General features: G+C 43.2%; 4 protein-coding genes, 1 long non-coding RNA gene and 1 pseudogene across 5 annotated transcripts in view; 5 read left to right on the top strand and 1 right to left on the bottom strand.

Moving 5' to 3' along the window:
- Nucleotides 1–1,752, top strand: part of LOC146656960 (uncharacterized) — a 7,146-nt gene extending 5,394 nt beyond the window's left edge. The window contains exon 2 of the long non-coding RNA XR_014913987.1: nucleotides 1,582–1,752. This is a non-coding gene — a long non-coding RNA (uncharacterized LOC146656960). The remainder of the gene's footprint in view (nucleotides 1–1,581) is intronic.
- Nucleotides 1–7,753, bottom strand: part of LOC146656959 (glutathione hydrolase 5 proenzyme-like) — a 14,681-nt gene extending 6,928 nt beyond the window's left edge. The window contains exons 1-3 of the mRNA XM_085424742.1: nucleotides 6,992–7,753; nucleotides 6,007–6,134; nucleotides 5,825–5,932 (exon numbers count right to left, since the gene is read on the bottom strand). Coding sequence (XP_085280868.1) covers nucleotides 5,825–5,932; nucleotides 6,007–6,134; nucleotides 6,992–7,320 — 565 coding nt within the window. The 5' untranslated portion in view covers nucleotides 7,321–7,753. The remainder of the gene's footprint in view (nucleotides 1–5,824; nucleotides 5,933–6,006; nucleotides 6,135–6,991) is intronic.
- Nucleotides 7,754–24,903: 17,150 nt separating this feature from the next.
- On the top strand, nucleotides 24,904–33,292 carry LOC146656958 (ribosomal biogenesis protein LAS1L-like; annotated as a pseudogene).
- Nucleotides 33,293–39,540: 6,248 nt separating this feature from the next.
- LOC146656957 (fatty acid synthase-like) lies at nucleotides 39,541–41,909 on the top strand. The gene is made up of 4 exons (XM_085424740.1): nucleotides 39,541–39,675; nucleotides 39,806–39,904; nucleotides 40,345–40,596; nucleotides 40,724–41,909. The coding sequence occupies exons 1-4, from the start codon at nucleotides 39,586–39,588 to the stop codon at nucleotides 40,859–40,861; spliced, it is 579 nt and encodes a 192-aa protein (XP_085280866.1). The 5' UTR covers nucleotides 39,541–39,585; the 3' UTR covers nucleotides 40,862–41,909.
- A 10,486-nt stretch (nucleotides 41,910–52,395) lies between these two features.
- On the top strand, nucleotides 52,396–58,859 carry LOC146656956 (ribosomal biogenesis protein LAS1L-like). The gene has a single exon (XM_085424739.1). It carries the CDS (start codon nucleotides 52,944–52,946, stop codon nucleotides 54,579–54,581), a length of 1,638 nt encoding a protein of 545 aa, XP_085280865.1. The 5' UTR covers nucleotides 52,396–52,943; the 3' UTR covers nucleotides 54,582–58,859.
- A 6,249-nt stretch (nucleotides 58,860–65,108) lies between these two features.
- Nucleotides 65,109–67,476, top strand: LOC146656955 (fatty acid synthase-like). The gene is made up of 4 exons (XM_085424738.1): nucleotides 65,109–65,242; nucleotides 65,373–65,471; nucleotides 65,912–66,163; nucleotides 66,291–67,476. The coding sequence occupies exons 1-4, from the start codon at nucleotides 65,153–65,155 to the stop codon at nucleotides 66,426–66,428; spliced, it is 579 nt and encodes a 192-aa protein (XP_085280864.1). The 5' UTR covers nucleotides 65,109–65,152; the 3' UTR covers nucleotides 66,429–67,476.
- Nucleotides 67,477–71,537: the final 4,061 nt, after the last annotated feature.

Genomic DNA, 71,537 nt, shown 5'->3' with positions numbered 1-71,537 from the left:
CAAAGTCAACACACTATAGACAATCAGGGAGTAATGCATGAAGGTCATTTGTACTCTGCTGACAGGAACATATGGGACAGGGACATGTGCATCCACAGCAGCCTGTGTCTCTGGCCCCACTTTAGCATCTCACAACATTTCCAGCTTCACCTCCACAGACAGATAATCTGCCAGGGAACGAGTGGAGATTAGCCAAATTAGAAACAATGACTGATAAAGATGGACTTGTGAGGAGAGTTAAGATTGGTCTTGGGGAGGAATTAACATTAATTGAAGACCAGAAAATGGGAAAGATGGGACAGCATTCTGGCAAGCTGTCTATTGTTGAACAGCCCATTCAGTAACTGATCTTGCTCTTAGAAGCTGTTTAATGCGACGATTATATCTATATCTGGCCACAACCAGGCTCTACCACAGGTCGACTGGGTCTACCTTTTTTTTCCCTGTTAGTCAGCATGTTATCCTCAGTAGCCTTTTTTCCTTTATTGATTTTATTGACAGCTTTTTGTCTACATGAGGTGCAGGAACAGTCTGCAGAACAAGGGAAATCATACTTCTTACTCCTCTCAAAGGGAACAAGGTGGGATTTTACATCTTTTAGAAGCTTCTCAAATGTGATCATCAGCAGAGATCTCATTCCATCTGATTTAACTGATTTATTTATTCCATATCACTGGTTTATTTCCCAATTCTCTCACCACCCAAAGAGATTGAGCTGTAAGAGAAATCAGTCTGTTAAACTACAAAAAAAATCTGTGAAAAGAAAATGTTTTTGTTCTTCTGCTTCTTTTATCTGGAAATACAACCTAATCCTGGTCCAGATTGCAAATGCTTGAGTACTCCTTGTGATTTTAAAGCTTGAACGGGTCTTGGTATCACTCATTTAAATGTCAGAAGTCTTCTTCCCAAACTTGATTTCATGAAAATTTGGATGAAAGAGTTATATACTGATATTCTTACATTATCAGCAAAGTGGCTTACAAAATCGGTTACTGACAAAGACATTGCAATAACGCGCTATAATCTTTTCCGTTGCGACCGCACCAGAAAGGGTGGCGGTGTTGCAATTTACGTAAAAAACAAATTCCATGTTACTGTCCAATCATCAGTATCTGTTTGTAAACAGTTTGAACTTCTTGCCCTCAAGCTCTAACTTTTGAAGGGCTATTTTATTACCATTGTGGGCTGTTATAGACCCCCCTCAGCTAGTAGTGAGGCTTTAGTTTCACTTAGTGAAAAACGATCTACTTTAGATTTTAATGAAATTGTGCTGGCTGGAGATTTCAACTGGGACTGGTTGTCTTAGGGTTAGGGTTAATTAATCTAAACTCGCTTTGTGAAACCGAAAACCCAGAGTTTTCGTTAACTCAGGGTATACTTACTCAGAGTTTGCACTAAACCGGCTTCCTGAAATAGGGCCCAGGGCTCGTCGGGGGAGCTACTTAGGAGAATGTTGGAGCTCCCACTGGCGTGGGATCATTGAGTTATCGTACCAAGTTAGTGTGTCAGTATATGTCAGTGCTGTTCGTATATACCTGCCGAGGGTTAGTGTTGACGGCTGCTTCTATGGTTTCCCTGCAGGAGGAAGAGTGGTCCAGAAAGGCAGCACGCACGGGGTGTGCGGAAACACAACAGCAGGGAGCACGAACACAGACGTCGGAGGGAAGCATGCACACGGGGTTCAAGGGAGCAACGGGGAGTTATTGTGTTTACAGCTTTTCACTGTAAATAAAGAGCACTGTTTGCATCGCAGAGTCTGCGTTTTGGGTCCTCCTTTCCCCACATCCCCACGGTCTGCCAGCCAGACCATGACATCAGCTCTCCAGTCTACTCAAAAAAAGGGATGCTGCCTGGGCTAAGGCCAGAAAAACCAAATCTGAAGCGGACTGGCTGATTTTTAGACAGCTCAGAAACCGTTCAACTTCCTTAATTTAAAAGGCCAAATCAGAATTCTATCTTTCAAAAACTACTAAACATCTGAACGATCCTAAGAAATTCTGGAAAATAATAAAATCTTCTTATGGAGACATAACTACAAATGAGATGCCAGCCTTTGTCGTAAAAGACTCCTGCACCTTAATGGAGAAATGTGATATTCTAAACTGCTTTAATGAGCTTTTTCATTCTTCAGGATCTCTATTTGAATCTTTATATCCAGATTTAAAACAGCTTAATCAACAGGAGGCTCTCTCTGCAACCACTCAAACTGAATCTTTGGTCCAACCCTTCAGTTTTTCTCCACTAAATGTTTTTGAGGTCCACAGGGCTTTAAATCTGTTGGATCTAAATAAATCTGCAGGACCAGATCAACTTGATCCTTATTTTCTTAAGTTGGCTGCAGATTTTATAGCAGAACCACTAACTTACATTTTTAATCTTAGCCTCTCGAAAGTGAGATCCCTGTAATACAGAAATCTGCCTGTGTTCTCCCTTTGCTGAAAAGAGGTGATCCTTCAGATGTTAATAACTACAGGCCCATATCGAAATTGTGTGTTCTAGCAAAAGTTCTAGATTCAGAGTTTAGCTGTTCATTAGTGAACAACTGAAAGACTTTTTTGACAAAAATTCAGTTCTTTCCAACATCAGTCAGGATTCAGAAAACAACACAGCACACTAACTGCTGCTATTTAAGTGGTTAATGACATCATTGATTCAATGGACTGCAAACTTCCTCTTTTCTCCCAGTATCCAAAGAAGTTCCACAGGGCTCCATATTAGAGCCATTGTTCTTTTCTCTTTACATAAACAACCTTTGTGATAATTTGTCAAATGCTGCATTTCATCTTTATGCAAATGATACAATTATCTATTGTTCATCTCCTTCACCAACCCTGCAATTTCTGCAGTCTGCCTTTGATGTTTTTCAGTCCCATTTAACCCAACTTAAGTTGGTGTTAAATCGATAGAAATACAAGTTCGTGTTATCCTCAAATGGCAAAGAGTTGTTAGCTACATCTCCTAAGATTACAACAATTCAAGGAACTGAAATGGTCACATCTTACAAGTATCTAGGGATCATTATAGATCAGAATTTGTCATTTAAAACTCAAATTCAAAGGCTTGTGTCGAAGTTAAAACTAAAACTAAGTTTCTTTTTTAGAAATCAATCCTGTTTCTCCCTCCAAATGAGAAAACACTTGATTCATGCAACTTCTTTACCTTTAATGGATTTTGGTGACCTGCTTTTTATTTTTTAATGCACCTGCTCACTACCTAAAGAGGTTGGATACTGTGTACCATTGTGCTTTACTTTTTATTACTGGTTATGGAAATTGTGTACATCATTGTTCTTTGTATGCTGCTGCTAAATGTCCATCTTTCCATATTTGTAGACTCTCCCATTGGTTGATCTTTATCTATAAACCTCTCCTTGTCATGGTCTCCGTGCCTGCCCGGTCGGCCCCACAAGGCTACAATTGCTGTTGCTGTTTTCTCCCTCTCTGCCTGGGCGGAGCTCACTGTGGGCTCCCGCCCTTGGCCCACACACACACCTGACAACACTCACCCATCATCACCGGGAGCACTATTTGAGGCTGGAACACAGATCCTCTCGTCGCTGGATGATTGTACCCCTAACGTTAGTGTTCTCACAGCTCTTGTGCTTCATATCCGTGACTTGTGATTTGTTGGTGACCTGCCTTCTCGTCTGCTTCAGATCTCCCCCCCCCCCCCGGACCTGCGACCTCCCTGCTACGGGAAAGTGTGTGAGTGTGAGCGGAGAAGACGTGAGCGAGTTACCCTGTGATTCCCCTCGGAGTTTTTGGATCCCTTCACTGTACATATATTGCACTGCACTGTAAATAAACCACACCTTGGAGATACCTTACCGCTCTGCGTTGAATCCCTGTACCAGATCGTGACACTCCTTGGGCTGGTTCCATCTTATTTATGTGTTTATATGTGTAAAAACCACAACCAATACAGCCTTCATTCGCACAATATCATACAATTGATTGGCCCAAAAATCAGAACAGAATTGGAGAAAAAGGCTTTTAATTACGCTGCCCCTGCTTCCTGGAATAATCTGCAGGAGGAACTGAAATGATCAGAATTGGTTACCTTGGGGGAGTTTAAGTCTGTCTTAAAGGAACGAGAGAATAACTCTTTTACTCAGTGTCATTGTATTTAATGTCGCTCTTAATTAGATCTGTTATTGTATATTTCTCACATGTTTGTACGGGATATTGTATTTTTTTAAATGTTATATACTTATGTGGTACGTCTATTTTGACTTTTGTTGCCATGATGCCATGGCTCTCTTGGAAATGAAATTTTTAATCTCAATGAGATTTTTTACCTGGATAAAATAAAGGACTAATACTGTATGAAGACCTTATGTGTGGACATTCTCTGCAGACTCGATTAGAGTCTATTAGAGTTGGCTGTACCACAGTCACCTTTCATTATTCTCTGGGCTGCAATTGCTTATTAATCCTTTTTTGTCTTTTAACAAATGCATTTAATAAAGGCATTTTAATATTGGAAATTCCCCTAGGTGGCGGTGTTGCATTTTAAACATAAACATGTTGAATGGGCCAAAGCTCATTCAACAAGGACTGAGGCAAAGTGGAAAACTGTTCTAATGTCAGACAAATCAAATTTTTTTTTAGAAAATGTGGATCCTGCATTCTGGGCTAAAGAGTAAAGGGCTTTAACGTTGTTAAGTGCTGCTGTTTTTGCAGCTTGTTATCAACACTCAATTCAAAACCTCTGAAGGTATGTAATTATTTTACTGCCTATAGAATTGGCTGCTTGCACATCTGGCAATGCACCAGTGCTGAAAGGTGTACACAGGCAACTTGTGCTCCCATCGAGTTGACATCTATTTCAGCAAGACCACGCTAAACCGCATGCTGCATCTATTACAATAGCATGGCTTCACAGAAGAAGTACCTGGGTGTTAAAATGGCCTGCCTGCAGTTCAAACCTTTGACCAAGAAAAAACACATCGAGTGCATCATGAAATGACATATATGACAAAAAGGACCCAGGACTGTGGAGCAGCTATCCTTTGGCAAACAAAAAATGTGGGTTTTTTGACCCAGTATTTGAATTTCTCTGGTCTTGTTATATATTTCTTTGAAGAGGTATAAGATCATTTAGGTTTTTGTTGCTGACTTTATTATTATTTTTTTTTTCCAATAATTATTATTTTCAATAATTAAATAAGAATAGTTGTGCACTCTTTAGTGTATTAGAGTCTTGACTTTAATTCAGTAGATGAGGTTAGAGGTGAGGAGGAGGATGACATTTTAATAAGACACCAATCATGCTGTCTCTTTCCTCCGCTTCTTTGATGACAAGAACCCTCTCAGGTGATAAAACAAAGGTATGATCCTTCATATCTTGAGTTTGACTTGCAGATTAAGGTGCAGAATTTAAAATATATCTCTACAGATAACTGACTACACCTTTAAAACCTTTGTGTTACATCTTGTGTATCATTTGGAGAAAGACCTGTTAAGACCAGTTTGGAGAAAAACCTGACTACTTCAATCTCTCTGGTTGTTTCTGAAACTAAGGAGCATGTATTTCATGGTGTTTATGCTAGATTATTCTGATAGTGTCATATACGACACCGACTCATTGTCTTTAATATCTGCTGACAGCCAAACCCTCTGTAGTGGTTTGCTTTATCTTTTTTCTTTTCTTTTTATATTATCCCAGTTTTGCTTTTTTGAGGAAAGCTGAATGAGGAATGACTCACAGTGTGCATTAGCAGTGACCTGTACAGAATAAATTAGCTGTGTCATAAAGGTGAGTCCAAGAGCAGATTAGACTAAAACCTTATAAATATTAGCATTATGCCAGATAAACAGCCCACCGTGCGGCCACTCCACGGTCCACTCTGTGGTGTTAGGACACGACTTAAGCAGGTCAGAGGTCACGTTGCTGGGGACAGTCTCTCTGGAGGTGATGATTTTCACTTTACCTTTGAAAAGATGACATATTACTACATTAATCCACAGCAGAGCTGAGCAAAGAGTAGCGAGGGTGTCTTGTTACCGGAGCTGTCCATCACAGTGAATATGACCCCGCCTCCAATCCCCATGCACTGTGGGTTCATGATGGAGGTGCACAGCAGCGCAGCAATGGCAGCATCTACTGCAGAGCCATTTTTCCGAAGAATGTCCCTGAAAGAGTTCATCGTTATCACTTTAGTGTTATTGTTATCATGTGTGCACAATTAATTTAATTTTAATCTTCATCAAAATTGTAATGTCCCACAATTAAATTGTCATGACAGAACAAAAAGAACATGCATACTCTCTGTCATATGGACCTGCATGAATAAACTTTCTGAATCCTTTATCATCCGCAACTGAAAATAGTTGTGGATGATTACTATACCTTTCTAATCTGACGTTGTTGTCCCTGGCTCTCTTTCTCTCTCTCTCCCTCCTGCTCTGTTCCTGTGCTACTGCCAGTGTAACTACCGCCCCTCCCCCCTCATCCCAGCGCAAAGCTCAAATGCGGAATGAAGCAAAAAAAAAGTGCAAGAGGGAGAGAGGGTGAGAGAAAGAAAAAGGTGGCCATGTCATTATGTCATTAGTTTTTCTTCTTTTATACCCTTTCTTGCCAGCCACGCTGTGGAGTACTTGGACTCGTGTGATGGAGCATTGTCCTGCATGAAAATCATGTTTTTCTTGAAGGATGCAGACTTCTTCCTGTACCACTGCTTGAAGAAGGTGTCTTCCAGAAACTGGCAGTAGGACTGGGAGGCTCGCGATAAGGAGCCGGCTTGCGTCGTTCACGTCAAAGACCCGGCTCTAAGAGCCATTTCGTTCACAACTGACACATCACTAAGGCACACACAAATTCTTTTTACACATACAAATCCTGATTTACAAGTACAAAATATTTATGACCACAATTTGAGCCCATATGTTCGCAGTTCTTGGAGATTTTTTAGCGTTTGCATTTGGATCAGTGCATAATCGTATGTGTAATGTGAAAAAAAAATGTATCAGAAGTTTCAAATGTTACTCACTTTCCAATCTCCGAACAATTCTCGGAGTCTGCGGCCACTGCAGCTTTTGAGAAACGGCAATTAGGGTCCTCGTCGTCCGACGGGGCAACCTGACCTTTACTTTTACATAACCATACCCCTAACCAAATACCACCAACTATTGCACAACCAAAAAAAAAACCAAAACAAATCCAGAAGATGGCGTGACCGTTTGGGCTGCATATTTTGGGACACCAAGAGAAGCAAGGTAGTGTCACCATAACCCCCTTGGGGCTATTAGGAGTCGTATTTGCCCCCTCAGTGTTCTTGCTGGTGCGGAAAGTACCACGCTCCTCGTCTGACTCAGACATCGCTGTTTTCTTCTCTGCGTAACCGTCAGTAGTTCACTTCCTCTGAAAGTTTACCGCTTGTTGATGATTCCCCAGACAGCACAGCTACGTGTTGCGCACATATTTCCGCTGTGTGGGCACTGATAGGCGCAGCGTGGCGCAGACGTGTTCATTGGTAAGCAGAGGTATCTGCTACGTCGTTTGACGCTGCTTCTCTCTCTCTGGCCACTCCACACAGAGAGGGGTCCGGTAGCCAGTAGCGGTTTTTGATACGGGCGACACGGGCGGTTGCCCGGGGCGGCATCACGGGCATCGGCAAAAAAAATAAAAAAAGAATGGTCGTACTCATGCTGCCCCGACATCAGCCAGCGCATATTGGGAATGGCACAGGCACCGATCGGTTTTCTATCGCCCATTTCCTGGGAATAAGGACGCCCTTCGTTTGCGAGGTGAGCCTGCTGCTTGCGGCGCAGAGAGGAGAGGGCGGGGCGGCGGGGAAGTGTCTGGCTGGCTGGAGCAGCATCTAATAACCAACCAAAATAAAACTAAATAAAAACAAACCAACAAACACGAAAACACCAAACATTATAATACAGATTTATAATTTGCATGTTTTTCCGAAATTCAGGCGCACCGAGTCAAAGTCAAAGTCAAAGCTGCTGAAGTCAAAGTAAACTTTATACCATACCAACTTTATTTCTAAAGCACTTTAACATAAAACCAGAGTTTCACAAAGTGCTGTACATGTTAATAGCATACGTAAAGAAAATTAAAATGAGATAAAATAGATACAATAAATTGAAACATGTTAAAACAAATTGAGTCAACCCCTCTAATCAATGCCAAAGGCTTCAGCGAATAAATATGTTTTAAGAAGACTTTTAAATTCAGAGAGAGAAGAGGCCTGCCTAACATGCAAGGGCAGATCATTCCACAACTTTGGAGCAGCTACAGCAAAAGCACGATCACCTTTAAATTTATACTTAGTTTTCGGTACCTTAAGGAGCTGCTGATTGGCGGACCTAAGGGAACGGGCAGGTGTATATGGTTGTAGTAGCTCCGAGAGGTAGGGGGGGGCCAGGCCATTAAGAGATTTAAAAGCAAATAAGAGAATTTTAAAAACAATCCTAAAATGTACAGGTAGCCAGTGGAGTGAAATTAAAATAGGGGTAATGTGCTCAAACTTTTTTGTTCCAGTTAAAAGACGTGCTGCAGCATTTTGCACAACCTGCAGGCGCCTAATGGTCGCATCACTAACCCCAAAATAAAGTGCGTTACAATAATCCAGCCTAGAAGTAACAAAGGCATGGATTACTGTCTGAAAATGCTGTTTCGATAAGATAGGCTTTATTTTGGCTAATTCCCTCAAATGAAAAAAGCTAGATCTTACAACAGCTCTGACCTGGCTTTCAAGTTTAAGATTTGCCTCTATTTTAACTCCCAGATTAGTGATGACTGGTTTAACATACTGTGCCAGTGAACCAAGATCTATAATAGTGGCCTCAGAAGCGCCACCAAAAACCATCACTTCTGTTTTCTGTTCATTAAAATGTAAAAAGTTCAAAGCCATCCAAGTCCTTATTTCATCAAGGCATCTGAGCAGCGGGTCTACTGAGAAGCCATTTATCTTTTTAAGTGGGAAATAAATCTGGGAGTCATCGGCGTAGCAGTGGAAAGAAATCCCATGTTTCCTGAAAATAGACCCAAGGGGTAGGAGACAGAGGCGGAGCCAGACATTTGAAACACCCGGGGCTTAGCCCAAAAGGATAGTATGCATGTGGGATTTTTTTTTCCCTTGGGGGGGGGGGGGGGGGGGGGGTAGAAATGACTGAAAGATTAATTGGCTCTGTTTTGAGTTTTGTTCAAAAAAGAATGACTTCATATAGGGAAAAATATATATCACATGTGCAGAACACCTTAAACTAGTTTTTTAATTAAGCAGCAAGGCATAACAAAATCAGGGCTGTATCAAGACACGAGGACTAAACCCCAATTCAACCAGACCAAGAACTGATCCAGAATTAAAACAGGACTACAACAGTTCAAAATCAGGACTACTTGGGACTTAACCAAGACAGAATCAGAATCAGAACTAGATGATAGTAGCACTAAAAATCATCATAGACCTGCACTACATTTATTTTTTAATTTTACCAAAGTACAATATTTAGATTGAGAAAGGTTTATATAATTATTTAGCCTTGTTGTGCAAACAAGCCTTCATAACTTAATAAATATAGAATTTGAAAAATAACAAACCTAAAAAGAAACACTAGGTATGAGATACATGAGTACCTATGATACGGTGATACTTTTGGTAAACAACCATTTGACTAACATGTGTGTCTCACCTGCTCTTGTTCATCTCTGTTCTGTCCTCATTCTCCATCTCCCTCTCTGTTCCTCTCTCCCTCTTTGTGCTGACAATCATCAAATATACAGATATTTACAAACTCTTCAGATCAAAACAAACACTTTTTTAATTGTAACATCAAATCAGACTAAATGTTTATTTTTTTAGATTGATAAATATAAAAAACATATTTGTTAACTTTAAGAGTAAAGAGAGAAATCGTCTGTATTTCTTAATTGCAAATGGCACCAAATTGTATTCAAAATTGAGCCACACTTATGGAGCTCCACAGTTCTTTTCCTGGTGTTTTGGTTGACATCTCTTGATTTTCCCATGTCACAGAAACAGGCTCTGTGTTTTGCCTTATATGCATCCACAGCTGTGCCACCTGTTTACTCACATGGACTCTACTAACCTATCAGAAGCTTCTTCAGCTCAGAATGGAATCGTCTGGAGTTTTCTTATTAATTAACAATAAACTTAGTGTACATGTACTCCTAAATTTGATGAAAGTGATAAAAAACAGAAAGCTCTGTCTCTCTTTATTGTGACATTTAACTAATTCAAAAGATATTTCAATATTTATCTAAAACAAAAGTTTACTCTAAATTGATGTTGTGCAGTAAAAATGTTTTATGTTTTCTCCCTAAAGTGTAAATATCTGGTTACAAATGTGAATATCCTGCTGTGTACTGAAATTCCTCTTGTTTTGCATACAAATATACTGAACAACATACAAAGCATAATATATAAAATAACATTTACCTGAGTTTTTTCTTTGAAAGAAGCCTCTAATGTCCATTCTTATATTTCAGTACATAACTGAAACCGATTTAGTCGGGGAGGGTAAGAACTGAAAATATGAAATAAACACACGTAAGCTAAGACTCTAAAAAATAGCATTTGTTCGGCTTTTCATTTCGCCATTTGTTGATTCACTTGAAGAGCAAGTAACGTAATATTGGTCAAGTGATCAGTTTGATATCAATCTTTCGTGATGCACCGTCATATTTACATTATTTGTACGGTACGAATGATTTGCTTTGGTACCTGGTCAAACTTAAGCTCTCCTTAGTATGGCTGGCTCCGTCTCTCCAACAGCGCACTCACGGGCAGCAGCTCCCCCCGCCCCCTCGCTCAGTCGCTTAGTGCCTGAGCTTGGATCATACCAATATCAGGGGGGGATTCACGCACAGTCGTAAATTCCCACAGTGTGCACTATGTGCTTCGAATATTGTGTGTACTTTTTGTTTTATACAGTTGTCAGCCAGGCATCTAACTATGAAAAAATTGCACTCCAAAATACCCCGGGCTTCTGACAAAACAACCCGGGCTTAAGCCCAGTAAGCCACCCCCACGCTCCGCCCCTGGTAGGAGATATAGAGAGAAAAGTCCAGTATATAGAGAGACGAGACAACGAGGCTCCTGTTACAGCAGTGCAAGTAAACAAACAATATATATAAGAAGAGTAAGAAAATAAATATACACTTTAGGACCAGGGGTAAAGGGATCAATAACAATTTAAAATTTACAGTTTGATGATTTAAAGTCTCACACACACCCATCGAAAGGGGAGGGGGCCGGCTGCTTCCAAATAGAGCACATTTCATTCATAATGTTGTAAATCCAAGCCCATTATGTGTTCATGATTTGAATCCTGGGTTGTGTGAAATCTCAGAAATGAACCCTAGACAAAGTGAATCTGTGAACTAAGGTGTAGGTCTGTTAGGTTATGTTGTGGTGATCCTTGGGTTGGGGGATTTGTGTTCATACTGGAGTGCAAAATTAAAACCAATGGAAGATGGACAAGAAAAGTTCGGACCGATACGGTATCGGTCCAATACTGACGTAAAATACTGAATCGGATATTGGAGATGCTCACGTGATAGAGCGGCTGAGTGTATTTGTAGCCTCGCTACCAAACCAGCATTTCATCTGGGATGAAGTTATCTCAGAGAGAAGTAAAGCAAGTGTGTAAGTTCATCTCTGAATGTTTGTAAAGCATTCCCACGTTAAGCTTAACAACCGATATATGGAGCGAGTGCCTCTCCTTGCTGCTACTTCAATCATGAAACTGATTAATGATCAGCTGATCGGCTTTTCTGTCGGAGTCCGTCTCTCTTGTTTGTTTTTGGCCCACTTCGCTCCAGAAAGAGGAAACCAGCGGCTGAACAACAGCAGCACGTTTAAGCTTGATAAGCTGTTGTTAGAATGTATTTAATATTACTTTCTACACCAGGATCTTTTTCTACGTAGCTGACGGCTGGTAACTGTGCAGGGGCGGATCTAGCAAAGTGTAGCCAGGGGGGCTGATAGGGCATGAACAGGGAAAAGGGGGCACAAAAACATACTTTTCTTTCTTATTCTCATTTAAAATGTCTAGCTTTTAATAAATAATTATCTGAATCTTACACCCAATGTTTTAATCTTATGTAAAATATATAGAAGTCCATTACTGTATATGGTAACTGTTAAGTCTAATATACGCTAGTACAGCGGTCCCCAACCTTTTTTGCGCCACCGACCGGTTTATGCCCGACAATATTTTCATGGACCGGCCTTTAAGGTGTCGCGGATAAATACAACAAAATAAAACTAGTACCGGTACCGAAAAAAAGACAATTTATTCATAACACACGTGAAAAGACCCAGGAAGACCGAGTAAACGATAAAAACTATAACAAAATAACGCTGAAAACCAATAAAAACCCTGAAAACTATACATTTCACACCTGAACCTCAACTCTCGCGGCCCGGTACCAAACGACTCACGGACCGGGCCTGGGGGTTGGGGACCGCTGCCCTAGTAAGCTATACTACTTTTTCCTTTGGGAAGGTACCATCTCTGCAGTCTGCAGTTCTGTTGAAGAAAGATGTTGAATCTATTTAATTATTCTTGAAAAATAATTTATTTCTGTGCATTTTTTCTGTGGGACCAATTCCTTCTGGAGATTATCCGGTTGTTCAGTGATGACGAGACGAATCCTACTTCCGGGTCTAAAGTAGTCTGCGTTTAATATGGCTTTTGTGTTGTTAACATGTTTAACGTTATGTATTTTCTTCTATTTGATCTCAAAAAGCTCCTAAAACAATCAGTGATCACTGTTGACCTCCCTCGGCTTTTATTACCACTAATCATTCATTTAAGCTCAGTTTTTAAAACCTTAGGATGTAACTACAGCCCATCCCATGCAGCAGTATATGAATGACTAACCTCATATGTGGATGGATTATCTCAGTTGTTCTCCTGGCTGAAGTTTGGTCCTTTTACAGCATCCTGCCATGCGATTACATTTGTTCCTGACCACCGAGAACACTCATGTTAACTTTTATCGAGTGGAAAAAAAGTTAGCTTGTTTATATTATGCTAACATAGCTGTGTCGCTAGCGGTCACGTAGCACATCATTATATACCAGCTAGCCCAACTTCAGTAATCCTACAAACGTCACTGCTGTTTAGTTTTCTGTCTTCATTTATGCTGGAAGTGTAATCCAGTATAATCTGGCCACTGTCATGGCACAGTGGCCCGTGGAAATGGGATGGACTCAAGTGCAGATTCAAAACCGGAGGCCAGGGGTGAGGTGTAACGAAAAGAGATTTTATTTTACAATGCTCAGAGGCTAACAGAAAGTGCAGACTAGAATCAATGAACATAAACTAGATGTCTGAGGCGAGAGAAAATACTGTGATGATAACTAGATGGCAGGGATAACTGGGTGCAGGTACTGGGCAGGGGAAACTGTGGCGGGCCAGGGCACTGAAACAGAGGAGAGAGCAGTCAGGGGAATCCCACAGAGGGTTGTGAGTGAATCTAAGGATAGTACACAGAGCTGTCTTACAAGCTTGCAGGTGGGGTTGCGTGGAGGGGGGAGGCAGGAGAGGTCCAGGTGGGTGCTGTATGCAATGCAGGGAGGCAGGCAGGAGAGAATGGCAGTTCCAAAACGGAGAGGGATTACCGGCGGCAGCAAACTGGTATCCAGGAGAACTTGGTAGGTGGGTTTCACAGGCTGACGAGAAAAACAGAGATACGGTTAATACACACGATGAGTCACCAAGGAACGGATATGAGGCCGAGAACTGACTAAAGTTGGCAGATAATCTGGCGAAGACCAGTTGAGTGCGCCGGTCATAAATACTGCTGGTACGATTGCCATCAGGTGAGGAACAACAAAGACTCCACCCAGTGGGGAGGAGCCGATGCTGTGGAAAACCACCCAGACCACGACAGGAAGTGATAGCAGAGCTGTACGTTTTAATTTGTTTCCAAAACCCCGCAGTCAGGACATGCTATATTGTATTTAGATAGAAGCTAGCGAGCTAACTCCCTGCTAACTTCTAACTCCGTTAAATGTCATAAATTCCGTTTTCATGGATGCCTGGATGTTAAACTCAATTGTTACACCTGGTAGAGCAGAACGCTGATCATTTTATTAAAGATGAAAGACTTTAGACAGTTTTTCAACTCTCAGTAATGCCATAGTGATCGTTTGATATATGGACCTGCAGCGGAGTTTAAACCCAGACACGGCTAGTAACGTCAGACTGAACAATCGGATTGGGGATCAGGCCTGTCTGCCCTTGTGTGTCATCCAACAGCAGCAGGTTTATTTGTGCAGCCAGGTGCTCATGGAGTGCAGTTAGCTTCTTTAGCCACTGGGCAGAAATCATACCAGGGCCTGGTGCTGTCTAACACTTCATGCTCGAGGCTCTTTCTTGGATGTCTGTCACTGTGATGGTCACTGGAGCTAGTTCAGGGAGGTCGCTGTAATGTGCTCTTATCTCCACTAGCCACTGGACATTGTTGTTATGTGTTGTGTCTTTTTCCATGTGCTATTCCAGTATTGCTCTGCAGCATAACTAATCAAGGATTCAGGGTCACCTGACCAAGCTGGTTCCACAGAAGAGGGACCTGAAAACTGAAGGCTCTGCCTCCCATTCTACTTTTAAATACTTTAGGAACAACAAGTAAGCCTGCAGTGCAAGAAGGAAGTGCTCTAATGGGGTGATATGGTACTATAAGGTTATTGAAATAAGATGGGGTCTGATTGTTTAAGACCTTGTATGTGAGGAGCAGGATTTTGAATCCAATTCTGGATTTAACAGGGAGCCAATGAAGGAAGCCAATATAGGAGAAATATTGAAGGGCATTTCCTGGTCAAAAATGACTCCAAGGTTCCTCACAGTGTTACTGGAGGCCAAGGTAATGCCATCCAGAGTAAGAATCTGGTTAGATACCATATTTCTAAGATTTTCTGGGCCAAGTACAATAACCTCAGTTTTATTTGCATTTAGAAGCAGAAAGTTAGAGGTCTTCCAGGTATTTATGTCTTTAAGACATTCCTGCAGTTTAAACAATTGCTGTGTGTTATCTGGCTTCATGGATTGATAAAATTGTGTGTCATCTGCATAGCAGTGAAAATATATGATATGCCTTTTGATTATACTGCCTAAGGGAAGCGTGTATAATGTAAACAGAATTGGCACAGAACCCTGTGGAATGCCATAATAAACCCTAGTGTGTGAAGAGGACTCTTCATTTACATAAATATATTGTAGATGTGATACAAACCACTGCAGCGCAGTACCTGTAATCCCTACAGCACGCTCTAATCGTACTAATAAAATATTATGGTCGACAGTATCGAAAGCTGCACTGAGGTCTAGCAGGACAAGTACACACCGAGTCCACTGTAAGAGGCAACATTTGTAACCTTCACTAAAGCCGTTTCTGTGCTGTGAGTTCTGAAACCTGACTAGATCTCATTTACAGTGGGGGCAGGCTCAATTACAGTGCATATGAAAAAATAGCTATTTACAAAATCTTTAAGCAAGGAAAATCTACAGTATTTGTTTGCAAAGTCCATTGTTTTTTTTGTTTTTTGCCTGTCCCGTTTGGCTCTTTTGTCATCAGAATTGTTGTCTAAAGGCAAAGAAAGATGCCCAACGGATTTACTTTACCAAATTGACCATCCCAGCCTTGCCGTAATGGTCCATTTGATTCACCTTTTATTGTTTATTTTATTTTCACTTACTGAATACGGGACAGACTTGACTGGGGGAAAGAAGGGGAGAAAGAAAGAGGGAAGGAAAAACAGCTGAGAAGAGGGACGGGGGAGAAGGGCAAAAAACAAAAACCAACAGAATGAGCAGGAAAAAAAAGAAAAGAAAAAAAATGCATATATCGATCACCTGGATCACCTGCTGAGAAAGAAAAAAGAAAACAAGCAGAAGAGAACAAGAGTAATAGAATAAACAACATCACAATGATATATGGGAATATGACAGTAAATACTAAATATTAAACATTATTGTGCAGCACATAAGATCAACAGAACACAGTGTGCTTTGAGGTAGGAGCCAAAAAGGGTGTAGTTTGTGGGTGTGATCACCCGTGTGTACACCTGTGAGCATGGACGCGCTTGTTTTTTTTTTTGTTTTTTGTTTTTAAAAGGTTCCTTCATGTAATGATCTGCTAGAGGGTGTGGGGGGGGCCACAGCCCCGTCCTCCAGGGCATGAAGCAGGTATGGAGGAGATCAAAACTCCAGACATCCAGAGGCCCCCAGAATACAAGAGACCAAGGAAGACCAACAGAGGGGCAGCCGCGCCACTGTCCCAGAAAGAGCTGAGGAGAGTCCCAGATGAGGGCTCACTCAGCAGCCGCGGAGCAGAAGCCAGGGGGAGTTGGCAGCCAGCCGTGCCTGAGTGACCGAGCCCCAGGCCGAGAGGCCGGGGGCACCCCACCTCCGAAGTGGCCCGAGCGAGCCCCAGGCTCCAGGCCCCGATAAGCGGCCGCCAAGGAGTGAGCCGGTGTGTACCCGGACGCCCATCCCCGGACACAAAGAACCACCAACGCACCGATGTCTGAGGGAGTCCGCCACCGGCAGGGGAAGTGGTGGTCGGGGGGAGATGTAACACACCCAAAGAAAGATTCTAGGTCTGACCAACCGTCTCTGTCGTGGGCAAAAAGATGACAGTCAATAAAATTCTAAAAGATAATTTATTGACAAAAAAATATATCAAGAGATAAAAGATAAAACAGTCCAGTGTCCCATTTATGAATTGTATAAAAAACACACAGTCCCAAGGCCAGAGCCAGCTATGCCACACGGCCAGTTGCACTCCACGTGTTGCCTGTAACAGGGTTAGAAGTTGTCCTTGGAGACCCACCACCCTGCAAGCATATAGCCAGTGGTCACTCCAGCCTCTGCAACTCTGCTACCTTTAGGCTGTGGCATATAATAGGCCCTGGCCTGCACAGAGAGACAAAACGACACTTTCACTATAGAATTCATAGCACAAAATCCATCCATCCCAAACATATCTGATTTCATCACATTACATACCTGCACAGAGAGACAAAACGACACAGCAGTGTTTGTAGTGTGGGCTATAAGTAGACCAGTGTATCAGTGCAATCAAGTACACCTGCCTCTAATTAGTCCAACCCCATTCCAGCCATTGGCTCACCAAAAATGTGACACACACACAAAACCACTCCCAACCCAGTGCAACTTCACACAATAATATGGAGCTGAATTAACACAGGCACATTAGTCTACCATGTTACAGGAGATAGGCCTCCAAACCTTGGAGGGCCTGAGATGTCCTCAGAGAGGTGGCGTCTGACACCCAACCTGACATATAGACACAGACATACAGGCACACACAGATACACCATATATAAAAATAAACACATCTAACCCTCACTTGATGCTACTCCAGTGTTGTTTACGTCCTGTTTGTAAATTAATTACTGTGCTGTTTACAGTCAGGATTGCACATGATGGGCTTCGGCCTAAAACTTCTGATACAGTTTAGTTGTTGTTGTTTTTTTTTACCTGGCCAACAGCCTGTATCCACAGGCTGTGAGGCTCCTGAACTCTCTGCCCCCCTCTCACGGACAATAACCATATCCAACTTCTTAATAGCACTGAACTGGTCTGGTGCATCATATCTTTATTCTCTTTCCCCCTCCTGCCTCTTTCTTAAATAGATAACTATTATATCTGACATCATATCTCACAGTACAATAATATTGAATGGGTTGCATTGTTGTACTTTGTCATGTTTCTCAGGTCTTTGTCTGAATTTCTTATGAACATTACTTGTCATGTTGTTGCTAAGGATTGTCTTATTGCACTGGAGTCACACTGGGTTAAATATTTACACTTGGGTTTTAAGGGGTATTTATTATTTTCTTCATTATTTTATTTACGGGTTGTACGGAAGCCCCAAACGCAATTTCATTGTTCTCTGACAATGACAATAAATACTTAAATAAAATAAAAATAAATAAAATAAACAAACATCCATTCCCACCCTCATGCTCTCATATGCACTTACTCCACACTCAACCAACGTGGAGACAGACATGAAGAGACGCTGTACACACGATCACACTCCCCAAGCGTACTCTACGAACCGGGTCTAGGTACCCTTGCCCCTGGAGGGGGGAACTGCACCCAGACCCAGGTGGTGTTACCCTTTTCCCTGCGGTGGGGGGAGGCAGACCGCCCCGACTCCGCAGCAGCAGGAAGGCCCCACACTCCAGACCGCAGTCGGAAGGCCAACTCCTCCACCTAGCCCCCCCGCTCCAGCAGGCCGCAGAGAACGGGGGTGAGAGACGACTCCAAACCTCCCTCCACCCGCTCATTGTAGTGTTGATGCATGTGTGTTCTAAGGTGCATTTAAAACCCAGGAGGGCATGGAGCTACCTGCCAGAGAGCAGCAGGTAAGCGCATAGTCCCTCCTGCTAGCCCTCAATGTCTACGTGTATTTAAAATTGAGAGGTGGGCAACAACGCCAGGGGTGAGGTGTACACCCTGATGGTAATTTGGATTCCGTGTATCGTGCCCACCCCCAAGATCCTATATGTATGTGTAATGAGAGTGTGAGTAATGTGAATGTCTAAGTTGTGGGATAAAATTGAGGCAGAGGCAGCCAGAAGGGGACAGAGGGGGGGGGGGGGGGGGGTAGCCTCCTCTGCACCCTGGTGACATACCCCTACTCCAAGGTCCTGCATGTGTGGGTGGTTGTGGTGGAGCGGGAAGAGGGAGGCAGCTGGAGATGGGGAGGGAAGGAAGGGAGGGGCAAGTGACCCCTCCCTGGGGCCAGCTCCCCCGCTGACCCCAGTAGGCACCCCCATACTCTGCGACCCGCCAGGGAAAGGGGGCCCAGGCCCATCCAGACCGGGGCCCAGTGCAGCAGCGCCGCCCGGCCCCACAGAGCCCGGGACAGTCCACCCAACCCCACCACAGAGAAAACTGCACCCACCCCACCATCCACTCATCTTCCAGACTACATAAGACAATAAACACACAGGCTGAGATCTTCCTCCACCTCTCCTGTATCTCCCCCTCCTTCAGAGAGAGTTCCTGAAGAGAGGAAAGTTCCTGCAAGATGTGACAATCTCCCCCACCACTTGAAGAGCCCCCCAGGTGGCTCGATGCACCGGCGGCACCCTGCTCCAGGGATGGGCCCCCATGCACCCACCCGCCAACAACCCCGGCAACACACCAACCAGGACTCAAGCCCCCGAGGCCCGGCCCGGGCCCCAGCCCAGAGACGGAGCGCCCCCAGAACCTCACGCCCATCCCGGACCCACCCAGGGGCAGCCAGGCTACCAGGTCAGTAACCCACGTCCGTCAGCACAGACCCTCCCCTAGCCCCGCTGCACGCAGCCGCGAGGAAACAGTCACCTGAGAGCCAACAGAGCCCCTAACCGGACATGACCGCTACCCCGGGTTGAGCCCCCCAAGGAAGATGCCTCCGGGGAACCCCCCGACGCCCTAAGCCTGTCCCTACCCCCACACCAATCACAACAGTGAAGGCGGGACCAAACTATGACCCCCCCCCACCCCCACTAGGTGATGGAGCCCAGAGCAATTGATCTGATGTGGTGGCAGAGGCTGTATCAAGACTAATGTAATCTAATAGATAATTTCTATATTGGTTAGAATTAAGATTATTTTTATTTTTCCAGTTCATGAGGACTGTTTTCTTGGCTATGCATAGGGTAGTGAAAACCATATGGGCGATATTCTTTTCTGAAGTGACATTATCTAAGCTGCCCAACAAACACACTAAGGGGGAAGTTGGAATGTTACATTTCAGACACTTCGATAAGTCTTCACATATCTCGCACCAAAACTTCTGAACTGGTGGACAGAACCAAAGAGCGTGGATATAATTGTCCGGTGAATTGGTTTGGCAGTGTGAGCAGTTGTTGGTAGACGTAAAGCCCATCTTGAACATCCGATGACCTGTATAGTGCACTCTATGTAATATTTTGTATTGAATTAATTGAAGACTGGGATTTCTAATTAGATGAAAGGTTTTTAAGCAAATCTGAGACCAGAAGTTTAGGTCTAAGTTAACTGATAAATCCGCTTCCCATTTTGCAATAGGAAGTGATATTGATTCATCTGTTTTAGAAAGCATTCTGTATATTTTGGATAGTAATTTGGGGGTTTTAAGAGTAAGAAATTGAACCACACTTGGTGGTGTTTGTAGTTCAACTTGACCCGGTTTAAATTTCTTTTTTACTATGGATTTAATTTGTTGATATTCTAAAAATCTTTTCTTGTTGATCCCATATTGTGTAACTAGTCCGTCAAATGAAATAAATTCTGTTCCTTCTAGTATATGTTCTAAATATTTGATTCCTTTACCACTCCAATCTGAAAAGTTTATCATATTATTGTTTTGTAATATGTCAGGGTTGTTCCAGATAGGTGTACGTTTGCATGGGATTAATGAAGACGCCGTCAATGTTAGAAACTCCCACCATGCTGTCAGAGAAGAGCTGATGTTGATGCTTTTAAAGCATTCATGTCGTTGGATGTTTGAGCTGATAAATGGTAGGTCTGAGATCTCTAGATTATTGCAAAGTGCTTGTTCTACATCTAGCCAAGGTTCATCTAAGAGGGTATGTTTTAGCCATCCTGAGATAAACTGAAGCCTGTTGGCTAAGAAGTAGTGCTGAAAGTTAGGCAGTTCTATTCCTCCTTTATCCTTGGTCTTTTGTAGTGTTTTTAAGCTTATACGTGGGGGTTTATTTTTCCAAAGGAATTTGGACATACATGAATCTAGAGATCTGAACCTGATCTTGTGGCGGTTTAGTTGGGATCATTGAGAATAAATAATTTATTTTTGGTAAGACCATCATTTTTATAGCGGCAACCCTTCCCATGAGTGATATGGGTAGACATTTCCATCTAGCCAGATCATCTTCTACCTTCTTTAAAAGTGGGATATGGTTTAATTTAGTTAGATCTGCAAGCTTGGGAGAAACATTAATACCTAAATATTTTATATTTCCTGATTGCAGTGGTGTAGAAGAGGAATTATGGAGGGAGCAATTAATCGGTAGGACTGTAGATTTTGACCATTTAATTGAGTAATCTGATATTCTTGCAAAAGAGTTTATCAATTCAATCACCCCAGAGATATTGGTTTGTGAATTTTGGAGAAAGAGTAACACATCATCCGCATAAAGGCTGATTTTATGTTCTTGCATTTTATGCCCTTAATTACTGAATTCTGTCTAATTGCTGCTGCTAGTGGTTCAATAAAAATTGCAAACAGTGAAGGGGAGAGTGGGCATCCCTGCCTGGTGCCCCTCAAGAGACAGAAGCTGGAGGATGTCTGGTCATTTGTTCTAACACAAGCTGTTGGGGAATTATATAATATTTTAACCAGTTTATGAAAGAGGATCCAAAACCAAATTTGTGTAAAGTTGCAAATAGAAATTTCCAGTTAACTCTGTCAAATGCTTTTTCTGCGTCTAAAGAGAATATTGTAGTTTCTAGGTTTTTACTGTATGAGTAGTCTATCAAATTAAGTAATCTACGTGTATTTGTTGATGAGTGCCTACCTTTTATGAAACCAGTTTGGTCAGGATGAATTAAGAGGGGGGTTATTTTCTCCAGTCTCTTTGAGAGAGCTTTGCAGATTATTTTAAGGTCTAAGTTTATAAGGGATATTGGACGATAGCTTGAGGGATATACAGGGTCTTTGCCTGGTTTTAGCAGGAGATTAATGTTTGCAGAATTCATATTTGATGGAAGTCTGCCCTTTTCTTTAATTTCCAACAACGTTCTGTAGAAAACTGGTGCTAGAATCGACCAGAATTCTTTGTAGAATTCTGCAGGAAAGCCGTCTGGACCTGGAGCCTTATTATTGGGCATACTTATCAGGACTTCCTGGAGTTCACCTGGTGTCAGTGGTGAATCCAGTGCCATTGCTTGAGTGTCCAATAATTTTGGAAGAGCTATGTTGTCCAAAAACTGATCAATTTCTTTTTTAGATGGGTTTATTTGTGGTGAATACAACATTTTATAGAAATCCCTGAAAATGCTGTTTATTTGTATCGGTTCATATATTGTGTTCCCAGATGAATCTTGAACAGCACATATAGTTGTTTTTTCTTTATTTATTTTTAGCTGGTTTGCTAGAAATTGACCGGATTTATTACCATGTTCATAATTTTGTAGGTGTAGTCTTTGTACTAAGAATTTTTTTTTTTTTTATCAATTATCTCATTTAATTCTAGTTTTGTTTTGCGTATTTTGTTCAATGTTTCCTGATCTTGGTGGGACGCGTAGGCTTCTTCTAGTGATTTGATGTTTTTTTCCTGAATATTTTTGTTTTCTTTTTTCTTTTTATGTGATGAGAAAGAAATTATTTTACCTCTCATCACAGCTTTCCCTGCTTCCCATAGAACAGAAGCTGATGTTTCGGGAGTGTCATTATAGTCCAAATATGAAGTCCACTCTTTTTTAAAATATTTAATAAAGTCTTCATCTTTAAGTAGTGATATATTAAATCTCCAGTTTTTTCTTGGCGTAGTATTATTCTTGTGCATTAGTGTTAAAGATACAGGACCATGATCACTGACAGCTATAGGGTGAATCTCCATTGTAAAGGTAAGTTCGACAGGAAAATCCAGAGCTTACGATCACACACCACACAGGAACAGATTCTCCTCCACAACTTTCTTACAGAGATAAACATGGAGCATCTGCATAGAGGCGAGAACAGTCATTGAATTTGTAATCATATCATCAGATCTGTGGCTGTATGTTCTGGAGAGTTGGGTGAAGAGAGATGCTGAGCTGTCAACTGATGAACACCTGGTGGTGCGTTGGATCAGGTCGTAGGAAAGGATGTTGGACAGATCTGGGGTGCCTAAACGTGAGGGTGCACTTGGAGCGCCTGGCAGAGGTCCCCATCTGTATTCTCACACATTCTCGTGCATCATGAATTCTTTCTAGAATTTTATTTTTAGCATTTATTTTTATATTGTAATATTTCAATTCTTGTTGCCTTCTGACCAGTGCTGTTTTGACTGTTTTTATTGTAATAAACTACAACTCCTTGGGGTGGAAAAGGTTTGCCCTGAGTAACTGAAGGCTCTGGATGTTATAGGGCTGTCCTGGTTGACACGTTTCTACAATGTTGCATGGAGATTAGGGGTACCTCTGGATTGGCGGACCGAGGTGGTGATTCCCATCTTCAAGAAGCGGGTCAGGAGGATGGATGAGTTTCTTCCACTGACAATATGTATGTCCAGAGGCATAGATTAAACTTTTTGTGATTTCCTTACCTTAAGAGGGTTGTTTTTTAATTTTTTAGTTATAAGTTTTATTCACGACAAAATAAGTGTTTGTTGTAGAATGTGCAGCATGAAAGTAGCATGCATGTTTTGCATAGAACTGTTTTATGCATCTGCATTTCACAAAGAATGACAAATTGGTATACGGGACAACAAATAAAATCTAATGTATAGAAAAAAGATAATAGGATATGCCCATGACAATAAGAATGATAAAGGACTTCACAAAGTCAATTTATTGCTAAAGTGTGATCTTAGAAAATTGCTATTGTGCACCACACTAAACAGAACAAATTCTGTCAAAACTTACTTTTGCAAGATCCCACAAATGTTTCGCAAGATCTTGAGAGTTTTTTTCTTTGCATTTATCATGCTTCCATCAGTATCTGTAAAGCTGTACAGAGTACTGCAGCTGGTTGTTAATGAATGCAACAAAGACCACCAGATCAAAGTACACCTAGCCACGAGTGTTTCCCCTTCCACTGAGCACTATCTTCATCTCGCAAAATACATGTTCAAATTTTTTTTCTTCAATGTGCCTTGCGAGGCTCCATAACATACCTATCAATCTGTGAGCATTTCTCAGAGGCTGCAGCAACTGCAGCTTTTGAGGAAGTTGCAACAGCACATTTGTGAATTCTCACGCGTAGCCCTACAGGAACACCCACAGTTACAAATACCATAGCGACCAACATCAGTGCTACTACTGCCCACAGTTCATGTAAAGGAAACATAACGGTGTCATACAATAAACTACAGAATCAGCATTGTTGTCTGTGAAGGTTCTCAGTCATTCAGGTCATCGTAGTCAAAGGAGCTTGTAAAGAAAAGCGTCTGGACTTCTTTAAGTTGCTTGAAGACGTTTCACCTCTCATCCGAGAAGCTTCTTCACTTCATCAGCATTGTTGCACAACCGTGTATTCAATCTTGTTACCCTTCTTTAAAGTCCACCACCTGTGCTGCAAGTGAAGTTGAGGGCAACTGTGGCTCAGGGAGTTGGGAAGCACATCTGTAACCGGAAGGTTGCCGGTTCGATCCCTGGGCTCTCTGTCCTGGTCGTTGTGTCCTTGGGCAAGACACTTTACCCTACCGCCTACTGGTGATGGCGCGATATGGCAGCCTCGCTTCTGTCAGTCTGCCCCAGGGCAGCTGTGGCTACAACCGTAGTTGCCTTCACCAGTGACTGAATAGTGGCATTGTAAAGCGCTTTGGGTGCCTTGAAAAGCGCTATATAAATCCAGTCCATTATTAACACATTGGAAGTTGTGGCACTTCTCATTATTTGACGTGCACAGCCGCTCTGTGTGAGGGTCAAACATTTGTTTATTCAACACCTGTGAAGGTATCAGAAATCGGCTACTGAGAAAAAATGCATAGATAGCAAGAGAAGCAAATTAAAGCACTGCACGTGCTTTACGTGCTATGACATGCTGCACGTCATAAAACCCAGTTTCTTGATTAACATTTTTAAGAGTTAAGTTGTAATACTTTTGTGCATTATTAAAACAAATCCTAAAATTCTGTATCACTGTGCTGTTACGAGAAGGTAGCTTGAATGTAGGTATCTGGCCCTGTGTAAATCTTGAGCATGAGTGATGTTGTGGGACAGTGCACCAACTACACAGGTACAGTGGCGTGTCTAGAAAATTTTTGTTGGGGGGGCCAGGTAGGGGCACAGATTTGGAGAAGGGTGGCAGATTTAATTGGCAGATAATGTTTTAAAAAAAAATTCTACCAACCCTTAACCATAATTCAATAATCCTATAAACCTAATAACCAAATGCACTTTTAACTCTTATTAGAATGAGATTTTAACCACTACGGTGCAAAGTTTTTAGATACTGCGTTGATAAAGTACAAGAGATACAATCAGTGCTTTGTCAGTGTTTACTCAGCATTCAAGGACAGCAATATTTGCATAGTATTTTTACTGACATATACTGCACATATGTTTTGGGCAAAAACATTTTTGAATATTAAAATACGAACATTTGTAGCAAACAATTGACAAATTAGCCATTCCAATGCAAAACTTTCTCTGCCTGTTAAAAAAAGAAGATAATCTTCTCACAAACTGGTGTTTGATTTTGAAACAGGAAAAAAGTGGAGAAACAACTGAAAAGACTAATATTTGAATAAAACCTGAAAGCAAGTAAATACTTTCTATGCTGCCTTATGGTAAACTTTGGTAATATTGATAAAGAACAACACTGGCTGATGATGAAATACATTCAGCTGGCATGGTGACACTGCCAGTATAACCTGCAGGGCTGGACTGGGACAGAAAATCGGGCATTTTGACTACAGACCGACCCACCAGGTATTAAAGCCATAAAGCCTTTGAATGAAAACAAACCCTGTTGTGACAGTGATGTACAGTCTTTTTGGTATATGTATGATTTCTATACATTTTACGTCAGATAAAAACTTTGGTTGTAAGATTTAGATAATTATTTAATAAAAGCTAGATATTTTAAATGAGAATAGGAAAGAAAAGTATTTCTTTGTGCCCCCTTTCCCTGTTAATGCCCTACCTGGCCCCCTGGCAAAACTTTGCTAGACCCGCCCCTGCACAGTTACCAGCTGTCAGCTACATAAAAAAGGATCCTGGTGGGTGGTCTTCACGTTTCCCTCTCACCAGATATCCAAACCGACATCATGACCAGCAGCTTTACAGCTGTGGCTCCAGCAAACATCAGCTGATACTAGAAATTAATATTAAATAAATTCTAACAACAGCCGATCAAGCTTAAACGTGCTGCTGTTGTTTAGCGCGACATCTGCTGGTTTCGTCTTTCTGGCGCAAAGTGGGCGATAAACAAACAAGAGAGAAAAGCCGATCAGCTGATCATCGATCAGTTTCATGATTGAAGTAGCAACAGGAGAGGGAGGATGAGAGAAGAGGCAGCTGTGCAGCGTAAAGACAGAATAAATCCAGCTTTGTGTCTTTTTCCATTCTAGCTGAAGTTCGGGACAAACTGCGTCTCTTCTCAGCTCAATACGAAACGTGTAATATTTTCTCTGATTGAGGGACCATTCCATTTTTTTAAGGAGCCGTTGGCAACTCTACTAACTAACCTTATGAATAAAATAAAGTTCACTATCAGTAACATCATAGCAACCGAACAGCTGTATAAAAACTCCAAGCTGGCTAGAACGCAGTATGAGTTATTGCAACTGACAGTAAAAAGTCAGCACAACGAAAATAAACTCCACCTAAACTTAGTTCATATCTGACCCAGATAGACTGCAGGTCATAACTTCTTACCTGAAGTTCAGTTCACCTGACACTCGGACTGGCGGCTGCCTCGGGGCTCTCCTCCTGCCTCCCCTTCCCTCATCCACCTGCTGCCTCTGTGGAAGCCCCGCCATAGCCACCACCAAACAACGGAGTTATTTCTACACATCGACCTGCATCTGGCCAATCCACCACCTCTCATTGTTCATGCCCTTACAAAAATAAATAAAAAAATAAGTCAAATAAGCCCGATGGCCAGTCCAGCTATGTTAACCTGCAACCAAATCTGCAGCTCCATACAGCAATGTTACGACTTAGATTACATCTTATAACTCATAACTCTTATGTTAGCTGCCCTCAGTAGCATACTGTCTGAAATATTCCACGGCTGCAATAATTCTTTAAGTGTTATTTTTTCCTTGGTATTCTAATTTCGCCGAAGTTTACTAAACTCAACAAACTTAATATTACTTACCGGGACATTTATTCTGTCCTCATTTTCTTTCACCGAAAAATTGTTTCCTGCAGTGACGTCTTTCGTGCTTGGCTCTCCTACCTTTGCTAACGTGATGCACATAGCGCAGAAGCCGATGCTGCATTCACTTACACTCGGATATCTGAGCGTCACCGTGAAAACATAATCGGACATTTGATATTTGATTGAATTTTATTGTTTTGCCTTTGGGGTGGCACCTGGGGTGGCCAGTCTGGTTGGGGGGGTGGCCTGTGCCCCCCCAGGCCACCCCGCTGGACACGCCATTGACCATAGCCAAAGAAAGCTCGTTTATGACCAGCATCATGTAAATAAGCGCTCTGAACGTCAGCCACAAACGAAGCCGAAGAAAACGTTAGCATCATTTCCTGGTTGCTGTGCGACAAGCAACTGTAAAACTCGAAGCTCTGAACGCGGTCCTCTGTCATATAAATCTGCGAGTGGTCTCTGCGTGAGGCGAGCGGCTTTTCCCGGTGAGTGAGAGATTGAGCGTGAGGTCCGGAGAGCGCACAATGAATAAAAAGGGCTCTGAGAAAACACGCCATGTGGTAGCCTGGCTTAACAAAGCGGAGTGGGATCAGGTTCGGGACTACCTTTACTCGATGGACTCCTCTCTGCAGAGGTTTGCGTTAGAGAGGATATCGGCTTGGAGGGCCAGGTGCGCTGATAGTTTTCCCGTGGCCGTGGACTGCACAGCAGACCTCGTGCGCTGCCAGGTGCGGGACCGGTCCGGACAGCTTACCGGAGATGACTTGACCCTGATGTACGGGACGGCCCTGGTAAGATTTTTTAATCTTATCACGGAGCGCCAGCAGGGGAGAAAGGCCCCGCCGCTGAGGCAACTGGCTGGAAACTTGAACATCCCCGAGTGGGTGGTGGATCTGAGGCACGAAATCATGCATGGGACTCTTCCTTCTTTGAAATGGTGCCGAAAGGGATGTAAGGTGGTCCTGGAGTGGCTCCAGCAGGAGTTTTGGTCCAGACAGCTGGGAGGAGGCCCCGATGAGCAGCTCGTTGCCAGGCAGAAAGAAGTGGATGCCTGCAGAAACGCTCGGGAGCTGCTGATCTCTTTTGAGAAGGACCAGTACCAAGCTTTTGATGATGGGTCTCCTGAAGACAAGGGGAAGAGCTTGTGGCAGGCCCCCTTAGCAGACATGAGTTCGTTGCTGGGTGAGATCAAGCAGTTTGCACTGGGGTCCAGGGAGCTGTTGATTGATGTGCTGCTGGAAGACGGTTTTCTTGTTCCTACCATGGAGCAGCTGGAAGCATTAGGCTGTGCAACATCTGACAGTGCCAGTCCCACTGAGCCCAGAGTCCCACAAACCTTCCTGCGCTTTTGGCTGCCCCTGCTAAAGATGCTTAACTCTTCGTCTTTCATTCACCTCTTCCTGGAGAAGCTCTTTGTGGAACTGAAGCTGCTCAGCAAAGAGCCCAACGGTCACAGGTGTTTCTATATTTCTGCATGGATTTCAGAAGTCTTCCTCTGCAACAACAACAAATTTGAATATCATTTTGAGACAAGGTTGCAGAAGAAAGCCAGAATGAAGGACAGGATTTTCATCGACCGCATCAAGCTGAGGTGGCAGCAGCTTCTCTCTGCATGTCTGGATGCCCCCTGCATCAGCACACCTCACCTGATCCAGCTAGTCCTGGATGACATGGAGCATCCCCCCCCTCAGGAAACCAGAGAGAAGCTGTTCCAGCTCTGCTCCATCTACACACAGACAGAGCGCTCAGAGGCCAGCACACCTCTGCAGCAGCAGCAGCCCATATATACTGTGAGTATGCTGCTGGACCAGATGCAACACTCCTCACCGATGGACTCGGAGAGAAGTGAGGAGCGCAAATGGGCAGACGTGCAGGCTGAAAGAGCACTTGCCCTCAGACACGTAGCAGCATCCCCGGGGCCTCGGCTCCAGCCCGGCCAGCTGAGGGCCTCCTCTGGAGCAACAGCGAGCTCAACAAACTGAAATGTGGACTGAAGCTTTTTTAAGTTACTTGTGTTGTTTTTGTTACTTGTGTTATTTTTTGTTTTATGTTAAATGGTAAATGTTTTATGTTAAGCACAAGATTGTTGTTGTTGTTGTCATTCCAGCCTCCGCTGACTCTTGTTGTGCTAGAAGCAGTTTTGAAGCAAAAATACAATATTCAGAAGACAAAATGTTGTGGAATTTTAACCATGAGCACAGTGCAGGTTCAGCAGTTGTGATTGTTTCTGTCCAGTCGAGCTCGTTAACTAAACATGTTGGCAGAAGCAGAAATAAAACTTTCAGAAGACAAAATGTTCTGATTTAAAGAAGGACCAAAGGAAGGAAAGCATAGGTTTTGATTAAGTCTGATAAACTAGAATTATAATTTATTGTTACATTAAAAGGAGCAAAATGAAATAAAAAGGCTATATCAAAAACAGGTTATAACATAGGAAATGTGAGGTTTTAAAATGAAGTTAGTGTCAGCGTTTTAAGAGAGTGGTAAAATGATGAGTAACGTTGAAGAATATATATAAATACAAGTCTATAAGTCAAGAACATAATTAGGATAAGGCTTTTGATTAAAGAGTCCCAACTATGATAAGTTAGGGAGATGCAGGAAAAGGTGTTTTGTTTCCTTTGCAGAAGATCTCGGCGACCACAGGGGGTGAGGATCCTGGAGGCCCGAGGCCGGATGGACCACAAGAGAGGGTCAGAGCGAGGACACAATGTATTGCGACCTCTGGTGTACCAGAGGTCGAGAGAGGGAGTGTGGAGCAGGGAAATTATTTTACTGCTATTGTTAAATAATCGTCATCGTCACCATTGCATTAATAATATAATCTGCAGCATTGATATTGCATTCAGAGGTTTAAACAGTGTGTGTCTTTCAGAAAGACTAAGTTGCAGAAAGTTTGCATTAATGAAAGCAGAGTCTAAGTTATTCTGAGGAGCAGGTTAGACGAGGCTATTTGATGAGCCTCTGGTCTGGTGGAAGGTCAGAAGTGCAACGGGTGAGATGAGAGAGCATTTGAGGACGACATATACACACACACACTTAGTTAGAGAGAATCATTTATAGGTGAGAGGTTAGTTATGTTTACTCGCAACTGTGAAAGAGGAACAGTTTCTTGTTGTCTCGGCAAGAAAGAGGAAATACCTGGTGTGAATACGTATGAATGGACGGTGACTGGACGGACGAACTGAACTAAGGTTGGACCAACTGGACACTGAGGTAAAGACTGGACTAAGGCTAAGCACATGACTGATGACTGTTCTGTTTTAAGTTCATTTTCATGACATAGATTGGATCATGAGTGGGGAAAACTGAGCATTTTTAGTTTTGTACATTATTTTGACACATGAAATGTGTCAAAATAAAGGGGGGATTTAAGGTTTAAGTTGAAATGGGTTTAGGATCATTTTAGGACTTTTGGGGTGTTTGATGATTTAGATATGGTAAAACTGAGGCAGACATTGTTATTTTCATGTTTAAGTTGAAGGATTAAAATGAACTGAATCCTGGTTAGAAGATAAACTCTTTACACACATAAAGAGCATTTAGATTAAGTAAAGTTAATATAAAGGATAGAGCCCAGAACATGATATCTTGAACCAACTTTGAATAATTAAGGGAACATTAGATGAACACAGTAGATTAGTGAGGTGTACCAGAGAGAGGCTTTTTGTTTTCTATCCTTTACAGGAGAACATTCCAGTAACACAGCGACCACAGGGGTGGCAAGAATCTCCAGTTTCGCAAACAGGTCACATCTGGATTACACGCTGTGGACAGGGCGACCCCGGAGGCAAAGGTGGTGTGGCTGAAGGTGCTCAAACGCAAGTGGAAGGAGCCACGCTGGACTGGTCCATACGAGGTCGTTGCCAGGACAACTACAGCATTCCAACTGAAAGGGAAGGGCGACACCTGGTATCACTGGTCGCAGTGTGCACCAGCACATGAGAGCTTGGTTGAGGAAGAGGCTTCAACCAACACAGGTGTCAACAAACAGAGGCAGAATAAACCCTCTCACCTGTGCAACAGGCCATTCAGTAGTCCACCTGGAAGGCTGAAGAAAGAAGAGCAGCAGCGGAGAAGGTCGTCACGCCATCAGAAAGGGGCAGTGATAAGTTAAAGGCTCCACAAAGAGGGGAGTTTCAGTCCAGAATCTAAAATCTATATAACAAGTCTAGAATACAAAGTTTATATAACATGATGCAAACAACCGAATCAGAGACACGTAATGGGAAGAAACGTATTAAAATGTTCCTTACAACTACATGTGTATTATATGCGATAATAGTAACCATGGCTCTGTTGTCTTTTGTCTGTATTTTGCAAGGCACTCCGGACCCCTTGTCTGAACACGGAGGCCAGTCCAGCCCAGCAGTTCCTGAGACTGTAGGTCCTAAAACAGGATCGCTAGAAAGACAAAAGCGCGAGGGGTCAGGTAAAGGTGATGAATGTCTCAGCAGAAATAATGGCATAGAGTTGAACTATGTTAAAGGGTCTACCAGCTCATTCATGTTAGATTTGTGTGACGTCATTAAATGTACAGGAGCCAGTAGTAGATGGAAAGTGTCAGACAACAGTGGGACCATTTATGCCAAAACAAGATAACTATGCATGTTTTAAGTTCTCTACTGATAATGAAAAGTACAAGGTGGGAGAGATCGATCCAACTTGGTGTGCCGTCACACTTCAGGGACGAACCACCAACAATGTAAGCGGCCCTAGCACGGTAATTGGAACCTGGGCAGGAAGTGGGCTCTATTATTATTGTGGGGAAAATACTCTGTTGGTTCATGTTCCTATAGGAAGCGTAGGGACATGTGCGATGGTGCGATTAGGAGCTCCACTCATGCTGATTGGGAATCAGGTAAAGGCTATTCCACAACGCAACACACGTACTCTAGCCGCCAGACGTCTGAGACATGTTTTGGTCAAAAGAGGGACCCAAGGTACACATGCTTATGATCCTCGCCTGAACTCGCCTAGGGGAGTTCCAGACGAATATAAGCTGGTGAATCCGATAGCTGCAGGATTTGAGAGTATATTCCTTTGGGTAACACCTAATAAGAATGTTGACCGCATTAACTATGTTCATTACAATCTGCTGAGACTTTCTAACCTAACCAGGGACGCCATGATGGGGTTCGCAGAACAATTGGGTCCAAGTTCTCTGATGGGAGTTCAAAATAGGATGGCGCTTGACATGTTATTGGCAGAGAGGGGAGGTGTGTGCTCGATGTTTGGAGATATGTGCTGCACGTATATCCCCAATAATACTGCCCCAGGTGGCTCAGTAACCCGAGCTCTGCAGGGCCTGAAAACTTTGTCTAAAACCATGCATGAGCACTCAGGGGCCTGTTCTTCGTACCGCGCTAAGTGAGTTAGCTGGATGAGATTGTTGACGATTTCGCGTGATCCTGGATCGTTCGGTTCCCCGAAGCCCATCCGGGACTTGCTGTCATAGCAACAGAGCCGTAAGCGTAAACCTGCTGGGGAGCAGGTTTACTTTATGTAAACAGGATTAGATCGCGGCCACGCAGGTATGTCCGCGTCATTCATACGAAAGCAACAGCGATATTCCACCACTGTTTCACCATAAATAAATAACATCAATGTAACTAAAGATAATGCAGCACTTGATCCTTTTATTGATTTCACACAGATACATACAGGTCATTCCCTAAAAAAGGGAAATGTACTATTAACATTCTATTACATGTATGTGATTATTACAGATGTAATTCATATTTCAGAGTAGTAATTGTAAATTACTTCGTGTAATCAAGATGAGAGACCACGGCTATAAAAGCGAAGGTGGATTTGGGAAGTCTGTCGCAGTCATATCCTGTCCGTTTACGCGAGCAACCCATTGCGGAAGGTGCAAGATTGATAAGGAGAGTCCTCAGAATTCAGCGTATATTGCGGGACAGACAGGATCCTTTAGCTCAGCGCGACAGTGTGCTCATAGAGAGATATCGATTTTCCCGTGAGGGTATTATTCACTTAACCAACTTGTTGACGAGGGGGTGCAGGACCACCACCTGTCTTTTTTTTTGCTCTGCCCTTTTCTTGGTTGCTGTTATGAACAAACAAACAGAGTATTCCAGGGTCTCTTTCCAAGAGACGACAAGCAATATAAGTGATAAATATTACCATTCTGTAGAATATTCTTATATTTCACTTTTACTTGTTCCCATGTTCTAGTGGGTCCTGTTGTGGCTCTAATGTGAAAGGGGATATAATATAACATATTATAATATAATATAATGTAATATAATATTGGATAATATGGTGTGATATGATAAATCTACCCTACCGCCTACTGGTGTTGGCCAGAGGGGCCGATGGCGCAATATGGCAGCCTGGCTTCTGTCAGTCTGCCCCAGGGCAGCTGTGGCTACAACCGTAGCTGCCTCCACCAGTGTGTGAATGTGAGAGTGAATGAATAGTGGCATTGTAAAGCGCTTTGGGTGCCTTGAAAAGCGCTATATAAATCCACTCCATTATTATTGTTATTATTGAATTACTTACGAGTTTGATTTGTCAGCAACTTTCTGCCAGCCCTCTCTCCTTGCTTTTGCAGCCTTTGCAGTGTTCCCTTGCGTTTTAATTAAACTCTGAAACTCCTGAAATCCCTCACTCAAGAGTTCTTGCTCTGCTGCCGAAAAATACCGAGCGCGCTCCTTTGACATTTTCGCCGACCAATCAAAGGGTTGCCGATCAATGTTTCTACTATCGATGCGTAGCCCCTGTTGGGCCACCCAGTGATCTCACATTACTTCATCCAGCTGTACTAATCGTCAACAACAGGTGTGTTCGGGGAACCGGAATAGCGAGCTCAGAGTTAGCGCGATGATTTGGTCTTGGATGTTTCATTTGATCTTGGATGTAGTAAGCGACGTACGAAGCACAGGGCCCAGGTATTGAAAACCCGCTGGCATCCTGGATGACATCTGTGTTTGGACAATGGTGTGGCTATATCAGTGATGTGCTCATTGGCTGTATTTTTGGGAATATTGGTCATCGCTGGTTGTTGTATCATTCCTTGTGTCAGAGGATTGTTGGTAAAGATAGTGGCGAGGGTTACGAACCCTGGCTGGGTTGAGGGCATCTACCAGATGAACCTGGAACCCATAGAGTGGGGCAGGGAGTGATACAACATGAAGTATGGTGACATTCCTGTGGGAATGTCAAAAGAGGGAATGTTGGGATTCAGAGATTCTTTTATTACTACCATATAATTTGCCTTATGAAGAATGTATTAATAACATGTTTCACAGTATCACTTATCAGTAATATTTCTTACAGGGTTTATATTGCATTGAATATGTCTGTCATCACATTGACCTTTCTATTTTATAGGTTGAGTTCATTTTATACACAATGCATAAATGTGCTTGGTTAAGAGTTGATGTTCCAGTCTAGAAGGTTTTAAGCTTCACTGGTGAGAGTGTCCAGATGATACATGTTGAGGGGAGATGAGAACATAGCAGGTTAATTGCATGCATGCTTACAATACACATAGTCAGGTTTGAGTGAAGGCCTAAGCGTCTTCTACTCCAGTCTGAGACTGGCTGCTAAAGTACTTTACTTAGTGATTAATGACGAGGGTCCAATTATTAGCTCTCAGAAATGCTAAGACCTGAAGTTATTACCTTAAAAGGCAAGTAATGAAGAAAGGAGAAGTTATATGTCAGTTTATAGTTATTAAAAGTATATGTGATGTACCCTTGTTTGCACGAATTGAACTTTTGTCCATCTGTCACCCTGTATTTTTGAACTGTATTGACGTAGGTGTGATATGTTATCCTATAAAACCAGAACCCAGTGTATTTTTGTCAGAGCAACCCATTCTGTATGCTGACGGCTGGTTGTTCTCCTGTGATAATAAAACTCATCGTTTGATTGCACTTTTCCGGAGCCTCCGTTGTTTTTTGTCTGGTCTGAAGTTGATCGATTTCGCAACAGTATGCACAAATATGACCCAAGATGGGACTCGCCAACCTGGATTGACTCAATAGGAGTTCCCAGGGGAGTTCCAGATGAGTATAAGTTAGTTAATCAGATAGCGGCCGGCTTTGAAAGTGTGTTTCTATGGATAACTCCGAATAAAAATGTCGATCGCATTAACTATGTCCATTATAATGTGTTGAGACTCTCTAATCTCCCTAGGGACGCGGTAGAAGGCCTTGCGGAACAATTAGGCCCGACGTCGTTAATGGGAATCCAGAATCGAATGGCCCTGGACATGTTGTTGGCTGAGAAAGGTGGTGTCTGTGCCATGTTTGGGGACATGTGTTGCACGTTCATACCCAACAATACTGCACCAGACGGTACGGTTACTAGGGCGCTTGAGAGTCTGAAAATGTTATCTAAAACCATGCATGAGCAATCAGGTGTGAACACTGGACCGGGAGACTGGTTCACGTCTGTCTTTGGGCAATGGAAGAGTGTTGTTATGTCTGCCATGTTTTCTTTTGTTGTTTTTCTTGTCATATTGATGATTGGATGTTGTCTCATCCCTCTGGTCCGGCGGCTTTTAGTAAAGATGCTGGAGAGAGCCCTGAGCTCAGGCTCAGCAGGTTCAGCTGCGCCGGAGTCCATGATGCCTTTGAGGGAGATTGTAGGCTGGACGGAGGAGTGAGACAAATCCTGGTGTAAGTTGGGCTCGCAAGCGAGCCCAAGAGGAGGAGTTGTCAAGAAAAACATGTAATTTCACTGCCATTATTTCATTATTATTTCATTAGTCTGCATCACTTAGTATCAGTTGATCATCACCATTATCATGTATCATTTATCATTTAGTAAATCTGCTTAATCTTGTATTCCAGAGCACGCAGAATAAGACACATTCCTCTGTAATATTCTATTATGCAAAAACCACCAGCATCTCTGTGGCTCCAGGCGGCCCAAAGTAAAGTCAGATGAGGACAGCGACCTTTTGTTGGCCTGGACAGACAATCTCACAAACTGCACACTCGGACACACAATTGTTTAGACCAGATGTTTTCCCTCATCCATATCTGGGAACATAAAGCCTGAGAAAGTGTTAGGTTTCTGAGAAGCTGAGTTCTAGGAAATGTTCTGACGTCATATTAGGCTATAAAGCTTTCTGTAACGAGCAGAGAAGATCGAAGACCGGCTTCCCACACTGTATAACTGTGTGTGTTTAATAAATCACTTTTTGGACACTTCTGGGGACTCTGTCTGTGCTTATTTTTCCTTCCAAATAAAAAGAACCTTTACAAAAGAACTGTGCATTTCGTGTTGTTAAGACTGTTTCATCTGGGACCATTTTGCAATCTAACGCAAGCTTAATTAAGGATTCTGTTTGTTTTATTCCTTCTAAGCCCAAATGAATTTCTTGTGAATCTGTCTACTGTGAGCCTGGTGATTTTGTTACTGATGCCTGACTGCCAACTGTATAAAACAAAAAACTACACACAATATTCGAAGCACATAGCGCACAGTCGTAAATTCACCCTAATTTTGGTATGATCTGAGCTCAGGCACTGGGTGACTGAGCATAGCACTTACGCATGTGAGCGAGGGGGGAGAAACTGCTGCAGGAGAAGCGTAGACAGGCAGACAGAGGAGAGCTTAAGTTTGACCAGGTACCAAAGCAAATCATTCATACTGTACAAATAATGTAAATATGACGGTGTATCACAAAAGATTGATATCAAACTGATCACTTGACCCATATTACGTTACTTGCTCTTGGAGTGAATCAACAAATGGGGAAATGAAAATCCGAACAACAACAATGATGTTTTTTTAGAGAGTCTTAGCTTACATGTGTGTTTATTTCATATTTTCAGTTGTTTCCCTCCACGGCTAAACAAAGCACTGTAATCGGTTTCAGTTATGTACTGATGAACACAACAATTGACATAAGTGGCTTCTTTCAAAGAAAAAACTCAGGTAGATTTTATTTTATATATTATGCTTTGTATGTTGTTCAGTATATTTCTATGCAAAACAAGAGGAATTTCAATACACAGCAGTATATTCACAGCTGAAACCAGATATTTACATACACTTTAGGGAAAAAACATAAAAACATTTTTTTTTCTGTTAAACATCAATTTAGAGTGAACTTGCAACTAGAAGATCACTGGCTGCTCTCTGCCCAGCATGGAGGTCACTGCAAACTCTCGGTACCTCAGCAGAACTGGCAATATCATCAAGGACTACTCTCACCCCAGCAACCAACTGTTTGAACTATTACCGTCAGGCCGACGGTACAGGTCACATAAAACCAGGACAAACAGATTCAGGGATAGCTTCTTTCCCAGAGCTATCACCGTAGTAAATAAGAACAAAAACAATTGAACCTATTCCATACCGTCACTGTCATTATATTATGCTGCTATTCATACTGTCATTATATTAATGCTGCTATCCTGTATATATTGTACAAACTATTGTTTGAGTACTTACGATTGTTTTTTTGTACTTTTTATATTTTACATTTATATTTATTATTGAAACTTGCACCAAGGGAGTGGCACTCCAATTTCGTTGTACTCTGTACAATGACAATAAAGGCTATTCTAACTTGTTTTGTTTTAGATAAATAAATATTGAAATATCTTTTGAATTAGTTAAATGTCAGAATATAGAGAGAGAGAGAGCTGTCTATTATTTATCACTTTCATCAAATTTAGGAGTACATATACACTAAGTTTATTGTTAATTAAGAAGAAAACTGCAGATGATTGCATTCTGATCTTAAGCAGCCTCTGATAGGTTAGTAGAGTCGGATTTTTTAGTAGAGTCCTCTGTCCTCTGCTGGATGTGTTGGAGAACACTTTCAGCCCTCTGAGGACTGCATACCACTGCCTGAGCCAAGCCAATGTGCCACTAAGCTCCAGCCAGTGTCCACACTGCCAGAGGTCTCCACACATGCTGGTTCGGTGTCTGTCTCCGCTGAAGGGTCAGAGGAACCCGTTTGAGCTGTCTGTCTCGGCTGGAGGGCCCAAGGGGCCCATTCAGCCACCTGTCTATGCTGAAGGGTCAGAGACCTGTTCGGCCTCCTGTCTCCTTTATAGTCGAAAAAGATGTGCTCCTGGTGCACTGGCCATTGCTGCTACTCAAATCGAGCGTGGACCTGGACCTCCAGCAGGCCCCGGGGACCTACGTCACACCTTGCTCTTGTCTCCCTTACAGCTGAAAAAGGTCCATGCTTGTGCCCTGGCCCTTCTGAAATTCCCTCTCCATTTAGCCGAGGCAGAGAGTCGGCCTCCTGTCTCCTTTACGGTCGAAAAAGATGTGCTCCTGGGCGCGCTGGCCCTGCTGCTACTCACATCGGGCATGGACCTGGACCTCCAGCAGGCCCCGGGGACCCACATCCTCCCCTGCTCTACTCCCCCACTAGCTTCTTCTCTTGCAGTTACCCTCCACCACATATCCAGCACATATCCAGCTAACCCTAACCCACTACAATTCGTCCTGATTGTAGCACAAGTGGAACCAATAAGCAGGATTCATTGGCAAGCAGACAACCAGTTCCAACTACTGGGAAGAACCAGTGCGATGCATTTTGTGGTACGCGTCGTGGTAGCTCCTGCTAGGATTTAGGACAGACCTGAGGCTGATGAGAAGGATCTGGGTGTTGCAGGGCCGTCCTGGCTGACACGGCGCTGCGTGAAGCTCTGGGATGCTGCCTCTGGACTGGCACACTGGGGTGGTGGTTCCCCTGTTTAAAGACCTAGACCTGAGCGTGTGCTCCAACTGTCACACTCCTCAGCCTCCTCTATGCCAGGTTGTGTCTGTCAGTCAGGCCTCTGATTCAGGAGGAAGCAGTTTGTGTCCTGGTCATGATCACTGGAGCAGCTTGTTATCCTCTCGACTGCAGGGTCTGTGGGAGTTTGCACAACCAGTCTACATGTGGTTTGTGAGGCTTCTACTTTTGTAGGATCTTCATCTTACAGTACAAAGAGCCTTTGCTGCAGCTGTTGTTGTGTTTTGGCGCCTCATGGATAACTTTTCATGTCATTTGAGTTTCAGGCTTGTTGGTGTTGCTGAGCTGTGTGCATCGTCTGCGTGGGTGTCAGCATAATGGGGCTCATATTAAAATGACTTTACAGTCACAGAGAAAAACTTTAAAACACAAAATCAACACTTTGAACCATCGTGGAAACTACGTGTCCTTACTTGTCATCAAATGATGAGTGTGCGTCCTCACCAGGTGTCACAATCATGTGTATCAAAACGTGTGTAACTGTTAAACAGCAAAATGTGTTAAAGCTGAAAGTCTGACTGTTCAAAGGTGAAACTACAAACACTTGTACATATACAGCTCCCTCCATAATGGCCTGAGGAAAACCAAAGACCTGATGTGATTTCATGTTTTCTTTGTTTCACAGTTTAAAAGTTTGTGGTTCTGTTCTCAGACCTTTGTCACTCACATGTTGTGCATCAGCTGTTTATGTCACTGTGCAGCCAAACTAACTCCCCTCATGTGTTTCCTTTGCAGCTGCTCCTCTGGATAGCATTGAGTCCCTGGCTGCCTACTACGTGAGCTGCGTCAGGCAGGTGCAGCCGGACGGCCCGTACAGAGTCGCTGGATATTCTTCTGGTGCCTGTGTAGCATTTGAAATGTGCTCTCAGCTGCAGACCCAGAATCAGCCTGTGGAGTTCCTGTTTCTCTTTGATGGCTCACATTCATATGTGGCAGCGTACACACAGGTCAGAGAAACACTCGCGCATCTTTATTTCATGTATATGCTGTATAGCGTGTGTGATGTTGGTTTTGAAGGATGAGCTCTGGTCACATGATCTGCATGTGAACAGGTTTAACTGTGTTTTTGATTTGCAGAGCTACAGAGCCAAGCTAACACCCGGCAACGAGTCTGAGGCTGAGACTGAAGCCTTGTGTGCCTTCATCCAGCAGTTCACTGGCATTGAATACAACAAGGTATACTGTCTCTGACCCACAGGTTCACACACAAGTATTCCTTTATGTGGCATCAGCGTTAAAGGCCACACAACCTGAGCTTTTGCCTCACGGCGCCTGTAAGGTAAAGATGGTGACTGTAACACAGTCTGGAGCTGCTGTTCCAGCACAGTCTGTGTGTGGTGCAGGTTTGACTCAACAATGATGTGATGTTTGGAGCTGTTATGGAGACTAAAGTAAAACATGCGGTTAAATCAAACCTTCGTACAGTTTCTCACTGAAAGCTGACATTTGTAACTCCTGAATATCAAAACATCTTCATTTTGCATTTTCATATACATAAGATCTGTGATGTTCATTAATTATGTGTCACTTACTTTTCTGAAAACAACAATATCTCCGCGAGCACGCGGTAACGTTTGCTATGAACTTACAGTCGTCTCCATGGTTACATCCTACAGCTTTTGGAGACTCTGCTCCCGCTGTCAGACCTGAATGCACGCGTCAGTGTGGCCGTGGACCTAATCACCTCCGCTCACAAGGACATCGACCGAGACTCACTGCACTTTGCAGCCTCCGCCTTCTACTACAAGCTAAAGGCTGCTGATGCATATGTACCTACTGCAAAATACCACGGCAGCGTGAAGCTGCTGCGCGCCGAAACCAGCAGCGAATATGAGCAAAACCTGGGAGCTGACTATAAGCTCAGCGAGGTACCGATGCACATTTACATCAGTCTGTAGTACTTATCTTCACTGTGCGTGTGTGCGCTTGTGTGTGTTTCTATAAACTCTGTCTGAGCCTTCCAATGTTCAAACTGTGTACTGCGTCTTTCTTCAGGTCTGTGATGGCGAGGTGTCGGTCCACGTCATCAAGGGAGATCACCACACTTTCCTAGAAGGCGCGGGGGCGGAGTCTATCAAGAACATCATTCATAACTCGCTGGCTGAGCGAGCTGTCAAACCAAGGGAGGGTTAAACATCCACCGTCTCTTCACCCTAATTCCTCAGCTTTCCCCAAACTAGACTGTAAATGTGTCGTTATAGGAAGTGTTTGCACTGCTTATGTTTACACGCTACTGTTATCCTAATATCCCAAATGTTAATGGTTAGTGAACCAGTCGACATCCCATCATCTCACAGCTCCATCGATTCCAACTGCAAGTTTTGTTTTTTGTTGCCATATGTTGTTGTTTGCAGAAGTTCATCCCACAACAAAATAACGTGGTTAAAAAATTAATGTAACAAAGTAACAAACACTGACACATTGATTGAATCCTGAATTACATAACATCACTCAAATTGGTGTTTCTGCTCATGCAGACATCAGTAGACAGGCAAACGCGCTGCGACCAGCCTGATGAGCGACTGTGGAGGGAGGGCTGACCCTGCAGCCGTGTTTCTGCACACTAACTACTCGTAACACAAGTTGGAGGCATTTCTTTATTTTGTGATATTTGTTTACTTTTCAGTCATGTGACCACACAGTCATCAGTTACAGTGGCAACCAGCAAATGTTTACGTTGTCAATAAGTTCACAACAAATTAAGTGTTTCATAAACTGTGTTTTAACAATGACACTCGTGTTACTGTAATTTACAGACCAGTTATTTCACTAATTCAGAAGAAAAACTGCTTCTCTTCATGATGGACTGTGTCAAACACACGCTGTTGTTCTGACAGACGCCTGTGACAGAGGCGTCGCTAAGGACCAAATGTGTCTCTTCAGAGGTTAATCAGAGATGTGAATGATCACTGTAACAGTGAGATCATATTTACTGATGTAACCTCTGAGAAACTGTTTCCTTTTAAAGGCTTTGGTCCAGAGATCTAAAACCTCAGCAAATAATCCAAACCTGAGTACAACAGCTGGCCTGAGACCTGTGATTGGGTCAGTGAAGGAAGCTGCTGATTGGAGATGAATGTGCTGAGGAGTCACAGTACGATGGACGTGACAATAAAGGCCTCTGTGTTTTATTGTAACATTTCTGTTATGTTTTGTAGGACTAATAAGGGCCTCAACAGTCGCTCAGTGTTTTCCTTCATTGTAACGAGCCTGTCCCGTTGGATCTATGATTCCTGTGCTTTTGTTGTCGTTACTATTTCTGATCATTTATCTTGTAAATATAGTTTTTGGGTTTTGTTTTTTAGAGGATGGGTCAGTTTATCAGGGACTGAAACACAAATCCTGTTGGCCCAGAAAATTCTTAGTCGCTGTTGGCGCCACCCGACCGTTTAGTTCAGACCATTAAAGTAACGACTGGTTCTATATGACACTTTTCTACATGCAACAAAGGTGGTGATGGAAGGAGGAGAACAAACTTTTTTGTCTGTATTTAATAGCACAATGAAGACCAGACAGCAAAGCAGGGAGGGAGAAATAAAGGGCCTCAGGTCAGAGTTGAACCCGGCCGCAGCATTTACCCCATGACCAGGTGACGTGGTCACCCGCCCGACCCTTACGCACAGCAGTATTTCACTTCAGCTACCAGGAGTATGTGGGTCGAGCATGCAGACTGAACTTTAGCTGCATGTTAGAAAGCCGAGTTTATGAATGAAGGCTAGAACAAATGTCCCGGCTGAAGGAGGAGGGGCTGCAGAGGTGTATAAACACAGGTGGGCGGGGCAGGGCTAGTGTGCAGGATGACTCAGTGACCTACACTGACCCGTGTTGGTGAACATTTTGTTAAAGTTAAATGTTTTCAAGCTGACAAGTAAATTATCCAGCGAGCTAAGTTGAGCTGACCGACGTGCAGTAAGGTTTTCATGCTCTTCACTAACAGCTGATCGCTGAGAATATATCAACAGTAATAATGTCCTGTAATTCCCACGGCTCTGTATGTCACACCTGCGTATGCTTCCCCATCACATTCATCACCTGTTCCTCTGGTGTCTCTGATTGGAGCACGCAGGTGTGTGGAGCAGAGTGAAATCACACACCTAATGCTGTTTTATTCAACCTGGATCTTGGAAGTTTTGATTAACATCAGTGTCAAACATGAACTAACTCTTTGTCCCCTTCAACATTACATGTTGTTTTTTGAAGTAACAGGTTCAGTGATCTTAAAAGGCTGCGGTAACGTGTCGCTGATAAAACACTGAGTCATTTTCAAATTATTCACTTTAGTTCAATTCAGCTTTATTGTTTTATGTGAAAGTCTCCATCCTGTGTCCTTCACTTATCTTTATCCCAGGTGTGAATTGTTCACAGGACTTAAAAGAAGGACGTGTCTGTGGAAAAGGCTCCGGCCAACCTAAACTCCTCCCTCATCAGGACACAGAAGAGCCGCTGAGGCAGCGCCTTGGAGTACGCTGCTGGTCGCGGCACACAGGTGCGCAACAAGATCTCCCGGCCTGCTGGAGGAGGGAAGTCTGGTACTCTGCTGCTTCCCCCAGTTTGCTTCTTGTCAGATCCCAAGTCCTCATCGACGGGCGCCAGAAGGGCAGCCTAAAAGGGCAAAGGTCAAATGTTAGCAAACAGCAACCGATTCTGAAGAAATGTGCTGTGTGATATTCAGAAGTACTGTAACCCGAGTCTCCCACAGAGACCTGATCCAGACTACAGCTCACAAACACAGCTCCTCTACTAACACCTCACTGCAGCTGCACGCTGCTGATCCTGTCTGTGATTAGAAATGATTTCAATAAAGTAAAACAGAGGCTCGTTTTCTATGAGCGTAAACAGGGATCTCTTTTTCAGTCTCAGTGTAACAAACGTGTTTACTGAATAAGTCTTTCAGTAAAAATGTTTTTGTTAATTCAGTAAAATCTGCAAAGATGACTTGTACTGTTGGCAGCAACAAACAGAGACAACAGAGTGTGGGACAGACAGGAAGTCAGGACACGTCTATGTGCTTCACAGTGGGACTAGAACATGAACATTTCTACACACACCACAGGCAGCAACTGTGCAAACCTCCACGTCACCAAAAACACCCTGCAGGTCCCATCAGAGCAACGGCAGAGAAAACAGATGAAAGGTCTGTTAGAGAGAAAAACGCTTCGCTGCTTTCTTACCTGTATGACACCAAAAGGGTTTTGTTTTTTTAATAATAAAGGCTTCATGTTTTACAGTTAAAGGTAAAGCTCATGCAAACATGCAGGCTTATTTGTCTGATCAATGCAAAAGTTCAAACATGTCTCTTTCAAGCCTCATTATCAGCTGAGATCATAGTAAAGACACAGACAGGATCCTGATCCATCTGTTCTTTATATAATTACTGTTTTTACTGTAATGTAGAATATCATGGACATAATACACAGACTGCAGCCTAAATACTGCTAAAAACAGCTCTTTTTATTTTTAAGGTTTCACGTATTAACCTTTTATTATAAAAGTCACCTGATCCTTAGCAGGTGTGTATACAGAAATACACCAGGTCATTATTTAAGCAAAGCGAAGCCAAACTGCTCCTGTGTGACAGATGAAGTCCACCTTTAAACAGCATTTAGATGCTGCTAATGAAACTCGATTAGTGGCAGCACTGGTCTGTGGGCTGGGGACACTGGTGCCACCAGTACAGCGCGCACTTTTCACAGCGCCACCATGTGGACCAAACTGTATTCTGGGTCAAACCTGATGTTTTATCATTTACACTGAACAAAAATATAAACGCAACACTTTTGCTTTTGCTCCTGTTTTCCATGAGCTGAACTCAGAGATATGAAACATTTTCTACAAACACAAAAGACCCGACACTCGCAAGCAATGTTCCCTCTAAGCTGCGCGCGTACACAATTGCGCACTGCTGGCACGGTCTCTGCACAGAAAATCTGCGTTGCGCGCACCAAAAAAAAAAAAAAAAAAAAAAAAAAAAAAATTCACCTGAATTGAAATTAAAATGAAAACTTTAACAATCCTGTTTTGCAGTGTTAGTCAGTGACTGGCTGCTCCCGTATAGGATTAGAACGAGGCCACCTTATCCCGTAGTCCAGCCAATCACGCGATTCACATTCGTATATACGCAGCTAATCAACGTCGCTGTCAGGCTCTGACGCGTCCTTATGCGCCGACACCGGTGTTTTAGCAAAGCGGCTGATGTAGAGTGAAGCCACGTTAATGACAACGTGTACAACCATTGGAGATGTGAGCAGGACCGACGGAACAACTGACGGGAAAAGTGTGGACTTTATACCAGTTTTTAAATTGTGTTGATCGGCCGCGTACAACCAGAGTTATGATAAAAATATCTGCAATGTTTGGTTTTCTTCCTGAATACTGTCGTTGTTTATATTTACTGCGGGAAGAAACGGTGAAAACGCCGTTTTATAAGGAAAACGCTCGAAAGCCTGTGAGCAAAAACAACACCCCACCACCCTTTCCTATTGGTGGAAAAATGTACCATGTGGACCAATCAAAAATTATATGGCAAGGGTTAGAAACGGGAGGAAGTTTTAGGAGTGACGGCGGTGCTTGGAGATGTGAGAGATTTGCGACGTTTAGCGCAAATCTTATGTAGTGAGTGTGTAGTGTAGTCAGCAGTTTTGTTGTGTGTGTCAGAACAATGAGGCGACTGCTGAATGTTACAGGTGTTACAGCAGTGATACATCTGCTGTTGTCCTGCAGGTATCAGGCTGTTGTTCTCCTTCATCTCATAGTGGACACAAATTATTTTTTGGAGTGGCACAAATAATTTGTGTGGCATCAGATTTGATGCAGAACAGCTGATTGTTCTGTAAATAGTTTGAAATGTTTAATTAAAAAACGCCTTGGCTACATTTTTAGGTAAACAGCTGCAAAAAACTTTGTTTGCATAACTCGGTTACTTTTTTGAAGAAGTAACTATATAATTAATTGCCCAACATTGGTCATTATATCCTGTATTTTGCAGACAGAGTTACAGACTCTCTCCCAGACCACAGACTCATAATACAAGTCAGAGCTTTATTAAAAAAAAAAGAAAGAAAGAAAGTTGTGTTTTCAAAATTAGAGTTATTTTTACTTCCAATAGTGTTAACATACTGCACAGGTCAGGAACAAGATTTTTTGTTACATTTTCATTGTAAGTGGGCTGAAGCAGTTAATTAAAAGTAGTCTAACATGCCACACCTGTGAGGTGTGGCATGTCAAGGTGCTGATTAGACAGCATGAATATTGCACAGGTGTGTCTGAGACTGCCCACAATAAAAGGCCACTCTGAAATATGCCGTACATGTGTAGCACAATGACACACATGTCGCAAAACCAGTCAGGATCCGGTTCAGCTCATGGAAACAAAAGTGTTGTGTTTATATTTGTGTTCAGTGTAACAAATACTGAGACGTCTAATAATGTTGTGTGTTGTTCATCTGAGGACGCTGCAGAGAACCAGATTATTTTTATTATCCTGTTTGTCTGTTATGTGAACCTTTAGAGGATGTACCTTATAAAGACTGAGTGCGTTTATCGCACTATGTTAAATGTAACTGTGAGCGACACGAGGCTTACTGCTCATGGTTACCTCATCAGTGGTGAAGTCAGCCAGCTTGATGCAAGAAAGAGGAAGAACAAAAGGATGAAAGAGCAACACACAGATGAAAAACAAAAACAGACTTTCTAACCGACAGAGCTGAAATCTGAACATGTCACCAGCTGCAGGAGGCAACGCTCTGAACCACGTCGTTCCTCCTCCAGATGGAGCTTTTACTGCCTATAGTCTCTTGACATACAATGGTTGGATTGTCCTATGATACTGTATCAGCTGAGCCTCAAATTCTTATGATCTCGAGCTTCTTCAGTCTCAGTGAATCCTTAGTTGGCTCAGATGCATCATCTGGTGTTTGAGTGTAACAAGGTGGTTGTAACACAAAAGGTGTGTATGTGTTTGTGTAAACAGGTGAGTGTGGTTTGTAGTGTCCAACTAAAGCAGCGTGTCTAACCAACCACATCTCCAGGGCTGAATCAGGTGACCACGAGCCATCGCTCCACAGCTGCTGAGGGAGCTACAACCCTCATTCAGCCTTTCATAGACATACGGCAATGAACTGTATGAACAATAAACTTTATTCATACACACAAATCCCTTTAGGGTTGTGTCAGCGAGGGCAAACGTGCCACATCAAATACATGGAGCTACAAGCTGTGGTGACCCACTGTCAGTAAGGGAGCTTTATTACACACACACAGCATCAAATCATAACAACAGTTACCTCAAGCTACTTCTATGTTATAAGGCAAAGACCCTGCAGTTACACAGGGAAACATTAGGTGACCGTCTGTGAGCGACAGTGGGAACCAAAGCCTCTAACAAACATCCATCGATAGATGAGGGGCAGACGGGCTGAATGCAGAGAGGTCTACTAACACATGTTGAGTGAAGAAGAAACACCCAGTGCATTATGGGGAACTTAGACCTATAACTTAGACCTGTGTGCGCCTTAGCATATGCTACTTCCGGCGCATAGCGCTTAGTTTCCGGTGTGATATTCGCTCCTTGTTCACGGTCGGGTTTTTCAACCAAATGGACGAATCAAGTGGCAATTTACATTTTTCGAGATGTCGAATGTATCTGTAGATGATGTTGATCGACTTGTCGATATTTCCCCCCCGCGCCTCAGAGCAAACGAGAGAAAGGATTCAGATTTTATACTTCTCAGTATCTGTAAACAGCGCTCCCTCGTTTATCGCGGGAGTTACGTTCTAAAAATAACCTGCGATTGGTGAAATCTGAAGTAGCCAACTTTATTTTTCACAGTTATTATCAATGTTTTAAGGCTGTAAAACCCGTCACTACACACTTTATACACTCAGACCGACATGAACATTTTCACACGTTTCTCTCCTGTTTAAGCTCTCAAAGCTCAAACCTTCGTAGACAAATAAGTCCAGTATTACAGAAACCAAAGATCAAACCGTGTTTTCAGGTCCAGCACATGAGAACAGAGCAGCTGAGAGATAATTCAACATCAATGAATCATTAATGAATCAATGAATCAGCGATTCTGTACTGCACAGGAGAGACGGCACGGAGGAGATCAACAATAGTCTGAAGCCAATCAGGACGCAGAACACAAAGCGCTGTGCGCAAAAAAAAAAAAAAGCATGCAAACTTGCACAAAAAAAATGTGCGAAACAGCGAGGCCGCGTTATAGCGACAGACCAGACCAGCTGCACAACACAGACACTTCAAACCTGAGGACAAATCTAAGAGAACAGAAAAAGGAAAGGAAACTTAGCTTAGAACCATGCAGCGCTACAGGAGACGGCAGCACTGCAGAGGTGAGGACCAGCACCTGTTTGAAAGAGACAAATGCACACAAACACACACAACAACGAACGAGAAACAAACACAGAGAGAGGAAAAAGTGGTTATACAGAACTTGAGGACATTACCTACATGTAAATATCTAAATAATTATAAGTTTGTTGTGTTTTCTTTAACAATGTCAGAAGGAGAGAGGCACTGAGGCACCGTCTTCCGCCCCCCGACGCTCCTGCTGCGCCTCCTCCTTCTGACAGGAACTGCCTACAGAACAAGCATGAATGATGCCTGAGTGGACACACACAACTCACAAGTTCCTGGCTCTGTCAGCTCCTCTGCAGAGGGTTTCCCTAAGAAGGTGGACCTAGCAGGGTCACCGGGAGACGGGGAGCTGTGCCTCACGGCCCTCACTTCGTCGGAGAAACCCTCATGCAGAGTTCAGAAACTTCTGTGTTGAGTATGTCGCTGTGAGCCTCCACCATTTAACTAGTGGGTGCAGCCTGAACTGTCTAGAGACAGACCAGACCAGCTGCACAACACAGACACTTCCAACCTGAGGACAAATCTAAGAGAACAGAAAAAGGAAAGGAAACTTAGCTTAGAACCATGCAGCGCTACAGGAGACGGCAGCACTGCAGAGGTGAGGACCGGCACCTGTTTGAAAGAGACAAATGCACACAAAATAAGTGTTTGTTGTAGAATGTGCAGCATGAAAGTAGCATGCATGTTTTGCATAGAACTGTTTTATGCATCTGCATTTCACAAAGAATGACAAATTGGTATACGGGACAACAAATAAAATCTAATGTATAGAAAAAAGATAATAGGATATGCCCATGACAATAAGAATGATAAAGGACTTCACAAAGTCAATTTATTGCTAAAGTGTGATCTTAGAAAATTGCTATTGTGCACCACACTAAACAGAACAAATTCTGTCAAAACTTACTTTTGCAAGATCCCACAAATGTTTTGCAAGATCTTGAGAGTTTTTTTCTTTGCATTTATCATGCTTCCATCAATACCTGTAAAGCTGTACAGAGTACTGCAGCTGGTTGTTAATGAATGCAACAAAGACCACCAGATCAAAGTACACCTAGCCACGAGTGTTTCCCCTTCCACTGAGCACTATCTTCATCTCGCAAAATACATGTTCAAATTTTTTTTCTTCAATGTGCCTTGCGAGGCTCCATAACATACCTATCAATCTGTGAGCATTTCTCAGAGGCTGCAGCAACTGCAGCTTTTGAGGAAGTTGCAACAGCACATTTGTGAATTCTCACGCGTAGCCCTACAGGAACACCCACAGTTACAAATACCATAGCGACCAACATCAGTGCTACTACTGCCCACAGTTCATGTAAAGGAAACATAACGGTGTCATACAATAAACTACAGAATCAGCATTGTTGTCTGTGAAGGTTCTCAGTCATTCAGGTCATCGTAGTCAAAGGAGCTTGTAAAGAAAAGCGTCTGGACTTCTTTAAGTTGCTTGAAGACGTTTCACCTCTCATCCGAGAAGCTTCTTCACTTCATCAGCATTGTTGCACAACCGTGTATTCAATCTTGTTACCCTTCTTTAAAGTCCACCACCTGTGCTGCAAGTGAAGTTGAGGGCAACTGTGGCTCAGGGAGTTGGGAAGCACATCTGTAACCGGAAGGTTGCCGGTTCGATCCCTGGGCTCTCTGTCCTGGTCGTTGTGTCCTTGGGCAAGACACTTTACCCTACCGCCTACTGGTGATGGCGCGATATGGCAGCCTCGCTTCTGTCAGTCTGCCCCAGGGCAGCTGTGGCTACAACCGTAGTTGCCTTCACCAGTGACTGAATAGTGGCATTGTAAAGCGCTTTGGGTGCCTTGAAAAGCGCTATATAAATCCAGTCCATTATTAACACATTGGAAGTTGTGGCACTTCTCATTATTTGACGTGCACAGCCGCTCTGTGTGAGGGTCAAACATTTGTTTATTCAACACCTGTGAAGGTATCAGAAATCGGCTACTGAGAAAAAATGCATAGATAGCAAGAGAAGCAAATTAAAGCACTGCACGTGCTTTACGTGCTATGACATGCTGCACGTCATAAAACCCAGTTTCTTGATTAACATTTTTAAGAGTTAAGTTGTAATACTTTTGTGCATTATTAAAACAAATCCTAAAATTCTGTATCACTGTGCTGTTACGAGAAGGTAGCTTGAATGTAGGTATCTGGCCCTGTGTAAATCTTGAGCATGAGTGATGTTGTGGGACAGTGCACCAACTACACAGGTACAGTGGCGTGTCTAGAAAATTTTTGTTGGGGGGGCCAGGTAGGGGCACAGATTTGGAGAAGGGTGGCAGATTTAATTGGCAGATAATGTTTTAAAAAAAAATTCTACCAACCCTTAACCATAATTCAATAATCCTATAAACCTAATAACCAAATGCACTTTTAACTCTTATTAGAATGAGATTTTAACCACTACGGTGCAAAGTTTTTAGATACTGCGTTGATAAAGTACAAGAGATACAATCAGTGCTTTGTCAGTGTTTACTCAGCATTCAAGGACAGCAATATTTGCATAGTATTTTTACTGACATATACTGCACATATGTTTTGGGCAAAAACATTTTTGAATATTAAAATACGAACATTTGTAGCAAACAATTGACAAATTAGCCATTCCAATGCAAAACTTTCTCTGCCTGTTAAAAAAAGAAGATAATCTTCTCACAAACTGGTGTTTGATTTTGAAACAGGAAAAAAGTGGAGAAACAACTGAAAAGACTAATATTTGAATAAAACCTGAAAGCAAGTAAATACTTTCTATGCTGCCTTATGGTAAACTTTGGTAATATTGATAAAGAACAACACTGGCTGATGATGAAATACATTCAGCTGGCATGGTGACACTGCCAGTATAACCTGCAGGGCTGGACTGGGACAGAAAATCGGGCATTTTGACTACAGACCGACCCACCAGGTATTAAAGCCATAAAGCCTTTGAATGAAAACAAACCCTGTTGTGACAGTGATGTACAGTCTTTTTGGTATATGTATGATTTCTATACATTTTACGTCAGATAAAAACTTTGGTTGTAAGATTTAGATAATTATTTAATAAAAGCTAGATATTTTAAATGAGAATAGGAAAGAAAAGTATTTCTTTGTGCCCCCTTTCCCTGTTAATGCCCTACCTGGCCCCCTGGCAAAACTTTGCTAGACCCGCCCCTGCACAGTTACCAGCTGTCAGCTACATAAAAAAGGATCCTGGTGGGTGGTCTTCACGTTTCCCTCTCACCAGATATCCAAACCGACATCATGACCAGCAGCTTTACAGCTGTGGCTCCAGCAAACATCAGCTGATACTAGAAATTAATATTAAATAAATTCTAACAACAGCCGATCAAGCTTAAACGTGCTGCTGTTGTTTAGCGCGACATCTGCTGGTTTCGTCTTTCTGGCGCAAAGTGGGCGATAAACAAACAAGAGAGAAAAGCCGATCAGCTGATCATCGATCAGTTTCATGATTGAAGTAGCAACAGGAGAGGGAGGATGAGAGAAGAGGCAGCTGTGCAGCGTAAAGACAGAATAAATCCAGCTTTGTGTCTTTTTCCATTCTAGCTGAAGTTCGGGACAAACTGCGTCTCTTCTCAGCTCAATACGAAACGTGTAATATTTTCTCTGATTGAGGGACCATTCCATTTTTTTAAGGAGCCGTTGGCAACTCTACTAACTAACCTTATGAATAAAATAAAGTTCACTATCAGTAACATCATAGCAACCGAACAGCTGTATAAAAACTCCAAGCTGGCTAGAACGCAGTATGAGTTATTGCAACTGACAGTAAAAAGTCAGCACAACGAAAATAAACTCCACCTAAACTTAGTTCATATCTGACCCAGATAGACTGCAGGTCATAACTTCTTACCTGAAGTTCAGTTCACCTGACACTCGGACTGGCGGCTGCCTCGGGGCTCTCCTCCTGCCTCCCCTTCCCTCATCCACCTGCTGCCTCTGTGGAAGCCCCGCCATAGCCACCACCAAACAACGGAGTTATTTCTACACATCGACCTGCATCTGGCCAATCCACCACCTCTCATTGTTCATGCCCTTACAAAAATAAATAAAAAATAAGTCAAATAAGCCCGATGGCCAGTCCAGCTATGTTAACCTGCAACCAAATCTGCAGCTCCATACAGCAATGTTACGACTTAGATTACATCTTATAACTCATAACTCTTATGTTAGCTCCCCTCTGTAGCATACTGTCTGAAATATTCCACGGCTGCAATAATTCTTTAAGTGTTATTTTTTCCTTGGTATTCTAATTTCGCTGAAGTTTACTAAACTCAACAAACTTAATATTACTTACCGGGACATTTATTCTGTCCTCATTTTCTTTCACCGAAAAATTGTTTCCTGCAGTGACGTCTTTCGTGCTTGGCTCTCCTACCTTTGCTAACGTGATGCACATAGCGCAGAAGCCGATGCTGCATTCACTTACACTCGGATATCTGAGCGTCACCGTGAAAACATAATCGGACATTTGATATTTGATTGAATTTTATTGTTTTGCCTTTGGGGTGGCACCTGGGGTGGCCAGTCTGGTTGGGGGGGTGGCCTGTGCCCCCCCAGGCCACCCCGCTGGACACGCCATTGACCATAGCCAAAGAAAGCTCGTTTATGACCAGCATCATGTAAATAAGCGCTCTGAACGTCAGCCACAAACGAAGCCGAAGAAAACGTTAGCATCATTTCCTGGTTGCTGTGCGACAAGCAACTGTAAAACTCGAAGCTCTGAACGCGGTCCTCTGTCATATAAATCTGCGAGTGGTCTCTGCGTGAGGCGAGCGGCTTTTCCCGGTGAGTGAGAGATTGAGCGTGAGGTCCGGAGAGCGCACAATGAATAAAAAGGGCTCTGAGAAAACACGCCATGTGGTAGCCTGGCTTAACAAAGCGGAGTGGGATCAGGTTCGGGACTACCTTTACTCGATGGACTCCTCTCTGCAGAGGTTTGCGTTAGAGAGGATATCGGCTTGGAGGGCCAGGTGCGCTGATAGTTTTCCCGTGGCCGTGGACTGCACAGCAGACCTCGTGCGCTGCCAGGTGCGGGACCGGTCCGGACAGCTTACCGGAGATGACTTGACCCTGATGTACGGGACGGCCCTGGTAAGATTTTTTAATCTTATCACGGAGCGCCAGCAGGGGAGAAAGGCCCCGCCGCTGAGGCAACTGGCTGGAAACTTGAACATCCCCGAGTGGGTGGTGGATCTGAGGCACGAAATCATGCATGGGACTCTTCCTTCTTTGAAATGGTGCCGAAAGGGATGTAAGGTGGTCCTGGAGTGGCTCCAGCAGGAGTTTTGGTCCAGACAGCTGGGAGGAGGCCCCGATGAGCAGCTCGTTGCCAGGCAGAAAGAAGTGGATGCCTGCAGAAACGCTCGGGAGCTGCTGATCTCTTTTGAGAAGGACCAGTACCAAGCTTTTGATGATGGGTCTCCTGAAGACAAGGGGAAGAGCTTGTGGCAGGCCCCCTTAGCAGACATGAGTTCGTTGCTGGGTGAGATCAAGCAGTTTGCACTGGGGTCCAGGGAGCTGTTGATTGATGTGCTGCTGGAAGACGGTTTTCTTGTTCCTACCATGGAGCAGCTGGAAGCATTAGGCTGTGCAACATCTGACAGTGCCAGTCCCACTGAGCCCAGAGTCCCACAAACCTTCCTGCGCTTTTGGCTGCCCCTGCTAAAGATGCTTAACTCTTCGTCTTTCATTCACCTCTTCCTGGAGAAGCTCTTTGTGGAACTGAAGCTGCTCAGCAAAGAGCCCAACGGTCACAGGTGTTTCTATATTTCTGCATGGATTTCAGAAGTCTTCCTCTGCAACAACAACAAAATTGAATATCATTTTGAGACAAGGTTGCAGAAGAAAGCCAGAATGAAGGACAGGATTTTCATCGACCGCATCAAGCTGAGGTGGCAGCAGCTTCTCTCTGCATGTCTGGATGCCCCCTGCATCAGCACACCTCACCTGATCCAGCTAGTCCTGGATGACATGGAGCATCCCCCCCCTCAGGAAACCAGAGAGAAGCTGTTCCAGCTCTGCTCCATCTACACACAGACAGAGCGCTCAGAGGCCAGCACACCTCTGCAGCAGCAGCAGCCCATATATACTGTGAGTATGCTGCTGGACCAGATGCAACACTCCTCACCGATGGACTCGGAGAGAAGTGAGGAGCGCAAATGGGCAGACGTGCAGGCTGAAAGAGCACTTGCCCTCAGAGGTTCTCCGTGGCAGGTGTGCACTGATAATGTCACATGGAAGAACTATCCCCTTGGTAAAGTTCCTGGACAGTCGGACGACCCGTCGTGCCTCATGGTGGACAATTATTCGATAATGACTGTGTTTGACCAGCCAGTGGAGCTGGAGAGCAGCGCGACACGTAGCAGCATCCCCGGGGCCTCGGCTCCAGCCCGGCCAGCTGAGGGCCTCCTCTGGAGCAACAGCGAGCTCAACAAACTGAAATGTGGACTGAAGCTTTTTTAAGTTACTTGTGTTATTTTTGTTACTTGTGTTATTTTTTGTTTTATGTTAAGCACAAGATTGTTGTTGTTGTTGTCATTCCAGCCTCCGCTGACTCTTGTTGTGCTAGAAGCAGTTTTGAAGCAAAAATACAATATTCAGAAGACAAAATGTTGTGGAATTTTAACCATGAGCACAGTGCAGGTTCAGCAGTTGTGATTGTTTCTGTCCAGTCGAGCTCGTTAACTAAACATGTTGGCAGAAGCAGAAATAAAACTTTCAGAAGACAAAATGTTCTGATTTAAAGAAGGACCAAAGGAAGGAAAGCATAGGTTTTGATTAAGTCTGATAAACTAGAATTATAAGGTATTGTTACATTAAAAGGAGCAAAATGAAATAAAAAGGCTATATCAAAAACAGGTTATAACATAGGAAATGTGAGGTTTTAAAATGAAGTTAGTGTCAGCGTTTTAAGAGAGTGGTAAAATGATGAGTAACGTTGAAGAATATATATAAATACAAGTCTATAAGTCAAGAACATAATTAGGATAAGGCTTTTGATTAAAGAGTCCCAACTATGATAAGTTAGGGAGATGCAGGAAAAGGTGTTTTGTTTCCTTTGCAGAAGATCTCGGCGACCACAGGGGGTGAGGATCCTGGAGGCCCGAAGCCGGATGGACCACAAGAGAGGGTCAGAGCGAGGACACAATGTATTGCGACCTCTGGTGTACCAGAGGTCGAGAGAGGGAGTGTGGAGCAGGGAAATTATTTTACTGCTATTGTTAAATAATCGTCATCGTCACCATTGCATTAATAATATAATCTGCAGCATTGATATTGCATTCAGAGGTTTAAACAGTGTGTGTCTTTCAGAAAGACTAAGTTGCAGAAAGTTTGCATTAATGAAAGCAGAGTCTAAGTTATTCTGAGGAGCAGGTTAGACGAGGCTATTTGATGAGCCTCTGGTCTGGTGGAAGGTCAGAAGTGCAACGGGTGAGATGAGAGAGCATTTGAGGACGACATATACACACACACACTTAGTTAGAGAGAATCATTTATAGGTGAGAGGTTAGTTATGTTTACTCGCAACTGTGAAAGAGGAACAGTTTCTTGTTGTCTCGGCAAGAAAGAGGAAATACCTGGTGTGAATACGTATGAATGGACGGTGACTGGACGGACGAACTGAACTAAGGTTGGACCAACTGGACACTGAGGTAAAGACTGGACTAAGGCTAAGCACATGACTGATGACTGTTCTGTTTTAAGTTCATTTTCATGACATAGATTGGATCATGAGTGGGGAAAACTGAGCATTTTTAGTTTTGTACATTATTTTGACACATGAAATGTGTCAAAATAAAGGGGGGATTTAAGGTTTAAGTTGAAATGGGTTTAGGATCATTTTAGGACTTTTGGGGTGTTTGATGATTTAGATATGGTAAAACTGAGGCAGACATTGTTATTTTCATGTTTAAGTTGAAGGATTAAAATGAACTGAATCCTGGTTAGAAGATAAACTCTTTACACACATAAAGAGCATTTAGATTAAGTAAAGTTAATATAAAGGATAGAGCCCAGAACATGATATCTTGAACCAACTTTGAATAATTAAGGGAACATTAGATGAACACAGTAGATTAGTGAGGTGTACCAGAGAGAGGCTTTTTGTTTTCTATCCTTTACAGGAGAACATTCCAGTAACACAGCGACCACAGGGGTGGCAAGAATCTCCAGTTTCGCAAACAGGTCACATCTGGATTACACGCTGTGGACAGGGCGACCCCGGAGGCAAAGGTGGTGTGGCTGAAGGTGCTCAAACGCAAGTGGAAGGAGCCACGCTGGACTGGTCCATACGAGGTCGTTGCCAGGACAACTACAGCATTCCAACTGAAAGGGAAGGGCGACACCTGGTATCACTGGTCGCAGTGTGCACCAGCACATGAGAGCTTGGTTGAGGAAGAGGCTTCAACCAACACAGGTGTCAACAAACAGAGGCAGAATAAACCCTCTCACCTGTGCAACAGGCCATTCAGTAGTCCACCTGGAAGGCTGAAGAAAGAAGAGCAGCAGCGGAGAAGGTCGTCACGCCATCAGAAAGGGGCAGTGATAAGTTAAAGGCTCCACAAAGAGGGGAGTTTCAGTCCAGAATCTAAAATCTATATAACAAGTCTAGAATACAAAGTTTATATAACATGATGCAAACAACCGAATCAGAGACACGTAATGGGAAGAAACGTATTAAAATGTTCCTTACAACTACATGTGTATTATATGCGATAATAGTAACCATGGCTCTGTTGTCTTTTGTCTGTATTTTGCAAGGCACTCCGGACCCCTTGTCTGAACACGGAGGCCAGTCCAGCCCAGCAGTTCCTGAGACTGTAGGTCCTAAAACAGGATCGCTAGAAAGACAAAAGCGCGAGGGGTCAGGTAAAGGTGATGAATGTCTCAGCAGAAATAATGGCATAGAGTTGAACTATGTTAAAGGGTCTACCAGCTCATTCATGTTAGATTTGTGTGACGTCATTAAATGTACAGGAGCCAGTAGTAGATGGAAAGTGTCAGACAACAGTGGGACCATTTATGCCAAAACAAGATAACTATGCATGTTTTAAGTTCTCTACTGATAATGAAAAGTACAAGGTGGGAGAGATCGATCCAACTTGGTGTGCCGTCACACTTCAGGGACGAACCACCAACAATGTAAGCGGCCCTAGCACGGTAATTGGAACCTGGGCAGGAAGTGGGCTCTATTATTATTGTGGGGAAAATACTCTGTTGGTTCATGTTCCTATAGGAAGCCTAGGGACATGTGCGATGGTGCGATTAGGAGCTCCACTCATGCTGATTGGGAATCAGGTAAAGGCTATTCCACAACGCAACACACGTACTCTAGCCGCCAGACGTCTGAGACATGTTTTGGTCAAAAGAGGGACCCAAGGTACACATGCTTATGATCCTCGCCTGAACTCGCCTAGGGGAGTTCCAGACGAATATAAGCTGGTGAATCCGATAGCTGCAGGATTTGAGAGTATATTCCTTTGGGTAACACCTAATAAGAATGTTGACCGCATTAACTATGTTCATTACAATCTGCTGAGACTTTCTAACCTAACCAGGGACGCCATGATGGGGTTCGCAGAACAATTGGGTCCAAGTTCTCTGATGGGAGTTCAAAATAGGATGGCGCTTGACATGTTATTGGCAGAGAGGGGAGGTGTGTGCTCGATGTTTGGAGATATGTGCTGCACGTATATCCCCAATAATACTGCCCCAGGTGGCTCAGTAACCCGAGCTCTGCAGGGCCTGAAAACTTTGTCTAAAACCATGCATGAGCACTCAGGGGCCTGTTCTTCGTACCGCGCTAAGTGAGTTAGCTGGATGAGATTGTTGACGATTTCGCGTGATCCTGGATCGTTCGGTTCCCCGAAGCCCATCCGGGACTTGCTGTCATAGCAACAGAGCCGTAAGCGTAAACCTGCTGGGGAGCAGGTTTACTTTATGTAAACAGGATTAGATCGCGGCCACGCAGGTATGTCCGCGTCATTCATACGAAAGCAACAGCGATATTCCACCACTGTTTCACCATAAATAAATAACATCAATGTAACTAAAGATAATGCAGCACTTGATCCTTTTATTGATTTCACACAGATACATACAGGTCATTCCCTAAAAAAGGGAAATGTACTATTAACATTCTATTACATGTATGTGATTATTACAGATGTAATTCATATTTCAGAGTAGTAATTGTAAATTACTTCGTGTAATCAAGATGAGAGACCACGGCTATAAAAGCGAAGGTGGATTTGGGAAGTCTGTCGCAGTCATATCCTGTCCGTTTACGCGAGCAACCCATTGCGGAAGGTGCAAGATTGATAAGGAGAGTCCTCAGAATTCAGCGTATATTGCGGGACAGACAGGATCCTTTAGCTCAGCGCGACAGTGTGCTCATAGAGAGATATCGATTTTCCCGTGAGGGTATTATTCACTTAACCAACTTGTTGACGAGGGGGTGCAGGACCACCACCTGTCTTTTTTTTTGCTCTGCCCTTTTCTTGGTTGCTGTTATGAACAAACAAACAGAGTATTCCAGGGTCTCTTTCCAAGAGACGACAAGCAATATAAGTGATAAATATTACCATTCTGTAGAATATTCTTATATTTCACTTTTACTTGTTCCCATGTTCTAGTGGGTCCTGTTGTGGCTCTAATGTGAAAGGGGATATAATATAACATATTATAATATAATATAATGTAATATAATATTGGATAATATGGTGTGATATGATAAATCTACCCTACCGCCTACTGGTGTTGGCCAGAGGGGCCGATGGCGCAATATGGCAGCCTGGCTTCTGTCAGTCTGCCCCAGGGCAGCTGTGGCTACAACCGTAGCTGCCTCCACCAGTGTGTGAATGTGAGAGTGAATGAATAGTGGCATTGTAAAGCGCTTTGGGTGCCTTGAAAAGCGCTATATAAATCCACTCCATTATTATTGTTATTATTGAATTACTTACGAGTTTGATTTGTCAGCAACTTTCTGCCAGCCCTCTCTCCTTGCTTTTGCAGCCTTTGCAGTGTTCCCTTGCGTTTTAATTAAACTCTGAAACTCCTGAAATCCCTCACTCAAGAGTTCTTGCTCTGCTGCCGAAAAATACCGAGCGCGCTCCTTTGACATTTTCGCCGACCAATCAAAGGGTTGCCGATCAATGTTTCTACTATCGATGCGTAGCCCCTGTTGGGCCACCCAGTGATCTCACATTACTTCATCCAGCTGTACTAATCGTCAACAACAGGTGTGTTCGGGGAACCGGAATAGCGAGCTCAGAGTTAGCGCGATGATTTGGTCTTGGATGTTTCATTTGATCTTGGATGTAGTAAGCGACGTACGAAGCACAGGGCCCAGGTATTGAAAACCCGCTGGCATCCTGGATGACATCTGTGTTTGGACAATGGTGTGGCTATATCAGTGATGTGCTCATTGGCTGTATTTTTGGGAATATTGGTCATCGCTGGTTGTTGTATCATTCCTTGTGTCAGAGGATTGTTGGTAAAGATAGTGGCGAGGGTTACGAACCCTGGCTGGGTTGAGGGCATCTACCAGATGAACCTGGAACCCATAGAGTGGGGCAGGGAGTGATACAACATGAAGTATGGTGACATTCCTGTGGGAATGTCAAAAGAGGGAATGTTGGGATTCAGAGATTCTTTTATTACTACCATATAATTTGCCTTATGAAGAATGTATTAATAACATGTTTCACAGTATCACTTATCAGTAATATTTCTTACAGGGTTTATATTGCATTGAATATGTCTGTCATCACATTGACCTTTCTATTTTATAGGTTGAGTTCATTTTATACACAATGCATAAATGTGCTTGGTTAAGAGTTGATGTTCCAGTCTAGAAGGTTTTAAGCTTCACTGGTGAGAGTGTCCAGATGATACATGTTGAGGGGAGATGAGAACATAGCAGGTTAATTGCATGCATGCTTACAATACACATAGTCAGGTTTGAGTGAAGGCCTAAGCGTCTTCTACTCCAGTCTGAGACTGGCTGCTAAAGTACTTTACTTAGTGATTAATGACGAGGGTCCAATTATTAGCTCTCAGAAATGCTAAGACCTGAAGTTATTACCTTAAAAGGCAAGTAATGAAGAAAGGAGAAGTTATATGTCAGTTTATAGTTATTAAAAGTATATGTGATGTACCCTTGTTTGCACGAATTGAACTTTTGTCCATCTGTCACCCTGTATTTTTGAACTGTATTGACGTAGGTGTGATATGTTATCCTATAAAACCAGAACCCAGTGTATTTTTGTCAGAGCAACCCATTCTGTATGCTGACGGCTGGTTGTTCTCCTGTGATAATAAAACTCATCGTTTGATTGCACTTTTCCGGAGCCTCCGTTGTTTTTTGTCTGGTCTGAAGTTGATCGATTTCGCAACAGTATGCACAAATATGACCCAAGATGGGACTCGCCAACCTGGATTGACTCAATAGGAGTTCCCAGGGGAGTTCCAGATGAGTATAAGTTAGTTAATCAGATAGCGGCCGGCTTTGAAAGTGTGTTTCTATGGATAACTCCGAATAAAAATGTCGATCGCATTAACTATGTCCATTATAATGTGTTGAGACTCTCTAATCTCCCTAGGGACGCGGTAGAAGGCCTTGCGGAACAATTAGGCCCGACGTCGTTAATGGGAATCCAGAATCGAATGGCCCTGGACATGTTGTTGGCTGAGAAAGGTGGTGTCTGTGCCATGTTTGGGGACATGTGTTGCACGTTCATACCCAACAATACTGCACCAGACGGTACGGTTACTAGGGCGCTTGAGAGTCTGAAAATGTTATCTAAAACCATGCATGAGCAATCAGGTGTGAACACTGGACCGGGAGACTGGTTCACGTCTGTCTTTGGGCAATGGAAGAGTGTTGTTATGTCTGCCATGTTTTCTTTTGTTGTTTTTCTTGTCATATTGATGATTGGATGTTGTCTCATCCCTCTGGTCCGGCGGCTTTTAGTAAAGATGCTGGAGAGAGCCCTGAGCTCAGGCTCAGCAGGTTCAGCTGCGCCGGAGTCCATGATGCCTTTGAGGGAGATTGTAGGCTGGACGGAGGAGTGAGACAAATCCTGGTGTAAGTTGGGCTCGCAAGCGAGCCCAAGAGGAGGAGTTGTCAAGAAAAACATGTAATTTCACTGCCATTATTTCATTATTATTTCATTAGTCTGCATCACTTAGTATCAGTTGATCATCACCATTATCATGTATCATTTATCATTTAGTAAATCTGCTTAATCTTGTATTCCAGAGCACGCAGAATAAGACACATTCCTCTGTAATATTCTATTATGCAAAAACCACCAGCATCTCTGTGGCTCCAGGCGGCCCAAAGTAAAGTCAGATGAGGACAGCGACCTTTTGTTGGCCTGGACAGACAATCTCACAAACTGCACACTCGGACACACAATTGTTTAGACCAGATGTTTTCCCTCATCCATATCTGGGAACATAAAGCCTGAGAAAGTGTTAGGTTTCTGAGAAGCTGAGTTCTAGGAAATGTTCTGACGTCATATTAGGCTATAAAGCTTTCTGTAACGAGCAGAGAAGATCGAAGACCGGCTTCCCACACTGTATAACTGTGTGTGTTTAATAAATCACTTTTTGGACACTTCTGGGGACTCTGTCTGTGCTTATTTTTCCTTCCAAATAAAAAGAACCTTTACAAAAGAACTGTGCATTTCGTGTTGTTAAGACTGTTTCATCTGGGACCATTTTGCAATCTAACGCAAGCTTAATTAAGGATTCTGTTTGTTTTATTCCTTCTAAGCCCAAATGAATTTCTTGTGAATCTGTCTACTGTGAGCCTGGTGATTTTGTTACTGATGCCTGACTGCCAACTGTATAAAACAAAAAACTACACACAATATTCGAAGCACATAGCGCACAGTCGTAAATTCACCCTAATTTTGGTATGATCTGAGCTCAGGCACTGGGTGACTGAGCATAGCACTTACGCATGTGAGCGAGGGGGGAGAAACTGCTGCAGGAGAAGCGTAGACAGGCAGACAGAGGAGAGCTTAAGTTTGACCAGGTACCAAAGCAAATCATTCATACTGTACAAATAATGTAAATATGACGGTGTATCACAAAAGATTGATATCAAACTGATCACTTGACCCATATTACGTTACTTGCTCTTGGAGTGAATCAACAAATGGGGAAATGAAAATCCGAACAACAACAATGATGTTTTTTTAGAGAGTCTTAGCTTACATGTGTGTTTATTTCATATTTTCAGTTGTTTCCCTCCACGGCTAAACAAAGCACTGTAATCGGTTTCAGTTATGTACTGATGAACACAACAATTGACATAAGTGGCTTCTTTCAAAGAAAAAACTCAGGTAGATTTTATTTTATATATTATGCTTTGTATGTTGTTCAGTATATTTCTATGCAAAACAAGAGGAATTTCAATACACAGCAGTATATTCACAGCTGAAACCAGATATTTACATACACTTTAGGGAAAAAACATAAAAACATTTTTTTTTCTGTTAAACATCAATTTAGAGTGAACTTGCAACTAGAAGATCACTGGCTGCTCTCTGCCCAGCATGGAGGTCACTGCAAACTCTCGGTACCTCAGCAGAACTGGCAATATCATCAAGGACTACTCTCACCCCAGCAACCAACTGTTTGAACTATTACCGTCAGGCCGACGGTACAGGTCACATAAAACCAGGACAAACAGATTCAGGGATAGCTTCTTTCCCAGAGCTATCACCGTAGTAAATAAGAACAAAAACAATTGAACCTATTCCATACCGTCACTGTCATTATATTATGCTGCTATTCATACTGTCATTATATTAATGCTGCTATCCTGTATATATTGTACAAACTATTGTTTGAGTACTTACGATTGTTTTTTTGTACTTTTTATATTTTACATTTATATTTATTATTGAAACTTGCACCAAGGGAGTGGCACTCCAATTTCGTTGTACTCTGTACAATGACAATAAAGGCTATTCTAACTTGTTTTGTTTTAGATAAATAAATATTGAAATATCTTTTGAATTAGTTAAATGTCAGAATATAGAGAGAGAGAGAGCTGTCTATTATTTATCACTTTCATCAAATTTAGGAGTACATATACACTAAGTTTATTGTTAATTAAGAAGAAAACTGCAGATGATTGCATTCTGATCTTAAGCAGCCTCTGATAGGTTAGTAGAGTCGGATTTTTTAGTAGAGTCCTCTGTCCTCTGCTGGATGTGTTGGAGAACACTTTCAGCCCTCTGAGGACTGCATACCACTGCCTGAGCCAAGCCAATGTGCCACTAAGCTCCAGCCAGTGTCCACACTGCCAGAGGTCTCCACACATGCTGGTTCGGTGTCTGTCTCCGCTGAAGGGTCAGAGGAACCCGTTTGAGCTGTCTGTCTCGGCTGGAGGGCCCAAGGGGCCCATTCAGCCACCTGTCTATGCTGAAGGGTCAGAGACCTGTTCGGCCTCCTGTCTCCTTTATAGTCGAAAAAGATGTGCTCCTGGTGCACTGGCCATTGCTGCTACTCAAATCGAGCGTGGACCTGGACCTCCAGCAGGCCCCGGGGACCTACGTCACACCTTGCTCTTGTCTCCCTTACAGCTGAAAAAGGTCCATGCTTGTGCCCTGGCCCTTCTGAAATTCCCTCTCCATTTAGCCGAGGCAGAGAGTCGGCCTCCTGTCTCCTTTACGGTCGAAAAAGATGTGCTCCTGGGCGCGCTGGCCCTGCTGCTACTCACATCGGGCATGGACCTGGACCTCCAGCAGGCCCCGGGGACCCACATCCTCCCCTGCTCTACTCCCCCACTAGCTTCTTCTCTTGCAGTTACCCTCCACCACATATCCAGCACATATCCAGCTAACCCTAACCCACTACAATTCGTCCTGATTGTAGCACAAGTGGAACCAATAAGCAGGATTCATTGGCAAGCAGACAACCAGTTCCAACTACTGGGAAGAACCAGTGCGATGCATTTTGTGGTACGCGTCGTGGTAGCTCCTGCTAGGATTTAGGACAGACCTGAGGCTGATGAGAAGGATCTGGGTGTTGCAGGGCCGTCCTGGCTGACACGGCGCTGCGTGAAGCTCTGGGATGCTGCCTCTGGACTGGCACACTGGGGTGGTGGTTCCCCTGTTTAAAGACCTAGACCTGAGCGTGTGCTCCAACTGTCACACTCCTCAGCCTCCTCTATGCCAGGTTGTGTCTGTCAGTCAGGCCTCTGATTCAGGAGGAAGCAGTTTGTGTCCTGGTCATGATCACTGGAGCAGCTTGTTATCCTCTCGACTGCAGGGTCTGTGGGAGTTTGCACAACCAGTCTACATGTGGTTTGTGAGGCTTCTACTTTTGTAGGATCTTCATCTTACAGTACAAAGAGCCTTTGCTGCAGCTGTTGTTGTGTTTTGGCGCCTCATGGATAACTTTTCATGTCATTTGAGTTTCAGGCTTGTTGGTGTTGCTGAGCTGTGTGCATCGTCTGCGTGGGTGTCAGCATAATGGGGCTCATATTAAAATGACTTTACAGTCACAGAGAAAAACTTTAAAACACAAAATCAACACTTTGAACCATCGTGGAAACTACGTGTCCTTACTTGTCATCAAATGATGAGTGTGCGTCCTCACCAGGTGTCACAATCATGTGTATCAAAACGTGTGTAACTGTTAAACAGCAAAATGTGTTAAAGCTGAAAGTCTGACTGTTCAAAGGTGAAACTACAAACACTTGTACATATACAGCTCCCTCCATAATGGCCTGAGGAAAACCAAAGACCTGATGTGATTTCATGTTTTCTTTGTTTCACAGTTTAAAAGTTTGTGGTTCTGTTCTCAGACCTTTGTCACTCACATGTTGTGCATCAGCTGTTTATGTCACTGTGCAGCCAAACTAACTCCCCTCATGTGTTTCCTTTGCAGCTGCTCCTCTGGATAGCATTGAGTCCCTGGCTGCCTACTACGTGAGCTGCGTCAGGCAGGTGCAGCCGGACGGCCCGTACAGAGTCGCTGGATATTCTTCTGGTGCCTGTGTAGCATTTGAAATGTGCTCTCAGCTGCAGACCCAGAATCAGCCTGTGGAGTTCCTGTTTCTCTTTGATGGCTCACATTCATATGTGGCAGCGTACACACAGGTCAGAGAAACACTCGCGCATCTTTATTTCATGTATATGCTGTATAGCGTGTGTGATGTTGGTTTTGAAGGATGAGCTCTGGTCACATGATCTGCATGTGAACAGGTTTAACTGTGTTTTTGATTTGCAGAGCTACAGAGCCAAGCTAACACCCGGCAACGAGTCTGAGGCTGAGACTGAAGCCTTGTGTGCCTTCATCCAGCAGTTCACTGGCATTGAATACAACAAGGTATACTGTCTCTGACCCACAGGTTCACACACAAGTATTCCTTTATGTGGCATCAGCGTTAAAGGCCACACAACCTGAGCTTTTGCCTCACGGCGCCTGTAAGGTAAAGATGGTGACTGTAACACAGTCTGGAGCTGCTGTTCCAGCACAGTCTGTGTGTGGTGCAGGTTTGACTCAACAATGATGTGATGTTTGGAGCTGTTATGGAGACTAAAGTAAAACATGCGGTTAAATCAAACCTTCGTACAGTTTCTCACTGAAAGCTGACATTTGTAACTCCTGAATATCAAAACATCTTCATTTTGCATTTTCATATACATAAGATCTGTGATGTTCATTAATTATGTGTCACTTACTTTTCTGAAAACAACAATATCTCCGCGAGCACGCGGTAACGTTTGCTATGAACTTACAGTCGTCTCCATGGTTACATCCTACAGCTTTTGGAGACTCTGCTCCCGCTGTCAGACCTGAATGCACGCGTCAGTGTGGCCGTGGACCTAATCACCTCCGCTCACAAGGACATCGACCGAGACTCACTGCACTTTGCAGCCTCCGCCTTCTACTACAAGCTAAAGGCTGCTGATGCATATGTACCTACTGCAAAATACCACGGCAGCGTGAAGCTGCTGCGCGCCGAAACCAGCAGCGAATATGAGCAAAACCTGGGAGCTGACTATAAGCTCAGCGAGGTACCGATGCACATTTACATCAGTCTGTAGTACTTATCTTCACTGTGCGTGTGTGCGCTTGTGTGTGTTTCTATAAACTCTGTCTGAGCCTTCCAATGTTCAAACTGTGTACTGCGTCTTTCTTCAGGTCTGTGATGGCGAGGTGTCGGTCCACGTCATCAAGGGAGATCACCACACTTTCCTAGAAGGCGCGGGGGCGGAGTCTATCAAGAACATCATTCATAACTCGCTGGCTGAGCGAGCTGTCAAACCAAGGGAGGGTTAAACATCCACCGTCTCTTCACCCTAATTCCTCAGCTTTCCCCAAACTAGACTGTAAATGTGTCGTTATAGGAAGTGTTTGCACTGCTTATGTTTACACGCTACTGTTATCCTAATATCCCAAATGTTAATGGTTAGTGAACCAGTCGACATCCCATCATCTCACAGCTCCATCGATTCCAACTGCAAGTTTTGTTTTTTGTTGCCATATGTTGTTGTTTGCAGAAGTTCATCCCACAACAAAATAACGTGGTTAAAAAATTAATGTAACAAAGTAACAAACACTGACACATTGATTGAATCCTGAATTACATAACATCACTCAAATTGGTGTTTCTGCTCATGCAGACATCAGTAGACAGGCAAACGCGCTGCGACCAGCCTGATGAGCGACTGTGGAGGGAGGGCTGACCCTGCAGCCGTGTTTCTGCACACTAACTACTCGTAACACAAGTTGGAGGCATTTCTTTATTTTGTGATATTTGTTTACTTTTCAGTCATGTGACCACACAGTCATCAGTTACAGTGGCAACCAGCAAATGTTTACGTTGTCAATAAGTTCACAACAAATTAAGTGTTTCATAAACTGTGTTTTAACAATGACACTCGTGTTACTGTAATTTACAGACCAGTTATTTCACTAATTCAGAAGAAAAACTGCTTCTCTTCATGATGGACTGTGTCAAACACACGCTGTTGTTCTGACAGACGCCTGTGACAGAGGCGTCGCTAAGGACCAAATGTGTCTCTTCAGAGGTTAATCAGAGATGTGAATGATCACTGTAACAGTGAGATCATATTTACTGATGTAACCTCTGAGAAACTGTTTCCTTTTAAAGGCTTTGGTCCAGAGATCTAAAACCTCAGCAAATAATCCAAACCTGAGTACAACAGCTGGCCTGAGACCTGTGATTGGGTCAGTGAAGGAAGCTGCTGATTGGAGATGAATGTGCTGAGGAGTCACAGTACGATGGACGTGACAATAAAGGCCTCTGTGTTTTATTGTAACATTTCTGTTATGTTTTGTAGGACTAATAAGGGCCTCAACAGTCGCTCAGTGTTTTCCTTCATTGTAACGAGCCTGTCCCGTTGGATCTATGATTCCTGTGCTTTTGTTGTCGTTACTATTTCTGATCATTTATCTTGTAAATATAGTTTTTGGGTTTTGTTTTTTAGAGGATGGGTCAGTTTATCAGGGACTGAAACACAAATCCTGTTGGCCCAGAAAATTCTTAGTCGCTGTTGGCGCCACCCGACCGTTTAGTTCAGACCATTAAAGTAACGACTGGTTCTATATGACACTTTTCTACATGCAACAAAGGTGGTGATGGAAGGAGGAGAACAAACTTTTTTGTCTGTATTTAATAGCACAATGAAGACCAGACAGCAAAGCAGGGAGGGAGAAATAAAGGGCCTCAGGTCAGAGTTGAACCCGGCCGCAGCATTTACCCCATGACCAGGTGACGTGGTCACCCGCCCGACCCTTACGCACAGCAGTATTTCACTTCAGCTACCAGGAGTATGTGGGTCGAGCATGCAGACTGAACTTTAGCTGCATGTTAGAAAGCCGAGTTTATGAATGAAGGCTAGAACAAATGTCCCGGCTGAAGGAGGAGGGGCTGCAGAGGTGTATAAACACAGGTGGGCGGGGCAGGGCTAGTGTGCAGGATGACTCAGTGACCTACACTGACCCGTGTTGGTGAACATTTTGTTAAAGTTAAATGTTTTCAAGCTGACAAGTAAATTATCCAGCGAGCTAAGTTGAGCTGACCGACGTGCAGTAAGGTTTTCATGCTCTTCACTAACAGCTGATCGCTGAGAATATATCAACAGTAATAATGTCCTGTAATTCCCACGGCTCTGTATGTCACACCTGCGTATGCTTCCCCATCACATTCATCACCTGTTCCTCTGGTGTCTCTGATTGGAGCACGCAGGTGTGTGGAGCAGAGTGAAATCACACACCTAATGCTGTTTTATTCAACCTGGATCTTGGAAGTTTTGATTAACATCAGTGTCAAACATGAACTAACTCTTTGTCCCCTTCAACATTACATGTTGTTTTTTGAAGTAACAGGTTCAGTGATCTTAAAAGGCTGCGGTAACGTGTCGCTGATAAAACACTGAGTCATTTTCAAATTATTCACTTTAGTTCAATTCAGCTTTATTGTTTTATGTGAAAGTCTCCATCCTGTGTCCTTCACTTATCTTTATCCCAGGTGTGAATTGTTCACAGGACTTAAAAGAAGGACGTGTCTGTGGAAAAGGCTCCGGCCAACCTAAACTCCTCCCTCATCAGGACACAGAAGAGCCGCTGAGGCAGCGCCTTGGAGTACGCTGCTGGTCGCGGCACACAGGTGCGCAACAAGATCTCCCGGCCTGCTGGAGGAGGGAAGTCTGGTACTCTGCTGCTTCCCCCAGTTTGCTTCTTGTCAGATCCCAAGTCCTCATCGACGGGCGCCAGAAGGGCAGCCTAAAAGGGCAAAGGTCAAATGTTAGCAAACAGCAACCGATTCTGAAGAAATGTGCTGTGTGATATTCAGAAGTACTGTAACCCGAGTCTCCCACAGAGACCTGATCCAGACTACAGCTCACAAACACAGCTCCTCTACTAACACCTCACTGCAGCTGCACGCTGCTGATCCTGTCTGTGATTAGAAATGATTTCAATAAAGTAAAACAGAGGCTCGTTTTCTATGAGCGTAAACAGGGATCTCTTTTTCAGTCTCAGTGTAACAAACGTGTTTACTGAATAAGTCTTTCAGTAAAAATGTTTTTGTTAATTCAGTAAAATCTGCAAAGATGACTTGTACTGTTGGCAGCAACAAACAGAGACAACAGAGTGTGGGACAGACAGGAAGTCAGGACACGTCTATGTGCTTCACAGTGGGACTAGAACATGAACATTTCTACACACACCACAGGCAGCAACTGTGCAAACCTCCACGTCACCAAAAACACCCTGCAGGTCCCATCAGAGCAACGGCAGAGAAAACAGATGAAAGGTCTGTTAGAGAGAAAAACGCTTCGCTGCTTTCTTACCTGTATGACACCAAAAGGGTTTTGTTTTTTTAATAATAAAGGCTTCATGTTTTACAGTTAAAGGTAAAGCTCATGCAAACATGCAGGCTTATTTGTCTGATCAATGCAAAAGTTCAAACATGTCTCTTTCAAGCCTCATTATCAGCTGAGATCATAGTAAAGACACAGACAGGATCCTGATCCATCTGTTCTTTATATAATTACTGTTTTTACTGTAATGTAGAATATCATGGACATAATACACAGACTGCAGCCTAAATACTGCTAAAAACAGCTCTTTTTATTTTTAAGGTTTCACGTATTAACCTTTTATTATAAAAGTCACCTGATCCTTAGCAGGTGTGTATACAGAAATACACCAGGTCATTATTTAAGCAAAGCGAAGCCAAACTGCTCCTGTGTGACAGATGAAGTCCACCTTTAAACAGCATTTAGATGCTGCTAATGAAACTCGATTAGTGGCAGCACTGGTCTGTGGGCTGGGGACACTGGTGCCACCAGTACAGCGCGCACTTTTCACAGCGCCACCATGTGGACCAAACTGTATTCTGGGTCAAACCTGATGTTTTATCATTTACACTGAACAAAAATATAAACGCAACACTTTTGCTTTTGCTCCTGTTTTCCATGAGCTGAACTCAGAGATATGAAACATTTTCTACAAACACAAAAGACCCGACACTCGCAAGCAATGTTCCCTCTAAGCTGCGCGCGTACACAATTGCGCACTGCTGGCACGGTCTCTGCACAGAAAATCTGCGTTGCGCGCACCAAAAAAAAAAAAAAAAAAAAAAAAAAAAAATTCACCTGAATTGAAATTAAAATGAAAACTTTAACAATCCTGTTTTGCAGTGTTAGTCAGTGACTGGCTGCTCCCGTATAGGATTAGAACGAGGCCACCTTATCCCGTAGTCCAGCCAATCACGCGATTCACATTCGTATATACGCAGCTAATCAACGTCGCTGTCAGGCTCTGACGCGTCCTTATGCGCCGACACCGGTGTTTTAGCAAAGCGGCTGATGTAGAGTGAAGCCACGTTAATGACAACGTGTACAACCATTGGAGATGTGAGCAGGACCGACGGAACAACTGACGGGAAAAGTGTGGACTTTATACCAGTTTTTAAATTGTGTTGATCGGCCGCGTACAACCAGAGTTATGATAAAAATATCTGCAATGTTTGGTTTTCTTCCTGAATACTGTCGTTGTTTATATTTACTGCGGGAAGAAACGGTGAAAACGCCGTTTTATAAGGAAAACGCTCGAAAGCCTGTGAGCAAAAACAACACCCCACCACCCTTTCCTATTGGTGGAAAAATGTACCATGTGGACCAATCAAAAATTATATGGCAAGGGTTAGAAACGGGAGGAAGTTTTAGGAGTGACGGCGGTGCTTGGAGATGTGAGAGATTTGCGACGTTTAGCGCAAATCTTATGTAGTGAGTGTGTAGTGTAGTCAGCAGTTTTGTTGTGTGTGTCAGAACAATGAGGCGACTGCTGAATGTTACAGGTGTTACAGCAGTGATACATCTGCTGTTGTCCTGCAGGTATCAGGCTGTTGTTCTCCTTCATCTCATAGTGGACACAAATTATTTTTTGGAGTGGCACAAATAATTTGTGTGGCATCAGATTTGATGCAGAACAGCTGATTGTTCTGTAAATAGTTTGAAATGTTTAATTAAAAAACGCCTTGGCTACATTTTTAGGTAAACAGCTGCAAAAAACTTTGTTTGCATAACTCGGTTACTTTTTTGAAGAAGTAACTATATAATTAATTGCCCAACATTGGTCATTATATCCTGTATTTTGCAGACAGAGTTACAGACTCTCTCCCAGACCACAGACTCATAATACAAGTCAGAGCTTTATTAAAAAAAAAAGAAAGAAAGAAAGTTGTGTTTTCAAAATTAGAGTTATTTTTACTTCCAATAGTGTTAACATACTGCACAGGTCAGGAACAAGATTTTTTGTTACATTTTCATTGTAAGTGGGCTGAAGCAGTTAATTAAAAGTAGTCTAACATGCCACACCTGTGAGGTGTGGCATGTCAAGGTGCTGATTAGACAGCAT

Source organism: Rhamphochromis longiceps, linkage group LG12, assembly GCF_057381845.1.
Source record: "Rhamphochromis longiceps isolate RC_006_pf linkage group LG12, R_longiceps_female_GT1.1, whole genome shotgun sequence".
Lineage (NCBI taxonomy): Eukaryota > Metazoa > Chordata > Actinopteri > Cichliformes > Cichlidae > Rhamphochromis > Rhamphochromis longiceps.
This window is presented reverse-complemented; position numbering and strand designations above follow the sequence as displayed.

Excerpts from the sequence above, each read along its gene's own strand:
- LOC146656956 (XM_085424739.1), top strand. The coding sequence starts at position 52,944 with ATGAATAAAAAGGGCTCTGAGAAAACACGCCATGTGGTAGCCTGGCTT.
- LOC146656955 (XM_085424738.1), top strand. The coding sequence starts at position 65,153 with ATGTGCTCTCAGCTGCAGACCCAGAATCAGCCTGTGGAGTTCCTGTTT. Across the intron at positions 65,243-65,372 it reads ATGTGGCAGCGTACACACAG|AGCTACAGAGCCAAGCTAAC; the intron begins GTCAGAGAAACA and ends TTTGATTTGCAG. Across the intron at positions 65,472-65,911 it reads CTGGCATTGAATACAACAAG|CTTTTGGAGACTCTGCTCCC; the intron begins GTATACTGTCTC and ends TACATCCTACAG.
- LOC146656957 (XM_085424740.1), top strand. The coding sequence starts at position 39,586 with ATGTGCTCTCAGCTGCAGACCCAGAATCAGCCTGTGGAGTTCCTGTTT. Across the intron at positions 39,676-39,805 it reads ATGTGGCAGCGTACACACAG|AGCTACAGAGCCAAGCTAAC; the intron begins GTCAGAGAAACA and ends TTTGATTTGCAG. Across the intron at positions 40,597-40,723 it reads CTGACTATAAGCTCAGCGAG|GTCTGTGATGGCGAGGTGTC; the intron begins GTACCGATGCAC and ends GTCTTTCTTCAG.